General features: G+C 42.6%; 2 protein-coding genes across 2 annotated transcripts in view; one reads left to right on the top strand and one right to left on the bottom strand.

Moving 5' to 3' along the window:
* Positions 1-837, top strand: part of LOC134583566 (fibrinogen-like protein 1-like protein) — a 12,879-nt gene extending 12,042 nt beyond the window's left edge. Inside the window, exon 3 of the mRNA XM_063440522.1 lies at positions 91-837. Coding sequence (XP_063296592.1) covers positions 91-785 — 695 coding nt within the window. The 3' untranslated portion in view covers positions 786-837. The remainder of the gene's footprint in view (positions 1-90) is intronic.
* A 26,266-nt stretch (positions 838-27,103) lies between these two features.
* On the bottom strand, positions 27,104-41,649 carry LOC134582621 (nematocyst expressed protein 4-like). The gene is made up of 3 exons (XM_063439285.1): positions 41,556-41,649; positions 33,038-33,175; positions 27,104-27,413 (listed from the first exon to the last, which is right to left on the bottom strand). The coding sequence occupies exons 1-3, from the start codon at positions 41,647-41,649 to the stop codon at positions 27,178-27,180; spliced, it is 468 nt and encodes a 155-aa protein (XP_063295355.1). The 3' UTR covers positions 27,104-27,177.
* Positions 41,650-72,089: the final 30,440 nt, after the last annotated feature.

Here is a 72,089-nt window from a genome sequence, read left to right as displayed (position 1 = left end):
CTGGTAAAGTCATTGATTTGACATATTGTAAAATGAAAATGTTACACTACTGCTATATCTGAGATAATATAGACAATATTCTTCCATTAGTCTTTTCCAGAAACTGCGCTGAAATTTTGGATAAGTCGAAAGGTAGTGCAACGGATGGCTTATATATTATACAGCCTGCGAATGATCCCATTGCTGTTTTTTGCATTATGCAAGACGGAGGATGGACAGTTATCCAGCACATTACAGCTAACAGCAGCTTGAACTTTGACCGTACATGGAAGCATTACAAATTAGGCTTTGGCCATATTCTTGATGACCACTGGCTAGGCAATGAATACATGCATCAGCTAACTCAGCCTCCTGGTCATCACAAACTTGGAATCAAACTGGTGACAATGGAGGGAGAGATAAAGTGGGGCATGTATGATCCAGCTTTGATCGAACCTGAGGAGTCACATTATAGACTTCGTCTTGGCTTGTATTATGGCTCTGCCTGCGATGCTTTGACCCATGACACAGATGCATATCTACATGATAACCAGAGATTCACCACTCGAGACCGTGATAATGATAACTATTTCCTGAACTGTGCTTTGCTGGAGAGCCAGGGCATTGCAGGTGGAGGATGGTGGTATGATGCCTGTGCCAGCGCAAATCTAAATCGGAGGAATGTTATTTATTGGCAAAAAGATTGTAACAAAGACAATCCTTGCAAGTATGCAAGCATGATGTTGCAACCTACCGCAGTAAAGGGATGTAGACAATCGATGCACTGCAGTAGGGATGAATTATAAGGAGGCAGATGACTGTTCTTCAACAACTTTCATTAATAAACCTTCTAAATCATGCCAGTGTTTTTACTCTCAAAAATAACAGTGGAAACTTTAAACCGGTTTTGCAGCAATTGCTGTTTTCATTAAATACAGGGTTTTGTGTGGGTCACAGCTAATTTGGTTCAACTCTATCACAAATTATGACAGTCAACTCCTAGATAAATTTTAATTGGTAAATTCGCCATTCATGTAGTAGCTTCAATGGTTCATTAAGTTGGTTCCCATACATTTCAATGAAGGCACAAGTCAAACTGGTAAATTTGTTAGAAAACAATGCTGTACCAAAGTCATCCCTGAACTGTCACATGGGGTCAAGTTATCATATCCTGGTTCCCAAGAACTGAAAGGCCTGTGCCGTTGAAAGCAACGGTCTCTTGCTTCATTATAGTAGTATATGTAACAAGTGTCAGTTAGGTGGAAGAGGAGTGCATAATTCTTACAATTTTGACCTAGTCCTCCACTATGAACCATGGCCAAGTGTATGAAGGTACATTGACTTAAGTATTTCATAAAGTGTGTAAATCACATAAATCACGAATGCACATTTTTTTCATGAAAGCTTTGATGGTAGGGGAACTGACAAACATTTCTATGGAAAACAATTTCTATGGATTGGTGAGATTTGTTTTACCCAGGGCTGCCATCAGGGGGTGACAAACGTGACAGTTGTCACGGGCCCGCTATCTATGTGTGCAGCCGCGGGCCCCCCAGCTTCCTGTTACCGCAGAGGGGGCCCAGGCAGCACACAGCTTCTCCTCTTCTCGTCTCTGCTAATAACTCTCGCGAGACCCGGTTGCCATGGCAACGCTCCGCGGATCTCGCGAGAGTTATTGGAGGAGAGAAGAGGAGAAGCTGTGTGCTGCCTGGGCCCCCTCTGCGGTAACAGGAAGCCGGGGGGCCCCACCATGCCACTGGACCACCGGACCACACACTACATACACTGACACAACACACACTACATACAATGACACAACACACACACACACTGCATACACTGACACAACACACACTACATACACTAACACAACACACACACACTACATACACTGACACAACACACACACTGCATATACCAACACAACACACACTGCATACACTAACACAACACACACTCTGCATACACTGACACAACACACACTGCATACACTAACACAACACACACACACACTGCATACACTAACACAACACACACTGCATACACTGACACAACACACACACTCTGCCTACACTGACACAACACACACACTGCATACACTAACACAGCACACACTGCATAAACTAACACAACACACACTGCATACACTAACACAACACACACTGCATACACTAACACAACACACTCTGCATACACTGACACAACACACACTGCATCCACTATACTGACACACACTCTGCATTCGCTACACATTACCACACTCTGCATTCACTACACTAACACACACTCTGCATCCGCTACACACTAACACACTCTGCATTCACTACACTAACACACACTCTGCATCTGCTACACACTAACACACTCTCTGCATTCACTACACATTAACACTCTGCATTCACTACACTAACACAGACTCTGCATCCGCTACACACTAACACATTCTCTGCATTCACTACACATTAACACATTCTCTGCATTCACTACACATTAACACACTCTCTGCATTCACTACACTAACACACTCGTTGCATTCACTACACTAAGACACTCTCTGCATTCACTACACTAAGACACTCTCTGCATTCACTACACATTAACACACTCTCTGCATTCACTATACATTAACACACACTCTGCATTCACTACAAATTTACACACACACTACATTCATTACACTGACGCACTCTGCATTCACTACACCCTAACACACACTCTGCATTTATTACACACTAACACACACTCTGCATTCACTAAACTATGCACACACTCTGGATTCACTATACTGACACACACTCTGCATTCACTACACTAACATACACTCTGCATCAACTGTACACACAGCATCCACTACACAAACATCCTGTATTCACAGTACACACACTACATCCACCACAAATTGAAACACTCTGCATTCACTATACACAGACACTGCGTCTAATACACACACTGCATCAACTACAGACACTGCATCCACTAAACACATTTCATCTAGTACATACAAACACTACATCCACTACACAAACACACACTACATCACTGTACACACACTACATCCACTACTCAAACACACTCTGCGTTCACTATACACACTGCATCCGCTACACTAACACACTCTGCATTCACTGCACAAACAGTATCTAATACACACAAACACTACATCCATTACACACATTCTAATTCACTTCCACTATACACACCACATTCAGTCCCGCATCATTGTCAGCGGACTAGGTAGGGCGTGGGCGGGCCCGGGAGGGAGGGCCCAGACCTTGTGCTTTGTCAGGGGCCCCAAAATTTCTGATGGCAGCCCTGGTTTTACCTAACACCTTTCGGAGGTACACAAAAGCACTATTTCACTTTCAGCACCACAGAAGGGAGCAGAGCATCTCTGCACATCCCTACAGCACTGAAAAGGTAAAATTTCTTACTGGTAGAACCTTTCAGTGATGCCCCCAAAAAAACTGTATATATATATATATATATATATATATATATATATTTTTTTTTTTTTTTTTTTTTTTTTAAATACACCGTTCTTCTTTTTACTTTTATTATTTTGTCATCTTACTTTTTTATTTCTGCTATTATTAGCAGTCATAAATATATAATTTAACATTTAGTTGCAAACACTATTCCATTCCTGCTGTTTTGTTTAAGCCATTCAAGGTTTGATATACATATCCTGATTGTGGCGAAAGTAACCCCTGCAATAGATCTGGCTAAAATACTTCAAACAGGCTCTGTTCGGGATGCAATTGGGACTATATGGTTTGTTTACCGAACAAGCGCACGAACAGAGACCACCCTGGAGCTTGTTAACACCTATTAACAACTTGGAACGTTTCTCATCACAGTGTTACAATGCTGCCGCCCATCCCATGTGTTCCCTATTAAGGGTTAATAAGTATATAAAAAATACCCATCTCTGTCTCATTAGAGATATCTTTGCCAGAAGCTCAAGGAAGCAGGCTGAAGGATCAGTGTTAGGACCCTCTTAGGGGGGTCTGCCTTGATGTTGGCAGGCGGGCATTCCCTCCAATGGCCATTGGAACAAATAAATTACCTCCATTTGTCTAAATATACATAGGGATTAAGTAGAGCGCGCAGGTAACTTCTTCTTTTCTTTGGTTTTTACTATATATTGGGGCTGATGTGTACTGTAGTCATTGCTGCCGGCCCAGTAGTGATGGGAGAGAGCAAAGGACTTCTCTTTTTGCATTTGTATTTGCTTTGTATCACACAGCCTTGTTACAATGCTGCCGCCCATCCCATGTGTTCCCTATTAAGGGTTAATAAGTATATAGGGGTGCATATAAAAAATACCCCTCTCTGTCTCATTAGAGATATCTTTGCCAGAAGCTCAAGAAAGCAGGCTGAAGGGTCAGTGTTAGGACCCGCTTAGGGGTGTCTGCCTTGATGTTAGCAGGCGGGCATTCCCTCCAATGGCCATTGGAGCAACTAAATGACCTCCATTTGTCTAAATATACATAGGGATTAAGGAGAGAGCGCAGGTAACTTTTTCTTTTCTGCAGTGTTCTAATTGTTCGTCTGGGTGGCCGCAATTCCTATGAACAACCACGAGGTGGCGGCCATCTTGGTTGCATGAACACAGGCAGCGGTGTTTGGGCATGAATCTCATGGAACTGAAATCGGATACAGAAAATCCCGAACACCGCTGGACTTCCATCATTGCCTGCATTTGTTTCTATTCAGCTTAGAAGGGCACTGTTCGGTGAGATCAACTGCCAAACTAGACCGACCGCAAGCCCTGATTCTCTGGAACTGTTTTGGGTGATTTTTGGATATGTTGGTCACCCAGATCAGGGCTATCAGGGGATGTAACATGGAGATATGTTGTGTTTTGGGGTACTTATGTGTCTTTGTAAAATATGTGTTTTTTTCTGCCCGGAGATAATTGGGTTAATACAATATCTGACTCAATTATCTCACAGGCAGAGGGGAGGGATAGTATGTTTGTTATGGGAGTGTCATATTTTAATGACTGTTCTGATTGGTTTGTAAGCTTTGTGTCCCTGTCTCCAACAAGGTCCATGTGGGCGTACACTTTGCCTGGGGACTTGCATAAAAGGCCAGCTGTGGCTTCCATTAAAGAGAATGCTTTTCCACTTCATGAAGTCTTGGCTCATGTTTGGGGGAAGGGAGAACTACATACACTCTGGGGATTGCAATATCACAATACTCCCCTGTAGTGATGTCCCGAACGGTTTGCTGGCGAATATTTCCTGGCGAACATAGCTTGTTCGCGTTCAACACGTATGGCGAACATATGCGATGTTCGGTCCGTCCCCTATTCGTCATCATTGAGTAAACTTTGACTCTGTACCTCACAGTCAGCAGACACATTCCAGCCAATCAGCAGCAGACCCTCCCTCCCAGACCCTCCCACCTCCTGGACAGCATCCATTTTAGATTCATTCTGAAGCTGCATTCTTAGTGAAAGGAGGGACAGTGTGCTGCTGTTGATTTAATAGGGAAATTGATAGCTAGGCTAGTGTATTCAGTGTCCACTACAGTCCTGAGGGACTCATCTGATCTCTGCTGTAAGGACAGCACCCCAAAAAGCCCTTTTTAGGGCTAGAAAATCAGTCTGCTTTCTTTTTTTTTCTGTGTAATCTAATTGCAGTTGCCTGCCTACCAGCGTGTGTGTCAGGCTCACAGCATATACTGTGCCCATTTGCCCAGTGCCACCACTCATATCTGGTGTCACAATAGCTTGCATTAAAAAAAAACAAAAAACCTTTTGACTGTAATATAATAGCAGTCAGTTTCCTTCACACGTGTGCGTTTCAGGGCCTGCCAGGGCACAGTGTCACACCAGTGCAACTCATATCTGGTGTAACAGTAGTGTACATTTAAAAAAAAAAAAATACAATTTTGACTGTAATAGATTGAATAGCAGTTAGTTGTCTGCAAGTGTGTGTGTCAGGCTCACAGCGTATACTGTGCCCACTTGCCCAGTGCCACCACTCATATCTGGTGTCACAATAGCTTGCATTTAAAAAAAAAAAACAACCTTTTTTGACTGTAATATAATAGCAGTCAGTTTCCTTTACACGTGTGCGTTTCAGGGCCTGCCAGGGCACAGTGTCACACCAGTGCAACTCATATCTGGTGTAACAGTAGTGTACATTTATATAAAAAATAAAATTTTGACTGTAATAGATTGAATAGCAGTTAGTTGTCTGCAAGCGTGTGTGTCAGGCCTACAGCGTCTACTCTGCCAACTTCTGCCAGTGCACAGTGCCACTCATATCTGTTGTCACAGTAGCTTGCACGCATAGTACCACTAATCGGAAAAAAATGACAGGCAGAGGTAGGCCACCCCTCAGGGGCCGTCGTGGTCGTGGTGCTGTGATTCCCTTTGGCCCTAGAACAATGCCCAGTGTTCAGAGGCCACGTACCCTGAACTCGAAAAGTTCTGAGGACATAGTTGACTGGCTAACACAGGACACCCAATCTTCTACAGCTTCCGCTTGGAACCTTGACGCACCATCCTTCTCCAGCTTAGCTTCGGGGACCTATCAAGTTACCACTCGCCCGCCTGCCGCCACCACCAACACTAGCATCACAGCCGCTTCACTTGATATGTCAGAGGAGTTATTTACACATCAGTTGGTAGAAATGAGTGATGCGCAAACATTATTGCCAGAGGATGTAGATAACAGGGATATGTCTCAGTCAGGCAGCATTACACACATGGACGTACGGTGTGATGATGATGATGTTGTACCCACTGCTGCTTCCTTTGCTGAGTTGTCAGATACAAGTGAAGCGGTTGATGATGACGATGCGTCCGTGGATGTCACGTGGGTGCCCGCTAGAAGAGAAGAGGAACAGGGGGAAAGTTCAGATGGGGAGACAGAGAGGAGGAGGAGACGAGTTGGAAGCAGTGGGAGGTCGTCGCAAGGAGCTAGTGGCACAGTCAGACAGCATGCATCGGCACCCGGGGTCAGCCAGACAGCACGCCAATCAATGCATGCTGTTGCCACCACCAGAATGCCGTCATTGCAGAGCTCAGCAGTGTGGCATTTTTTTGTGTGTCTGCCTCTGACAACAGCGATGCCATTTGCAACCTGTGCCAAAAGAAACGGAGTCGTGGGAAGTCCAACACCCACCTAGGTACAACTGCTTTGCAAAGGCACATGATCGCACATCACAAACGCCTATGGGATCAACACATGAGTACAAGCAGCACACAAACTCAAAGCCGCCATCCTCCTCCTGGAGCCGCCATCCTCCGCCACGTCAACCACTGCTGTCCTCCTTGCCCCCTCTCAACCATCCGCCACTCCATCTCTCGCCTTGAGCAGTTCCTGCTCATCTGCCCACAGTCAGGTGTCTGTCAAGGACATGTTTGAGCGTAAGAATCCAATGTCACAAAGTCACCCCCTTGCCCAGCATCTGACAGCTGGCTTGTCTGAACTCTTAGCCCGCCAGCTTTTACCATATAAGCTGGTGGAGTCTGAGGCGTTCAAAAAATTTGTAGCTATTGGGACACCGCAGTGGAAGGTACCCGGCCGAAATTTCTTTGCACAAAAGGCAATCCCCAACCTGTACTCAATTGTGCAAAAGGAAGTAATGGCATGTCTGGCACACAGTGTTGGGGCAAGGGTCCATCTGACCACTGATACCTGGTCTGCAAAGCATGGTCAGGGCAGGTATATCACCTACACTGCGCATTGGGTAAACCTGCTGACGGCTGCCAAGCATGGAATGCGTGGCTCTGCAGAGGAGTTGGTGACACCGCCACGACTTGCAGGCAGGCCTGCTGCCACCTCCTCTACTCCTCCTACTCCATCCTCTTCCATAACCTCCTCAGCTGAGTCCTCTTCTGCTGCTGCGTCTTGCTCCACATCAACGGCACCCCCCAGCTCCCCAGGTACTATTCCACATCCCGGATACGGCAGTGTCACGCCGTCTTGGGGTTGACTTGCCTGAAAGCAGAGAGTCACACCGGACCAGCACTCCTGTCTGCCGTGAACGCACAGGTGGATCAGTGGCTGACTGCGCACCAACTGGAGATCGGCAAAGTGGTTTGTGACAACGGAAGAAATTTGTTGGCGGCATTGAATTTGGGCAAGTTGACACATGTACCGTGCATGGCACTTGTGTGTAATCTGATCGTACAACGCTTTGTGCATAAGTACACAGGCTTACAGGACGTCCTGAAGCAGGCCAGGAAGGTGTGTGGCCGTTTCAGGCGTTCCTAAACGGCCATGGCGCACTTTGCAGATATCCAGCGGCGAAACAACATGCCAGTGAGGTGCTTGATTTGCGACAGTCCGACACGTTGGAATTCAACACTCCTAATGTTCGACCGCCTGCTCCAACAAGAAAAAGCCGTTAACGACTATTCGTATGACCGGGGTGCTAGGACAGCCTCTGCGGAGCTGGGAATATTTTTGCCATGTTACTGGACGCTCATGCGCAATGCCTGTAGGCTCATGTGTCCTTTTGAGGAGGTGACAAACCTAGTCAGTCACACTAAAGGCACCATCAGCGACATCATACCATTTGTTTTCTTCCTGGAACGTGCCCTGCGAAGAGTGCTGGATCAGGCCGTAGATGAGCGTGAAGAGGAAGAGGAAGAGTTGTGGTCACCATCACCACCAGAAACAGACTTATCAGCATCGCTCGCTGGACCTGCGGCAACGCCGGAAGAGGATTGTGAGGAAAAGGAGTCAGAGGTGGAATGTGTCTTTGAGGAGGAGGAGGAAGAACAACCACAACAGGCATCCCAGGGTGCTCGTTGTCACCTATCTGGTACCCGTGGTGTTGTACGTGGCTGGGGGGAAGAACATACCTTCAGTGAGATCACTGAGGATGAGGAACGGGACATGAGTAGCTCGGCATCCAACCTTGTGCAAATGGGGTCTTTCATGCTGTCGTCCCTGTTGAGGGACCCTCATATAAAAAGGCTGAAGGAGAACGACCTGTACTGGGTGTCCACGCTACTAGACCCCCGGTATAAGCAGAAAGTGCCTGAAATGTTACCGAATTACCGCAAGTCGGAAAGGATGCAGCAGTTCCCAAAAAATCAAAAGTATGCTTTACACAGCGTATAAGGGTGATGTCACAGCACAATGGGAATCTAACAGGGGAAGAGGTGAAAGTAATCCTCCTCCTCCCACGACCACGCCGGCAAGGACAGGACGCTTTACAGACGTGTTGTTGATGGAGGACATGCAGAGCTTTTTAAGTCCTACGCATCGCCACAGCCCTTCGGGGTCCACCCTCAGAGAACGACTCAACTGACAGGTAGCAGACTACCTCGCCTTAACTGCAGATATCGACACTCTGAGGAGCGATGAACCCCTTGACTACTGGGTGTGCAGGCTTGACCTGTGGCCTGAGCTATCCCAATTTGCGATAGAACTTCTGGCCTGACCCGCTTTAAGTGTCCTGTCAGAAAGGACCTTCAGTGCAGCAGGAGGTATTGTCACTGAGAAGAGAAGTCGCCTAGGTCAAAAAAGTCTAGATTACCTCACCTTTATTAAGATGATTGAGGGATGGATCCCGAAGGGACTGACAGTGGGCGATACATTCGACTAAAAAAGGCCTGATGAGGGGGACTACTTAACACACCACTCCTATCTGGTGGCACATTAGATTACACGCGCAGTGCCCCAAATTTGAAGTAGGAGGACCGACCAAGCATCTTTTTCCATCTCCCGGTTCCTAAAATCGATGCCATATACACGTCCCCTGATAGGGGACGTAACAGGGATTAAACTGATAGGAATAGTACTACTTAACACACCTTATAATAACGCAGAGAGAGGCAATGCAGAGAGAGGAGTCTGAAGAAGAGGAGTCAGAGGAGGAAGGTTGCTTTGAGGAGGTGGAAGACCAAACACAGCAGGCGTCCCAGGGGGCTTGTTGTCACCTTTCGGGGACCCTTGGTGTTGTACGTGGCTGGGTGGAGGAAGAGACCTTCAATGACATCAGTGAGGACAAGGAACGGGACATGGCTAGCTTGGTATCCAACCTTGCAAATGGGGAGTTTGCGGTTGTGCAAATGGACTGTTTGCGGTTGTTTGCGGTGCGTTAAACGGGGAGTTTGGTCTGTCACTGTGAAGCGGGCGTAACCTTTACACTACCTGATCGATACAACATCATTGTATAATTGATAGGAAGTTTTTGGGATTCTGCTAGTGTACCTATAATAGAGGACAAAACATTGCTAAAAAACTGTAATAAAGCTTCCAATGATCAGAATGCACTCACATATTCCGGAAAAGTAAAGCGTATTATGGGTGCCTCCCCTTGATGGAAATGGGGGGTATGTTCCTTTAAAAATCCCTCCTCAAGTGATGGCCAATAGGGTATCCAGGTCAGCAAGAAGATCCACAGACAGCAACCAAAAGGAATACTTTAAAGGCAATTTATTCACTTGAAAAAGGTATAAATAAAATTTCATAAAAACAAAATTAGAAAGAGATGCTGGTCCTACGCGTTTCGTCCTTATACAAAAAGGACTTCCTCAGGGACCTCTTTCAGCAAATAACATTCAACAGGTACATAAAATCAAACAGCATCCTACACCGCACGACCTGTGTGGTATACCTTCTTCAGTGTCCATGCGGCAGCCAATATATTGGCCGTACAAAGAGATGTCTGAAAGTGAGACTTTTAGAACATATAAATAATATAAAGAAAAAATTGGATACCCATTCAGTTCCCCTCCATTGTAACAGCTGTCCATCTTTTTGTTTGAAGGGATTGCGTTGTATAGGGATAGAACAAATCCAACCCCATTGGAGAGGGGGTAACAAAGAGAAAAGATTGGCACAAAGAGAATCGTATTGGATTCATAGACTACGCACCCTCACCCCTATGGGTTTGAATGTGGATATGGATATTGTTTGTTTCTTGAATTAATTGAATGTTCATGTCTCCAAATAAATACACAATATAATATAATATAATTTAAACATTTAATAAAAACACAGTAACACTGGTTGAGTAGTTAAAGTGTATAATATTTATGTCACTTTATTTAGGATTGAACAAATATTGAGCGTTCAATCACTTATGCCACTTTACACAATATGGATATGTAATTGAATATATAAATAAATATTCATGTCACTTCATACAAAATGGATTTGCAATTGAGATATGGCCATTTATGTCACTTTGATGGTTGTTATGTTAAAAAATATTGCTGCTAATATATGAATTTATTATTATTATTTTTTATTATTATTATTATTAATAATTAATTATCACTCTTTGCAAAATTATAATAGATATTATGAATGATAGACTTGGATAGGAAGTTTTCTCATTCATTTCAATAATGCTTTAAACTGGTTATTATTATTTTTAGAGGACATATTATTTTTATTAGGATATTCTATCTGATTACAGAATGATTTCTAACAGTTTTCTATCTTTAGTGGCTTGCATACAAACATCAGGTATGAGAAAAGTGCTTCTCTAGACCGCTATTATGCTGTGGAACGCACAGCCATGTTTTTCTTCCCGAGCGTGGAACGCACGGCGATCATGTGATGAATAACTAAACACGTGACGCAAGCGTGGCGTATGACGAATGCGGAAGCGGCTGGTGCTTTGAATGGACCCGGCTTTTTTTCATTGCGGCAAAGCGGTTACACCTGAGGGGAAAACTCAGACGAATTGGAACTGCAAGATTAGAAGACACCCACTATTCCACCAATGACTTGAAGGGATTAGCCCTATATAAGATCTTTTGAATGTTAGCGTTTTAGGATGCTGTTTGATTTTATGTACCTGTTGAATGTTATTTGCTGAAAGAGGTCCCTGAGGAAGTCCTTTTTGTATAAGGACGAAACGCGTAGGACCAGCATCTCTTTCTAAGTTTGTTTTTATGAAATTTTATTTATACCTTTTTCAAGTGAATAAATTGCCTTTAAAGTATTCCTTTTGGTTGCTGTCTGTGGATCTTCTTGCTGACCTGGATACCCTATTGGCCATCACTTGAGGAGGGATTTTTAAAGGAACATACCCCCCATTTCCATCAAGGGGAGGCACCCATAATACGCTTTACTTTTCCAGAATATGTGAGTGCATTCTGATCATTGGAAGCTTTATTACAGTTTTTTAGCAATATTTGCACTGTTGTGTTTTGTCCTCTATTATAGGTACACTAGCAGAATCCCTAAAACTTCCTATCAATTATACAATGATGTTGTATCGATCAGGTAGTGTAAAGGTTACGCCCGCTTCACAGTGACAGACCAAACTGCCCGTTTAACGCACCACAAACAACTGCAAACAGTCCATTTGCACAACCGCAAACTCCCCATTTGCAAGGTTGGATACCAAGCTAGCCATGTCCCGTTCCTTGTCCTCACTGATGTCATTGAAGGTCTCTTCCTCCACCCAGCCACATACAACACCAAGGGTCCCCGAAAGGTGACAACAAGCCCCCTGGGACGCCTGCTGTGTTTGGTCTTCCACCTCCTCAAAGCCACCTTCCTCCTCTGACTCCTCTTCTTCAGACTCCTCTCTCTGCATTGCCTCTCTCTGCGTTATTATAAGGTGTGTTAAGTAGTACTATTCCTATCAGTTTAATCCCTGTTACGTCCCCTATGTTTTGTCCTCTATTATAGGTACACTAGCAGAATCCCAAAAACTTCATATCAATTATACAATGATGTTGTATCGATCAGGTAGTGTAAAGGTTACGCCCGCTTCACAGTGACAGACCAAACTCCCCGTACACTAGCAGAATCCCAAAAACTTCCTATCAATTATACAGTCTTGTTATATGGTTATCAGCTGGGAGATAACCTTGGGAAGCCGTGTACCCATCAGTTAATTTTTTTCTTGTGTTTTATTACTTTTTCACGGGTGTCCGTGTGTTTGTTATTCGATACAACATCATACCTGATGTTTTAAAGCATGTTATTCCAAAAATTTAGGAATGTTAGGTGATTTATGCCCTTTATGGATTAAAACCAGACTCTGCATCAACTATGTAATTTTCCATGGGAGTTTTGCCCTGGATCCCCCTCCGGTATGCCACAGTCCAGGTGTGAGTCCCCTTGAAACAACTTTTCCATCACTATTGTGGCCAGAAAGAGTCCCTGTGGGTTTTAAAATTCGCCTGCCCATTGAAGTCTATGGCGGTTCGCCCGTTAGCGGACATTTGCGGAAGTTCGCGTTCGCCGTTAGCAAACGGAAAATTTTATGTTCGCGACATCACTACTCCCCTGAGTATAATCACTAGCTCTTCGAATAGCTATTCCTGCTACACTCTCTGGAGTAGGAGAGGTCTACCCACTGGAAGCTGGATCCTGGTCTTGGGCCCAGGGTGGGTGGAGGACAGCGAGACCCCAACCAAGCTGCGGTGGTTCGTGGAGTCTACAGTGCTTATGGTGTCTGGTGGAGTGCTTGGAGCCCTCGATGAGCACTAGGAGCAACAATTGATGGAGGCACCTGGTCGGGGCGCCAGGCGGTCCGTCACACTGATATACTAATTTTATGGCATTTTTAATTTATGTTATTAAAAACATGCATGGTTTACTAAAAAGCCACTTGAAAACATTACCAATCAAAATTAAATAGAACAGGTTTGAACTTTGTACATCACTGGTAATTCCATGAAATGTGTGGCAAGCTCACCAATCAACATTAAACTACATGGGATGCTGTCAATAGGCCTTACTTGCTAAAGTGTGGCGAAAATAGCAGAGTTATAAAGAGTTATAGTTGGATAATTTTATATTTTTTTCAACTTGACAATTTTGATCTAATAGTTCTAATTTTTCTCAATTTCTGGTTTAGTGAATTCAAATTACATACCAGCAGTAATAAATACATACATTTGATACATATAAATATATTTATTTATAATGATGGAGTGTTGGGGAGTCTCCTTTGCCCCTTCCCCAAATGGAAATCAACGTACATTCTAGCTTCGGTAGATGTGGTGTCATTATACACCAATATTCCCTATATGAAGGGTTTATCAGCAATCCGAGATATTTTGATACAAAGCCATAATTTCCATATCAATCAAGTTGATCTATTACTTGAATGTATTCAATTTGTTCTTACAAAAAAAGTTTTTTGGTTTGACCAGAGACACTTTTGCAGCTTTGTGGTTTCGCCATGGGGACGAGATTTGCTCCAAGCTTCGTCAACCTTTATGTGTCCCATTGGGAAGCACTCTTGTCCTATGGCGGCGCTACATTGATGATGTGTTGATTTTTTGGGAGGGTGACCAAGACAGCCTGAACAAATTTATAAAATATATCAATAATAATGAATATAATTTGCAATTCACTTTAGTTTGTCATTTTAAAAAGATTAATTTTCTGGATCTCACCATCTATGTGGAGGGTGATGACTTGAAATGAAAACCTTTTTTAATGAAACAGATTGCAATGCAGCCATAGAAAGAACCATTGCCCATCAACCCGCCTGGTTAGGGAATATCCCCAAGGGACAACTAACAAGCTTAAGGCGCAATTGGCCCGGTTTAGAATGTTTTTAAAAAACAATCCAGTATTATTTTTTTTTTGAATTTGACAATTTTTATTTTTATTTTGTAGTCAAGGGTAAGGGATACAGAAGGCAAGAAGGGAAGGGTTTAGCTTATATTCATGCACAGTACGTCAATAATATCATGCTTATGGGTAGGAGGGTACAGAAGGCAAGAGGGAGACAAGGGGATTATGCCCATATCCATATTCAACATTTCCCATTGAGAGGAGTTCCTGCCCAGGTGTATACCATTTTAAAGTAAACCGTCTTGTGCTTCTGTGTGTTGTGACTTCTTTTGTGGGTCGGGTTATTGTGGATAGTGGGTATAGGGCAGTCCTCATTGTTGGTGGTGGACATATTGGGGTTCATAGGGTCGGGTTATGAGGGGGGTGGGTGTATGAAGCGTGTGGGGTCGGTGGTTGTGTGAATGCAGAATTTGTTGTGTCATCATCATGTACGGTCTCAGTGTAGGTGCTAAGTATATGCGGTGCATGTGTGTGGTGTGTGTGTGTGTGTGTATGTGTGTGTATGTGAGCCAGCATGTGCGTTTCTAGGTTGCCTCCATTCGCGGAGACTTATCATTTTGCGGAGGGTTCGTTATCAGCGTTTCAGTGTGGTTTCGGTGGCTTGTTTCGGTCCCAAAGATTCCATGCTTCAATCCAGTAGGGATACGTCCTGCTGGATTTCCGTGCCATCATTTCATACTTCTTGGATGTTTCTATAGCTGTGATGCATTGAGTGATCGTTGGGGCTTTAGGTTGTTTCCAGTTTTTGCTAATGGTGGCAAGGGCCGCTATACAGATGTGGTATAATAGATATTTAGTGTGTATATGCTGTGTTGGAGGTAGTAGTAAGAGCAGGAGTGTTTCTGGTGTGGGGGAGATACGTAGTCTGGTGCAGCTCAATATCAGTTCTATGACTTGTGTCCAGTATTGTAACAGTGACGGGCATTGCCACCATATGTGCAGTAAGGTACCTCGGTCTTTTTGACATCGCCAGCATGTATCTGTTGCTTTCGGGTAGCTGTGTTTGAGTGTTGTTGGGACTAGGTACCATCTATATAGTATTTTGCGTGAGAGTTCTATGTGTGTTGTGCAGAGGGTGAGTTTTTTATTGGCTTGAAATATAGTTCGCCATTGATCTTGTGTGAGTTTTTGGCCAATGTCCTTTTCCCATGCTCTCTGGAAGGAGGTCGTTGTTGTCATAGTTTCGGAGTTTGCAGAGGCATAGATCTGCGAGATGAGTTTCGTTGCCGGTTTAGCTTTGGTGCATATTTGTATTAATTTAGCCCACTGTGGGTCCGGTTTGGTTGTAGTCTGTTGTGGTCTGTTGAGATTAATCCATGATTGCAGTTGGATATAGGAGAAGGTTGCTGTGTTGGTGAGCTTGTATTCGTCACATAGAACCGAGAAGGGTTTGAGGTGGTTTCCTTGTAGTATTTGTGATAGTGTATGTACGCCATGTCTCTGCCAGAGTTTGTGATTAAAATCCGGAATAAGTTGGCGTATTGTTTCAATCGGGGTTGCTGATGAAAAGGGTATTGTTATTCCTTGTGTTCGGCGGTAGTCATCCCACATTGAGAGAGTTAGCGTGGTGGTAGGTAACAGTTCTGATGGTTTGGGTCTGTGGCTGTTCGGTGTCCATGCTAACGCTGGGAGGGAGATCCCCTTGGCATGGTGTTTCTCCAGTTCTTCCCAAGTCAAAGGGTTTTGTCGATGTGATGCTGCAATGATTGGAGTTATGTTGGCTGCTCTGTAGTATTTCTCTATGTCCGGTAGGCCCATTCCTCCCTGATCATGGGGCTTGTACAACGTGGTCTTAGCCACTCTTGGCTTCTTGTAGTCCCATATGAACCTGTTTATACTACGTTGCAGGTCCGTCAAGTAGGCTTTGGTGAGCTTGAGTGGGAGTGAGCGGAATAAGTATTGTATTTTTGGCATGATCACCATTTTTACCGAGGCTATCCTGCCGGTCCATGATACATATTTCCCCTTCCAACTGTGTAGCAGGGCTTTAATTTCTTTGTGTAGTTTTGTATAGTTCGCTTTGAATAGTTTGTTGGTTGATGGGGTAAAGTAGATTCCAAGGAATTTAATATGGTCATGTCTCCAATCGTATTTAAAGTTCTCTTGGAGAGCTGTCAGGGCTTGTTTTGGGATATTAATGCCTAGAGCTAGGGTCTTGGTGACATTTAGCTTGTAGTAGGAGCATGCACTGAAGCGGGATAAGATGTCGTGAAAATTGGGTAAAGATATATGCGGCTGCTCCATCGTGAGCAGGATATCATCCGCAAAGAGTGACAATTTGTATTCTTGACCTTTGGATTTTATCCCATGTATATTCGGGTTGCTTCTTATTAGTTGTGTAAGGGGTTCAAGTGCCAATATGTACAGTAGTGGGGAGAGTGGGCAACCCTGTCTAGAGCCGTTGGAGATAGTGAACGGTTTTGAGGCAAAGCCACCATTGACCACCTTAGCCGTTGGTATAGAGTATAGCGCTTGAATGGTGGATAGGAACTGTGGTGGGAATTCGAATTTTTGAAGTACCGCTTTCAGGAAGGGCCAATGGAGTCTATCAAAGGCTTTCTCGGCATCTAGGGACAATAGGACACTGGGGTTCTTGCTTTCTTGTATCGCATAGAGTAAATCTAGGGTTTTCCTAGTGCCGTCTGTTCCCTGTCTGCCCCCGACAAACCCCACCTGGTCCTCCTGAATTAGGGAGGGTATAATTCGTGCTAGCCTGTTGGAGAAGATTTTTGCTATGATTTTAATGTCTGTGTTTAGTAGGGAAATAGGGCGTAGGTTTTGGCTTCTGTTCGGGGGTTTCCCTGGTTTGGGAAGGGTGGCGACATGGGCCATCAGCATCTCTTGTGGTAGTTGTCCTATTTGTATGGCGTGGTGGTATACCTTTTGCAGGTAGGGTGCTAAGATTGGTGCGAATGTTTTGTAGTAAACATTGGTCATTCCATCTGGGCCCGGGGATTTCCCTGGTGGGAGTGAGGCGATAGTGTCTGTGATTTCTTGTATAGTGATCTGGTGTTGTAAGTCATCCCTTTGGGTGGTGGAGAGTGTCGGGAGTTCTACCGTTTTGAGGAAGTCATCTATTTCCTTAGGAGTCGGTTGGTGTAGGTTGGGGTCTAGTTTGAGGTTGTAAAGGGAGTGGTAGTAATCTGCCATACAGTCGTTAATGTCTTGTGGGTTATGTATTTTGTCACCTGCAGCTGTGATTAGATGTGGTATTTTAGAATTAGTCTGTTGTTTCTTAAGTAGGTTGGCTAAAAGCTTTCCTGCTCTGTTGCCTTGGGTGTACGTTCTCATTTTTAGTTCTGCTAGGGTGTGTGACGTTTTTTGGAATGTCAATGTGTTAATTTGATTGGTAATGTCTGCTATGTCTTTTGCTTGAGCCTCCGTAGGGTTCAGCATGTGTGCAGAAGTAGTGTCTCTCAGTTTTCTTAAGAGTTCCAAGTGTTCCTTTTCACGTTTACGTTTTAGGTATGATGCTCGACTAATGAGGTGGCCCCTTATGACTGATTTGTGGGCCTGCCAGATTGAGAATATTGAGGCCTCCAAATTGTCATTGGTCTCGAAGAAGTTTTCCAATTCCGACGCCATTGATGCCGTGAAGTCTTTGTCAAGGAGAAGGGATTCGTTGAGGCGCCATGGTGGTTTTCCCCGGTGTAGGAAATTGGTGTTTAGTGTCATTGTCAGTGGTGCATGATCGGACCACACTATGTTACCTATAGAACAATCTTCTATACGGGGTAGCATATTGCCAGAGGTTAGTATATGATCTATTCTTGAGTACGTCTTGTGCACTTGTGAGAAGAATGTGTAATTTCTGTCTGAGGGGTGTTTCGTTCTCCAGACGTCGTACAGACTGTTTTCGTGGATGAGTTTTGCAAATGCCCTATTGTTCGGGCCTGATTTAAGGTGTTTGTCCGAGGTGCTTGGGGTTGTCGAGTCTAAGCGGGTATCCATCGTATGGTTGTAGTCCCCACATAGGATTTTGGGGTCGTTTGTGTCATTTGGTAGTTTATTGAGGACTTTGTGAAGAAAGTTGCGTTGGTGGTCATTGGGGCTATATAAACATGCTAGGACGTATGGGTGGTTATTGATTCTACAGTGTAAGATAAGGTATCTTCCTTGAGTGTCCTTTTTGATTCGTAGAGTTTCTACAGTTAGAGAGTTGTGGAACAGTATAGAGACCCCTCTGGATTTAGAGGTATGAGTTGCATGGTATTGTGTAGGGTATTCTCTGCGGGCGAAGTTAGGGACCCTGTTTGTTACGAAGTGCGTTTCTTGGACGCAAACCACATCTGCTTTGATTCTCTTTATATCTTCAAGTAGCATACGCCGTTTATGTGGCGTGTTAAGGCCTTTGGTGTTATGTGAGTAAATGATCATGTTCGATGGTGCTGTTGTGGCGTGTAAGTGATTTGTCTGTGTGTTCAGTAATGTTGACTGGCTCCTTCAGGTGACTGTGGTGGAGAGGGGGTATAGGTAGTGGCGTGGGCGGGTTGGGGAGTTGTAGTAACCTGGGTACTATGTACTGAGACCGTATGGTCTGGCACGCTAGTCGCGCCGTGGGGTTGTGGAGCTAGAGCTTCCAAATACGTGGCTATCGGGCTCCAAGTTGTGTTTTGATGCAGAGCTGAAACCATATGTAATAAGTGGTGAAATAACGAAAATGTAAAGTAACCTGATAATGTAACATAACAATATTAGCTTATAACAGTAAATAACTTTGCGAAGAGGCAAGTAATCGGTATTATGACTTTCAACTTTATAGGTTAATCGATTGTTGCATGTCCTATTCCTTTTGATGTATTAGTTATACCTAGCTTCCTCAATCATAGTGAAAGTCTGCTGACCTGCGGGCGTCCCCTGTCATCATAGGGTGCAGAGGTCTTAAGGGGTTTTGGTCTTCCCTAGCTCAGGGGTTTAGCATTGTACTTGGGGATAGAGTTGTGCCTATCCGTGGGATAGAGTGAGCGGTACCTGGGTATACCCCGCATGGGATCTGTTGCTGAGCCCCTGACTCTTGCTAACATTATTAATAAGCCGGGTGCCTTAGTACTGATAGGGTGTGTTGCACAGTAAACAGATATCCGATACATGTCTGTCCCTGATTTCAGGCCTGGCTTTGCTCTTGTTACATACCTCCACTATCCTACGTATGATGGTATTTTGCATTATTATTACCTCGAGTCTACAGAGAATGCTAGGGTTGACAGTACAGTTTATCGCAGGTATGTTGTGTGGCTGGCCCCCCTGCGGCATTATTCCCAACGTAGGAGAATCTGATGGTTTGCAGATGTACGCAGGGGCGCTAGGGAGGCGGTAATTATACATTGATAAGGAGAACATGCAGTATATGTGGCATATAGACAGTATGCATATACAGTTAAATAGCAACCTATTTGCAAAGGAACATATGTGGTTAGTCAATGATACTTGCGGTAAGCGCCATTAGCGCTCCTAGGGAGTTAAGTCAGTTCATGCTCGTTGGTCGGTATGATCTGCGGTCGGTTGGAGGATCCTCTTCAGGGGGCTCCCCTAGTAGGCCCCACTTGTCCAGGAATTGCTGACCTTCCTCTGGGGATGTTATGACAAACGTTTTCCCTTGCCTCGATAGAATCAGCTTCGTGGGAAAGCCCCACCTGTAGCGTATGCCTTTGTTACGGAGTGTAGTGGTAATCTGGGTGTAGTCCTTTCTCCGGCGTAGAGTAGCTGATGAAATGTCCGCCATGAGGCGCACCGATGGGAAGTCCTCGTGCGGGGCATCCCTACTACGGTATGAGCGAAGGACCAGTTCCTTGATGTGGTAATAGTGAGCTCTTAGGAGGACGTCGCGTGGGATTGAGTCAGGTAGGTTTTTAGGCTTCGCCACCCTGTGGATCCTGTCTATCAAGAGCATGTCCGCAGGTATGTCCGGGGCATAGGCCTTCATGAGGCCTCGTGCATGTGCTTGCAAGTCGTCTGGGAGGACTGATTCGGGTACCCCTCGGAGTCGTAGGTTGTTTCTTCGAGCTCTATCTTCGTGGTCCGCCATGCGCATTTCTATGGCTTCCACTTTGCAGCTTAGCGCCTGTAGGTGCTGCGATGTTGCGGATTGTGTGGAGGCTAGCTCCTGACATTTTGTTTCAACTGCTGAGGTTCTGGTCGTGAGGTCCCTCACCTCCCTCTTTATCTGGTCCGCCGTTGTTTGCCATGTGGAAATCAGTCTCGTTGCCATCACTTCCATTGCTTGCTCGAACTTGCTTTGGGTTAGATAGTCCATAGGCTTGGTGGTCTCCGGCCCTGTCGGCGCCGGGCTGGGAGTAGCCTCCTCCGCGCCCTCGTGTTCCGCCGTCCGCATGCTCTCTGCTGTATAGGAGGTTTTGTGGCCGAAAAAGTTTAATTTTTCTGCTTTGAGTGCAGCTTTCCTCGCTTTAGATGAGGCCATCAGGTTTTTCTTCAAAATATAGGTTTCAGCTCAATGATTATCGCGATTTAGTGGAGCCCTCGTGCCGGAGCAGAGATTCAAGCGTCCATCTTGCTCGGCGGTTAGCCACGCCCCCTAATCCAGTATTATTTTAAAAAGATATAGTGATAAAGGATATGGCATATAGGAGATACAAAAAGTCGAACTGTCTTTAATACAAACTAAACAAAGGGACCTTTTAAGAAAGGCTAAATCAAATTCAAGTAGGGACACAACAAAATACGAGTTTGCGTTCAAACACTGTGTAGGTTGCCCATTTTTCACATGGTAGTTTTTTTGGCGCAGAGCAAGTGAGGCTCTTTTTGAGTTTAGGAGGAATATGCAATTCGACTTTAATCAAGTTGACCTCCCCCAAAAAGAGGAAGGAATATGTTCTAGAGATGATGATATAGAAATCACTTTTAAGAATCTTGAAAAAAAGCTCTCAAAAGAAATTAAATATAAATGGGAGATTGCTACATTAGAACAATATCTCAGAGAAAATATTACCCCTAGAGGATTACGTTTTTTTTAAATCTCCAACTTTTGAAAATGAGGAGAAAAACAAAAAGTATGTTGATATTTGGAATAATGCTCTAGAAAGATTCTCCACAGAACTTATGAGTATCGTTATAGCCTGTAGAAAAGAAGCCCTAGTTGATTTAGATAAAGAGGTTAAAGACCTCCAAAAAGTCCTGGAACCAACAGTGGGTACCAAGGACTATGAGGAATTGAGTAACATAACCAAAGATAAACTAGAGAAACTGGAGGAACAGGTGAAAACTGTAAAATTCAAGAAATTTAAAAGGGATTTTAATGATTATAAATATAATCAAGTAAGGAGTTTTGCTAACAACAATCAGAATAAAAGAAATGAAGGGAAAAAATTGCCATTTTAGAGGGAATGATACCTACTTTTACACTCATAAGAATAGAGAGAGACTTAATAGTGACAATAGGAAAAATCCTACAAAATTGAAAACTCCAGAGAGGGAGAGATTTACCAGTTGGACTAGAGTGAAATCAAGGTCACAACCTAAACGGAATAGGACAACATATAACTCTAGTCCTGTACGTTTGTATAGAAATAAAGATATTGAACTAAAAAATCGATTTGAGGTGTTATCTAGAGATAATATTAGTTCTAGACGGGAAGATTTTTTAGAGAGACAGAGAGGGAACATGATTCCCTCTCCCTTAAAAAGAAGGAGATTCAGAGATACAGAGTATGCAGAGGAGGAACTAAACTACAGCACAGGAAAAAGAGGAAGGATGTTAAATTGGAGGGAATAAATAATTTATCTAAACACCAATTAACAAAAGTAGAAGGAATGTGCTAAATAGGGGCTTAAAATTTGCACCCACTAGAAAGTTGAATTCCTTTAATGCGTATATAGATATTCTCAAATATTCTAGACCTTTAACACTCAAAAGATTCTTCGAGATCCATAAGTGCCAAGAAAAGAAGAATAATGGAACACATTCTGATTTAAAGGGCAGGTCAAATTTTTACCCTAGAGCATACAGATCAAGCGCTATAGATATTTTTGAAAAAGTGATGGTTGAGGATTTTAAAATCCTAGAACATAATACCAGTAAATGCAATAACAATTTGAGTAGTATAGAATGGAAGGCTTTACAAGACTTAAGGAAGAATAGAGAAATTGTAATAAAGCCGGCTGACAAGGGGGGAAGTATAGTCATACAGAATTCGGAAGACTGCCTAGCAGAATGTTTTAAAAAATTAAGGGATGAAAAAATGTATAGTGAACTAAGTACGGATCCCACGGAATAGATTCAAATTTCTCTTATATCACTTTTGGACAAGGGTAGAGAAAGTGGGGTTCTTAATGATAATGAATATAAATTCCTATTACAAGAATATCCTAGAATACCCACTTTCTATACCCTTCCCAATGTTCACAAAAATGCAAAAAAAAAACAGGCAGACCAATTGTCTCGGGGATTGGGTCTGTATCGGCCAATCTCTCAAAATACGTGGACATGTGGTTACAAGGCCTGGTGAAAGTAATACCCTCATATGTAAAAGATACTACTGACGTTATTAATAAGATAAAAAATGTCAAGTGGGAGGATTAATATATCCTAGTGACCAGTGATGTTTCTTCTTTGTATACATACATCAATCCCTCACTCTCTAGGATGTAAAGTGATAAATGATACCCTGATAGAATCAAATAATTTTTCGGAAGAACATATTAACTTTTTAGTAGATAGTATCAAATGGATTTTAAATAATAATATTTTGTTTTTAATTCAAAATTTTATCTACAACGTCAGGGCACAGCCATAGGGATGAGGTTTGCCCCCAGTTATGCCAATTTATATATGGCGGGCTGGGAAACTACGTATATATATATGACAGCCAGGCATGGGGGACAAACCTGGTCTCCTACTGTAGATATATTGATGACTTGTTTTTGATATGGAAAGGATCAGAAATACTTTTAAAATAATTTTTAGAGTCTTTAAATATTAATGAATGGGGAATAAGTCTTTTAAGTGATTTTAGCACTTCTAATATACATTTTCTAGATTTAAATATTTATGTGGAAAATGATATTTTAAAAACAAAGAATTTTTTTTAAAAAAAGTAGATGTCAATAGTTATGTTATGTACAACAGTGGCCACTACACAGCTTGGCTTAATAACATCCCAAAAGGTCAATTCAGAAGGGTCAGAAGAAATTGCACAGAGGTGGATGTTTATAAAAATCAGGCGAATATCTCTAAAGAAAAATTTAGAGATAAAAAATACCCCGTTAAACTTATAGAGGAAGCCTTTGAAGATGCTTTAAAATATAACCAGGAAGATTTAATTGTGAACAGAGAGAAAAATGTTGACTTAAAACAAAATAAAGTCCCCTTGGTATTTGACTGTAATAAGATCAAATCAATTGCTAAGAAGCAGTGGCATATTTTAAAAAAAGATAATGAATTGTGTTACTTCCAGACACACCTTTCATTACTTTTAGAGGAGCGCCGAATTTTAAAAAGATGTTGAGTTTGAATCACCCCAGAAAAGAGTTAAAAAAACAAAACTTTTTTAAATGAGAAGAAAGGTTTTTATTCATGTGGCTTATGTATGGGTTGTACATGTAGTAAAAATAAAACCCTAAAGGGTGTAAGTAAATTTAGGATGAAATACACAAATGAGGATTTTATTATAAATGATTTTATTACCTGTTTTAGCAAGAATGTTATTTATCTTTTAATTTGTCCAAGTGGCCTGCAGTATGTGGGTCGGACAATCCGTCCCTTACACAAGAGGATCTACGAACATGTAAACAATATTCGTAAGGGCTATGACAATCACAGTGTTTCTGCCCATTTTAAAAAATGCCACAATCAAAATCCAGAAGGTCTCACTTTTCTGGGGATTAAAATAGTAAATACATTTTGGCGGGGAGGTAACCACATTAATGACATTGTAAAAGAGGAAATGAAATGGGTTTACAAACTAGATACTCTGGAGCCAAGAGGACTCAATATAGAATTTGATCTTTTAAATTTTTTGTAAGGTACTTTTTATTAGTATTTCATGTTTTTTTATCACCTTTTCTTCTTGTCAAGCAGAAGTCGAATATATATGTATTTTTATGATATATGTATTTTTTATGGTGTATTAGATTTTCTTAGATGAGTTTTAATTAATTAGGTAATTTTTTAGTTAATTAGGTAAATTTTCTATATGTACTTTTATGTTTCTTTCGATGATTCTCCCCTTTTCTGTAATAGTTATGGTGTTCCAGAAGTATTCTATCTTTATAACAATTATGGTTCCCAAAGTGGCAAAAGGTGAACTATTGTACTTTTAGATATAGGGTGCTATAGTACAGTAGTGTTCCGCAAGAAAGATTTTTCCAGTAGAAATATTCCTTTAGTCTCTCTAGAGTTATATTTGGAATACATTTATAATATATTTAATAACACTTACCTATATATGTTGACTAATGAAGTCAGTAATAATAGTATTTGAAAGATTTTATAGTGGGGATTCATTGTCTTTTTGGCAATTTTATTAATTTTGCAGTAGTGATGGTTCAAAAGGTGGACTATATACCTTTAAATACAGGGACCTTTGACAGCATGGCTGTGCAAGGAATATTTTTCTGTAGAAAAATTGTCTCAGTCTCTTTAGAGCTGTATGTGAAAACATGTATGTATAAAAGTAAGAAGTTATTTATAAGTATATATTAATGAATGTATTATCATAGGTTTTTAAATCCTTCGTTTTTTTTATTAATGAAACCTTCAAATGCAGCCAATTAGGAAAGATGTACATACTATGACACACCCCTGTGGGTGGTATAAAAATACTTTTGTGCTGGTTATGAGTCAGATCTGAAGAAGCCGATATACCGGTGAAACGCGTCATCTGACTCATCAAGTGACGTCATCACGTATGTCCCGCCTCCCGGAAGTATCCTGTGGACTTAGCGAAAAACTGAGCATGCATAGAGACTCTGTATTTGCCGGCAGCTGTATGGACTCTACAAGCATAAGTTCCTTTAAGGATCCAGTGATTCTTTTAAATTTGAAGTTTGATGTACCAAAATAAATCGTTTTTTATTCTGTTGGCTGCAGTGGACATCTCTGCATATTGGGGCTATTTGAAGTAGAGCGGGCTCATCTGCTCTCTGTTTATGAAATAACAGAGTAAGTTTATTTTATATACCAATGCACATGATCACTTTATAAGTGGCTTTTTTTGCAATTTACACTTTTTTAGAAAGTATGTAGATGCACATTGCACTTTCTTAAAGGTATATCACATTCTGCACTTACTGTGAAAAAATCAATGCAATAAGAAAAATTTGCATTTTAAATTTAAGCGCACTTATTTTGTTTGTTTGGATTGCATTTTTCACATGAGACACTTTCTTGTCTATAGGGATTGATAGAGTGGAGAGGAATTGTGGAGGAGGTAATATAGAGTTAGATCTTAATTTAAAAGAAGCTCAGTGGATTTTTAATCTTAAAACTTTGTAGATAGGACTCAACCAGGACATAGATCTCACATGGCATATATAGTCTATGCCCACCTTACGTCCAGGAGGACGAAACACGTAGGATTTGACTCATTGGAAGTTACCATTTCCTTATGTTATGTTTTATGTATGCTTTTTTTTTATTTTTCCTGCACTCCATTGAAATTTGGGAGTTCATCGGGGATATCCAGCTGCTTCATTGAATACCAATGTTGGTGGATTTATGCTGTATTTTCTCCTTATTCCTATAAGCGCGCATTTGTAGTAATACATTTATATTTTATATACAATCTGCACTATATTCTACATTTTTATCTGATTGAGTGGTCAAGAAGAATATTGGGGAATAACATCACCATCCCACATCGCCAGCTATTCTAACCCTTTTTAAGGGAGACATGCCTGCTATTTCAGCCATCTAGTGAGTTCTCTACTAACCCCTCCGCTATTTTTTTAATCTATTGTATTTCACTATATTTTTTTCCTTTTTCTAGAACATCATCGATACATAGAATATTTGAACTTCCTATACATCCCACCGAGGTTGTATTTTTGTATGAGTTTTCACTGAGGTGTTACTTTTTTTCTGTTTTAACTATTGATGTTTAAGTATTTGAGGGTACACTTTGTTCTTTAAAGGAGTATTTTATATATTTTTTATTATATATATATATATATATATAATTTATTTTTTTTAGCATATAGTGATTTACGTTGTTTTTGCCCTTTCACAATACCTGTAAATAAAGAGATAACTTACCACTAATCAAGCAGAGATACAGTGGCTCGCCACAGCTTGAATCTGCATGCTCACAAATTATCACTACTGATGACGTCCCAGGCAATCCAATGCATATAAAGGACCATTGAGTATTATATGGCCTCTATGAGTAGTATAGGCCTTTGATTAGTACTGGGACACAAAGCAATCAGGGGGAGCTTTGTCTCAGCTGCCTAACTGATAGTTGATACTCCTGGGAGAGTGCAACCTTGACACTTTATAAATGTTCTGATTTCTCTTGAAATCAGCACTATGCTAAGATTCCATGGAGGGAACATTCTGTTAGGCCTAAAAGCAGTTCGGTCTTGACTATTTTTGAAACAATGTGTAAAATTATGCCTATAAAAAAGAACTCAAATCCAAATAGTTATTTCATAATATTGCTTTTTACTTTGTCTTATCTTCTGATTTTTGATCATGTAGAAACCAGTTAAAAAATCTTTATCTCCAATTGTTATATCTGTTGTCAGGGAAGGGTTCGTCAGGAAAGGGTTCCTCAGGAAATTCAGGAGGTGGAACAAAAATTGGAGGAAGGTCAGGGTTATATGGCTCTGGTTTGTAAGGAGGAAGATCAGGACGAGGTTTTGGAAGAGGCCAAGGTTTGAAAGGAGGTATAATGGGATCTGGAATGAACGGTGGAAAAAAAGGAGATTTTGTTGCACGGCCTGATGGAGAGCCTAGAAAATAAGAAGAGGGTACATTTTAACCAAATATAGTATATAAACGCTTTAAGTTGTAGATGCACCTAATACACAAGCCCAAAACAAAACTTTACTTGCTCTTGCCATTGACGTCTCCCATGACCCCATCCTCAGAACATTGAGTTTGAGATTCTCCCAGTCATTAAATCTGTGGCTCATCTCAGTTTTTGCTTCTTTTAAAAAATAAACTGTAATCACAAATCATGTTGAGAGACAAACATACACACTTATGTACCACACCATGAGCAACAGGTGATGGAGACAGGCATCTCCTCGTGCAAAGTGCCTATGGCATCCTATGCACATGTGCAAGATCATCTATGCAACTTATCACATTCTCAAGAATCATCCACAAACCCTAGGTTTGGACAGGCAAGCAAGAAGGTACACAACATGAGAGAGAGAGATTCAGGTTAGCAAATCTGCCTTTCCATCTTCTCCACTAGTGTCACTATGTATGTATTTGGATCAACAGCAAAAAAACTAATGTGAGGAAGGCTAAACTTGATGGACGCAAGTCTCTTTTCAGCTATGTAACTATGTAAGTGGCGGTAGTCATAAATGCAAAGATGTGTGACGGTTCTACTTTAGAGAAGGTGAAAGAACCAGATGTGGTTATGGATTCTGCTTCTAGGTTTGCCACATTTTGCTAAAAGGTGTGCCTTACATAGATAAGGATAGAGTTAGAATAGCAAGGGTTAACTATTGTGGTTTTCATACTTCCATTATTGCCAGGAACCTCTTTTTTAGCAAAGGGTTAATTACCGCAGCTTGTTTCTATTACCTGTCTATTTAAATTATATTGTAAATTGTTGATCAATTATGGAGTCTTCCCCAGTCTGTTTACAAGTGTATAACACTTGTGAACCTTATCTCAAATTACCTGATTACTCCAACTGCTCATACCCTGGGTTCTTCTAATCTATGTTCTTGGATCTCCCTATTGTGTTTCTGCTTATTCTTGGACAGATTTCCTGGTACTCGACTCAGCTTTTGGTTAACGGACCATGCGATCTGTAAGGCCTGGTTTCTCTCTTCCCTGCATTCTGGACTTGTTCTTAACTGCTCTGGTAAATGTACAGTAAACATCACTCACTTATTTTAAACTTTGTATATCTTTGTTTCCTTTTGGAGTCCTATGTCAAACTCCCGTGTTGCACTGCTATTGGAAATTTTACATTGTTTTTGGTCAAATATTTGTTATAATCTCTTCGAGTGCGGTTTTGAACTACATTGTTCTGCCCTCACATGACCTCATTTGCAAGTTGCTAAAATGGCTTACAGTTTATCTCCTAATTCTCATATCAACTTTTCAGAAGGAACATTTAGATATTGTCATTATAGAGATTGTGTTCTGCCTGTCATTTTATTGTTCAGGTGATAATCCTTATTTTATCTTTATAAGAAACTTAAAACTCAAAAGTGACAAGCCTGTTTCCAGGGTCAGGCAAACTGGACACATTATAAACATAAACACAGCAGCACGAGATCCTCAAAGTGAACATTCCTGTTAGAAGAAAGAGTCTTCACTCCCATTGCTCAGGATGCCTCCACATGTCAAGACAAGAAGAAGATGGCCATAGACAAGTGGAGAAAACCCACAAAATGTGTATGCGAGATTGACAGACTTCCTCGAATCCAAATCTCTGCTTGACCCGCTTCAGTCTGGATTCCGCTTGTCACTCTGTTGAAACAGCTGTGACCAAAGTATCCAACGATTTAATCGCTGCTAAATCTTGCGGCCATAACTCTATACTCCTTGATCTTTCTGCTGCCTTTGACACTGTTGATCATCAACAGCTTCTTCTCATTCTCCATAATCTCGGTCTATGAGATACTGCATGTGACAAACTGTCCTTTTTCTGTGAGTTTGCCACGAGTTTTTGCAGGGGCCTGTTTGCCAGCCTCCTACCCAGTGACTATGGTCCTGCAATAGAACTGGCTAATATACTCCAAACAGGCTCTGTTTGTGCAATTGTGACTATATGGTTTGTTTACCGAACAAGCGCACGAACAGAGACCACCATGGAGCTTGTTAACAACTATTAACAACTTGTAACGTTTCTCACCGCAGTGTTCTAATTGCTCGTCTGGGTGGCCGCAATTCCTATGAACAACCACGAGGTGGCGGCCATCTTGTTAGCATGAACGCAGGCAGCGGTGTTTGGGCATGAATCTCATGGAACTGAAATCGGATACAGAAACTCCCGAACACTGCTGGACTTCCATCATTGCCTGCGTTTGTTTCTATTCAGCTTAGAAGGGCACTGTTCGGTGAGATAATTCGTCTGGATGAAGGGAACAAGCTCCAGGGTAAGACTATTGACTCAGTTCGGTAGTTTGTTCATTTGCAAACTACCAAACTAGACCAAACTGATTATCTGGAACTGTTTTGGGCATGAAACCATGCTTGCGGCCGGTCAAAAAGAGACTTCCATGAAACTTTTGAACCCCTGCTCTGATTTGGGTGATTTTGGATTATGTTCACCCAGATGAGGGCTATGCGGGTATGTTATGTTTTGGGGTACTTTCTGAACTTTGTGAAAATTAGTTTTTTCTGCTTGGAGATAATTGAGTTACTTACAGGACTATACTCAATTATCTCCCAAGCAGAGGGGAGGGATTGTGTGCTGTACCTGGGCGTGTCCCAGAGTGTATGTTTGTTCTGATTGGTTTGTGTACTTTGTGTTCCTATACCCCATCACCTTTGGTAAACCACCTTTGGTAAACTCATCAGCTCCTTTGGCTTCCATTACCATTTATATGCAGATGTCACACAAATCTACCTGTCCTCTCCTAATCTCTCTCCGTCCATCTTGACTCGTGTCTCTGACTGCCTCTTTGCGATTTTCAACTGGATGGCTGCTCACTTCCTTAACCCCTTAAAGGGAAACTCCAGTGCCAGAAAAACGATCCGTTTTTCTGGCACTGGAGGGTCCCTCTCCCTCCCACCCCCCAATCCCCGGTTACTGAAGGGGTGAAAACCCCTTCAGTCACTTACCTGGGACAGCGGCGATGTCCCTCGCCGCTGTCTCCGCCTCCGCGACGCTCCTCCTAGTGATTACGTCGGCCGGTGGGCGAGACTAATCTCGCTCACCGGCCGAGGAGACCTAATGCGCATGCGCGGAAATGCCGCGCATGCGCATTACGTCTCCCCATAGGAAAGCATTGAAAAATAATTTCAATGCTTTCCTATGGGGTTTTAAGCGACGCTGGAGGTCCTCACACAGCGTGAGGACGTCCAGCCACGCTCTAGCACAGGAAACCTGTGCTAGAAACTAGGAAGTGACCTCTAGTGGCTGTCTAATAGACAGCCACAAGAGGTGGAGTTAACCCTGCAATGTAATTATTGCAGTTTATGAAAAACTGCAATAATTACACTTGCAGGGTTAAGGGTAGTGGGAGTTGGCACCCAGACCACTCCAATGAGCAGAAGTGGTCTGGGTGCCTGGAGTGTCCCTTTAAGGACCAAACTTCTGGAATAAAATGGAATCATGACATGTCACACATGTCTTGTGTCCTCAAGGGGTTAAACTCAACCTGTCCAAAATAGAACTTCTGGTCTTTCCTCCCTCAAGTGTTGCTACTTCCGTGTCTGTCTCCCTCTAAGTCAACGGCGCCACCATCACGTCTCCCTCGCAGGCTCGCTGCCTAGGTGTTCTCTTTGACTCCGACCTCTCCTTCACCCCTCATGTCCAGTCAATTGCCAAATCCTGCCGCTTCCATCTCAAAAACATAGCTCGCATCCGCCCCTTTTTAACACCAGATGCAGCTAAGGTGCTGGGCCATACCGTTGTTCTTTCTCGCCTTGACTACTGCAAAGTGGTCTTACATGTTCCCAGATTGCACCTCTGCAATCTATGATGAATTTGGCGGTGAGGTTCATTTTCCTGTCTGCCCGCACTTCCCACGCCTCCCCCCTCTGTCAGTCCCTACATTGGCTTCCAGTTAGATATAGGGCTCAATTTAAGATTCTGGTGCTTGCTTACAAATCGCTACATAATGCTGCTCCAACGTACCTATCCTCCCTAATACACAAGTATGCCCCGTTGAGGCCCCTGCGCTCTGCCAAAGACCTACGTCTATCTTCTGTCCGTACTTCCAAATCTGATGCTTGCCTCCAAGACTTCTCAAGGGCTGCACCTTTTCAGTGGAACTCCCTTCCCTTCTCCGTTAGACATTCACTCAGTCTCCGCTCCTTCAAAAAATCTTTGAAAGCACACTTCTTCAGGAAAGCATATAATTTAAACTATTAGCAGGTTTTCATTAATTCTCCATCCCCACCCATGACTCCTCTCCTGCAACTGTCAAAAATAACCTAATACTTTTCTAGCAACCTATTTCATTACCCCTACTTATACCTTTTGTGTCAGTATACCCCACTCTCATTGAGCAGGGCCCTCAACCCCTCTGTTCCTGTGTGTCCACTTGTCTGGTTACAATTACGTGTCTGTTAGTCCACCCATTGTACAGCACTACAGAATTTGCTGGCGCTATATAAATAATAATATAATAATAATAATAATATCAAAAACAGATATGAGAAAGGCTGAACTAGATGCACATGTGTTTCATTTCAGCCTATGTAAATACATAAAGTGGGGCAATGAGAAAAAGATACACTAATTGGGAAGAAACAATGAAAGAGAATCGGGAACTGGGAACCGGACTGAGAAGAAATGAGAAGATATGGGGTGAAGTTGGGGAAAACAGAGTGACAAACACACATGTGAGATACAACAAGAGAGAAAAAGTAGAAAGAATTTCCAAAGGAATTTTCAGGAATTCCAAAAGGAAAAACAAAATACTAGAATAATGCAATGTACAAATACACATCTGCAGAGGGAAGTGTGGGGAGATGGAAAGTTACTTCTGGGGGAGGTGAAGTAGAGGAGAAACTAGGAGGTACACAAGGGTGACAATATAAGCAGGGGAAGAGAAACATGAGGAAGAATGAGGTCATAGGAACATAATTTGGTGTAATAAATGGAGAGGGTGAAAGGTACATAAGTAGGGGATATGGGGGAAGGTTGGTCTCTAGAATTTAGGGGGAGCATTTTTTTTGTAAATTTTCCCAGGAAACCAGATTTTTTAGAAACTGCCCTGGGAGTTTCTATTTGATTTTAAAATGAATCGGTTGTATTCAGATTGCAGAGATGGCAGATTTACCTTCAGGCAATATTATCAGCAAATCAACCTTAGGGTGACCTTGGAGTGCACAGAACAACTGCACATACAGCTATCTCCCAAATGATTGCTAACATATATCAGAATCTTGAGCTTTATTTGGATGGAGAGTGGATGTAAGTGATGACATTGTGTCAAAGCCATAGTGATAAATAATACAATTTTAAAATACTTTTGTTTGTACAATTTTATACTCTATAACAAGAGTTAATTATGTCAGGTGCATTTTAAATTTAGCCTTTACATGCAGATACATTTTTATGAAGTGGGCCTTTATTAATAAACAATTTATCTTTATGGAAAAATTGAAAAGTGACTATGCCTCTTATCTAAAATCTTTATTTTAAGGGTTGTCAATATGGGCAAAATTTACCCAGCATTTTAAACATTAATCAATCATTGTCATCTCTCACCTCCTACTGGGATCATACATAAATATATGCAGCCATTAAAACAGCACTTTTTGCCCCAACCGCAGCTGTCAACATCGTTGCACAAATCTTTGGGATTAGGCAAACAACGAACATTGTGGAGATATGGTGGGCACTCCCCTAGAAAAAAAATAAAACAAGCAGATTTACATTGATGATACAATAAAAAATATATGGAATGGAAGGTTGTTAATTATACCTTTTGTACATCAGTATAAATGTCCACACTGACATGTACCAATCAGTTTTGTATTCAGTTAGAGATCTAGAAACACTTACAGAAATATATGTATGAGTATCCTTAATTTGCTGAACTTAACAGATCTGGTCAGGGTGCAATGAGTTTTGGCAACACAATCAAAGACACATTTTGCTGCCCTCCCCCGCCACATGCATCTTTGCCTGCGTGTCTCTTAACCCCTTTTTGCCCATCTTACTCATCCTTTTGTCCCTCTTGTGTATTTCATCCCCATTTTCTTGTCTCTTATACCCCCTTTTGCACAATCTTAAACCCTCCTTTATCTGACTCTTACTCCCTCTTTTGTGTATATCTAACTCCCCTTGTTTAGCCTGCTCTCCCCCTCTTTCTTTTGTGGCTCTTACCTCCTGTTGTAGTGTGGCCTCATGGACCACGGTACAGGATCTTCTTTATCCTCTACTTAGTCTGACAAGAAGCTGCCACTGCTATATATATTCACAAGTTGATACTTGGAAATGAATATTTGAAATTAACAGGGTTCTCTAAATTCTCTCTAATTATCTAAAATGAGAATTCAAGTGAATATCAAATTTAAGACCATAGCAAACTTAGAGAATGTTTCCAGTTCAGCTGTTGCCTTGAATTTAGGATTCACTTGAAATTCTAACTTCAGTGAATAGCCCTGTAACTTTTTTGCTACTGAAAATCATGCCATCTGCTAGACATGTGCAATTCGTTTCGGTCCGAATATGAATTCGGACGAATTTCGGGCAATTCGGACATTCGGGTACTTCCAAATGTCCGAATTGCCGAAATGCCGAGGTCCCGAAATTACCGAATTTCCAAAGTGTCGAAGTGCTGAACTGCCAAAGTTCCGAAGCACAGTATTGCCTAAGTACTAATATACTTACCCAGTGAAAGAAGAAGAATGTTACATTGTAAACTATTTTAAATAAAAAGTATACAAACATAGCCAGGATTCAGCTGTAAGCATTTGCAACACTTACAACAATCAAGTAACATATATTCATATAAAATGTAAGTTACTTGGCCAGTCAAGTCCCCCCCCCCCCTTATTAGTATTTAGGGCCCCCACCCACCGCTGAGGAGTGGGGGCCAGGGGAAGGACACTAGGTCCCCCCCTTATTCCAATTTAGGGCCCCCACCCGCCGCTCAGGGGTGGGGGCCAGGGGGAAGACATTAGGTCCCCCCTTTATTAGTATTTAGGGCCCCCACCCAATGCCCGGGGGTGGGGGTCAGGGGGGAGGACATTAGGTCTCCCCCCCTTATTCCAATTTAGGGGCCCCACCCGCAGGTCAGCGTTGGGGGTCAGGGGGGAGGACAATAGGTCCCCCCCATCATTTTACTTTAGGGCCCCCACCCGCCGCTCAGGGGTGGGGGCTAGGGGGGGGCAATAGGTCCCCCCTTTAGTTTAAAAACCCCCACTCCTGCATCGCGGGTGGGGGCTCGGGAGGGAGGACCCTATTTTTTTTTTTTTTTAAAACAGTGAGCAGCCATAGGCTGCTCACTGTTTAATAGACATGCCCCTACTCGCGGTATAGCGAGTAGGGGCAACATTTACATTTGGTAGATAATACCGTGAGAATTAGTGAGTTATCTACTAAGCGGCTGCAATAGTAGTCCCGAGGTGCCGAAGTCCCGAAATTCCGAAATGCTGAAGTTCCGAAGTGTCGAAGTCTTGAAGTGCCTAATTGCCGAAGTCCCGAATTGCGAAAATCCCGAATTTCGGAATGCCGAACCGAACCGAAAAATTTCCCCATGCACATGCTTACCATTTGCATATGGGAAAACGGTCCATGAAGAACAAACTACCCAACAACCCTTCTTGTCTCACCTGTCTTCAGAAATATGCAAATCTTTCCTAGGAAATAAAGTGAGGGGAGGAGTTTCTCGCGAGGGGCTGGATACACTATGGTTCCGAGCAGCCTATTGGCTATACAGATGCACCTTCTGATAGGTGGCCACAAAATACGAGATTGCCTCCTATTGGCTGACGGAACTAACTTTTTTTCCTGGCGGGACATTTAAAAGACCGGAAGATCATGATGTGTACCTCACAAGCCGGATGCCCCTGACGAAGTCTAAGGACGAAACGCGTAGGGCGGCAGGAATACTTTATATTACGGACTTTTGATTTTGTATTTTAAAAGTTTTTATTTTGTTCGTGTTTCTTCCATCTGGGTTCCTGTGTTTCTACCTTGGGATCCACCGAGAAGTTTACAACAATATTTGATGGGCTTTTAACCTTCTGGCATTTTGTAAGTGCATTCAATAAAGTGTTTCCTATATCCTTAAAGTGGTACACTATGTTCCTTTATTTTTTCCCTTAACCCCTTAAGGACCAAACTTCTGGAATAAAAGGGAATCATGACATGTCACACATGTCATGTGTCCTTAAGGGGTTAAAGCAAATTCTTGGGAAAAAGAAGATTCTATCGATCCTCCTGTCTACATTCAAAGAGATTATATTGGGAGATATTTTATTATACATTTTATGTTTCTTCCGAAGATACCGAGGAATCTTCATACTCCCATATAATATTTGGGTAATTTATTTTATTGTATATATACCCACTTGTATTTTATCCACTGGTATATTGTGTATAAGGTGTATATAATTTTTGCTAGGAAATAAAGTAGCTTGGAAGATGCTGGATGTTCGACAACACAATTATACTACTGTAGGACAGTGACCTAACTACATTAAATCTATGTTTAAAGCATGACAGATCCAGAGGGTGATCACCAGAGACATTTTTGCCTTGCGTGGCAGCAAGGAATAAAGGAATGACCATTCATCAAATGCCTATAGACATGTTGTTTATATGAATCTGTGTATCTACCTGTATGTGGGCATGGGTATCTTTGTTTGGCATATGTGTGAATTTGTGTATATGTGAATTTATCACTGTACCAATTTTTTAATCCTTAATTAATGTCTAGCACTGCCCCTCCAGAATTTGGCCTTTGAATCCGCCTCTAGATTATTCCTTGTTTAACATACAGAAATGGGTCACTGAACTTTCCTTGACAAGTGTTTGATTGTTCTGCATGTAATGAAAAACCAAGAAACATGTTATTTTAAAGTTACCTCATTAATTAATGCCCAGCCCAATGTAGTTGAACTTCATCAGTAACAGGTGCCATAAAGTTCTCAGTGAGTCATCTATGAGCATTGTGATTACACTGCATAAATATAAATAAAGGACGCCTTACCTGCTAGGACTAGCTTCCTTTTTACATTTATATACATTTTAAAGTATATGTTAAAACTGGCTTTGTGTGTGGCAGCTGGGGGATGAAGCTGAAGGTCATTCGATGTGTGAACACTTTGAGAAAGACTTACTGAAGGTGAAACGCATCAGTGTTATACATTTATGATATTGCTTTTACTGTTATATTTATTTTAAAGAAAGAGTTAATAAAGTATTTTTTTTCACTATATCACTGGGCTTACCCTGGTTCCTTTTCCCAGAGTTGGATCACTCATTCATTTGGTGGCTAACATACCACCTGTGCAATGTGGACTGAGCAAAAATTATATTTTGCACCATGACAGAGAGTACCTCTCCAATTTTTGTTTTATGCTTTCATTATCAACAGTGAGCACTATATTTTTTATTCTTTGTTATTATCTGCATATATGCACTGTGAGATTTCCTATCAACAAATAAGAAAGTGGGGATTATACCACTTGATGCTGCTTTCTGGGAGCCAGTTGGAGGCTCCAAAATCTGTGAGTGTATTTTCACTTTGATTTTATCCTTATACTCCAACATATTACACTAGATTAGGATTTTCTTTTATCTTTCTGTTTATCTTTCATACTTCCTGGAATATCTGCCATTGGAGCTAAAGGCATCCCCAGGTTGGTAATGTGTTGCCCAGGTATAAAAAGTAGAGCTTCTCCTAGCTCTACAAAGTGTAAGTGCATCTCCTATTATCTCCGAGTTATTCTTACTTAAGCTTCTACACTATATTTGGCATTTCTTCACTTTTACATATTCCTGATTTGAGAATCCCTTAGGACACTACTCCTTCTCTCCATCATGCACACCTGGACCGGAATCATAGGCGTGCGCACGGGGTGTGCCGGGTGTGCCTGGGCACACCCTAATCCCCGCGGCACGCCTATGGATTATGTCCTGCAGGAACGGAGTTCCTGCACTTTTTATGAGCAGGAACACCGTTCCTGCAGGCACTCAGCGCCCCCAAATGCCCCCCTTCCTCCCCCTGTCATGGGGGGGGCAAGAGGTGATGGACCCCAAACCCCCCTCCTCCCCCGGTCGGGCGCCTGTCTTTATCTCAGCCGCGACGAGGGAGCTGTGTGCTCTCTGCTCCCTCTCGCCGTGCGCCGTTTGCGGATGCCGGAGCCGGAATATGACGTCATATTCCGGCTCCCAGCTACAGCAGACAGCCCGCGTGGTGAGAGGGAGCAGAAAGCACACAGCTCCCTCGCCGCGGCTGAGATAAAGACAGGCGCCCGACCCACTGGAACCCAGGGGCAAGTCCACGCCAGCACTCCAGGTAGGGAGGCTGGGTGGACATTTTTTAATAAAAAAAATAATAATTTGTGTGTATGTGTCTGTGAATGTATGTATGGGTGTCTGTGAATGTATGAGTGTGTGTCAGTGTATGTGTCTGTGAATGTGTGTGTGTATATGAATGTGTGTGTATATGTGTGTCTGTGAATGTATGTATGGGTGTCTGTGAATGTATGAGTGTGTGTGTCTGAATGTGTGTGTGTCTGAGTATGGGTGTCAGTGTGTGTGTGTGTACATATATATATATATATATATACACACACACACACACACACACACACTACCAGCACCCTCACACACACATCACACTAACAGCACCCTCACACATACACACACACAGCAGCACCCTTACACACAGCACACTAACAGCACACACACACACACAGCAGTGTGTGTATATATATATATATATATATATATATACACACACACATACACATGCGGCGTGTGTTTGTGCTTTAGGGTGCACACCCTAATGCAATAGGCTGCGCACGCCTATGAGGAATAGAGACACTCCATTATTCAACTCTATGCACTAGAAACCTACCATCTTTTACACACATGGAATTCAAGAACTGACTGTTCACTTACTACCTAATATACCGCACCACTTGACGGGTACCACTGAACGATATAATCCATGTTATTCACTTCCTCTGTCAGTGGATTTAATGTTGTGGCTGATCAGTGTATACATACCTGCATTCGCAGACACATTCACACTATGAACAAACAAATTAACCTTTTTTTATTCACTTCTGATATCCTGTCTTGTATCATCTCCAGCATTTTAACATGCAATGAATTCAGTCCCTAGTGATATTTTTTTATTTATAGAATAACCCCTTTTTCACCCCTTCTGAATCTTTTTGTGTGCGTGTACTTGTTTGCTGCTCATAGGCGCTACAAAAATGTAGCAAACCTAAGCATGCCTGTATGCACACCCTAATATAATGAGCACACCTATGATCCCATTATTTGATTGGCAATTTGACAGCCCTGCAAGGGAAGACAGACTATGCCAAAATATAACAAATAAGCTAGTTAGTGTCTTAATAGTTGTTGCATATCTCTTTGGGAGTGGCTACAAGGAAGTTCAAAGTGTTTTTCACACTTGATTTGGGATCCAAGACAATTTTGTTTGCAATTCCACTAGTTGAAACATGCACAAATTATTAGTCAGGTCCACAGCCAATAATAGATTATCTACTATAGCATCACTGCCATCACCAGTGCAGTGGAGACCCATTTGACATCACGATGAGTCTAATGTATCTCATTTTACAGTTTAAGAATTGCTTGCCATCTGGGTGTCCATGTATTTAACCACCAATAGAAACACCAAGAAAATATGTCACATTGGTAAAGATAATACACATGGAATTGCTGACTTCCATCTCAAAATGGTCACCATGTAGTTGAAACTGGGATTAATTTTAAAGGGTTATTCACTGAAGTGAAAATTCAAAGTGAATTTATCATTTAACCACTTAAGGACTGAGGCAGTTGTACAAGTTATGATCAAAACAGAATGTCAACAAAACTTTGAATTTGAGCTATATGTCTGTTCAACCAGAATTCACCTCATTCATATTAACTGCACCCACACGTATTATTTTGTTCAGGAGAAACAGGGATCTCATGTCATATCAAATATTTATATATGAAACATACTTTAATATTAATAAAATACTTGCCTACTTTTGTAAATGGTATGCCATCATGGGGGTAATTCTCATTCCTAGGCTGCCATACGGTCTCAAAGGCAACGTAACCAATCTGGCAAATTTCACTGAGAAAAAACTGAAACACAAGCCTTATATTTGACTTTTGAAAACACCATAAAACCTGTACATGGGGGGGGGGGGGGGCACTGTTATACTCGTGAGGCTTCGTTGAACAGAAATATTAGTGTTTCAAAACCGTAAAGCGTATTAAACAGTTATATTGTCAGTGCAAGTGCAGTTTGTGTTACATTTTACTGTTTTGAAATACTAATATTTGTGTTCAGCTTCCCGAGTAAAACGGTACCTCCCCCTTGTACAGGTTTTATGGTGTGTTGGAAAGTTACAGGGTTAAATATAGGGCCTGCAAACCAAATTCTGTGGACTTTCTGCCTGGTTTGTCAGGCAGGTCCTCACATCGTAATTAATAAAATTACTTAATTATGTAAAAATATTACATAAATATAAATGTAGAATTTAAATATGTATCTCTCTCTCTATATATATATATATAGATTTATGATTAAAAAGTATTTGAGTAACCATTAAATAATATTTCAGGGGTATGATAGTCTTGTGCAAGCTCCAGGAAAAAGTACCTTTCGGTCTATTTTCAAAATAGGAGCAGAGCGTGCTATCAGCCACTGGCTGCATATGGAAGAGGTAAACTGCAACAGAATCAGTTTGGTATTGAAAGTGCTGGGTTGAACGTGTTTTGGAAGTATTTATAAAGTGATGTTTGTGGAATGCCAAACTGCAAAACGTGGCATTTTTATGCAGTGCCCAATTGCCAAGCATCCTGATTTTATTTGAACAGTCTGGTTTGTAGACACCTTTGGAGTTGAATTTTTTTGGTGTGACCTTGACTCCTTTCCTTCTACTCTCTTGTACTGTTGGATATACTTAGCAACACAGTATGTGTAACAACTGCATGCCTCTCAACTGTCCTGCTTTTGGCTAGACGGCCCTGATTTGGGGGTCCTGTGCTGCCATCCTGATTTTGTTTCCTGATGTTCCACATCCGGGAAAACCAGGGAACTGTCCTTTGGTAGCACAACGCAAGTGCATTATTAGATTGTGCAGAAGGCATTACAATCATGCAGAGGACGCTTCAGCAGTGCTCCCGGAAATGTCCTCTCTGTAGTGGGCTGGCCAAAAGCCCATGCGTGAGCCTGGCGTGCTTGACACCAGGCTCACATGTCCTTAATTTTCCCCAGCAGCAAAGTTGTGATGTATGCAACTGAGATGCAGTGCAAAATGCATTCCTAAAGAGGTTTGTGTGTCTGCCAGATGCAGATGCATCCTGCATTTGTACAGTAAAATGGCACGTTGCATTTGCCTGATTTGAAATACTCAATGTCCTCTCTGCTTTGAGCTAGCTTAATGATGAACACGTGTTGTTCTTTATAGGGACTTTCTATGGTTTCTTCAAAAACAGGACAAAGGGGAAGCATCCTGGGATGACAAGACACTGGTCCGAAAACAGGACTGTCCAAGAATATTCTGAAGTTATCAATCCTGGATCTCTACCTCAGTGGGAATGTACTACTGTACAGCAGGGACCTCAAACTCTGACTCCCCACAACTCCCAGAATTATATGAGTGCAAAAGATGGTCAGATAATCATGGGAGTTGTAGTTCATAAACATCTGAGGGGCCAGAGTTTGAAATGCCTGCTCTACAGACTCCTTCAAACACTCCTCATGTCGCTAACTAGAAGGGCTTATTCACTGTCTTGGACTAAATGCCTAAAAAATAAAAAATGTATACTTGTTTATCTTATTTGCTTCAAAAAGAAACCAGATGTTCATTTAGATATCCGTGCAACACATTTTATTTCTATTATTATTTTATCCATTATCAATATTACTCTACTAATATACAAAATATGAACATATCTATATTCTCTGTTGCAGTAGTATTTATTTGATATACATGTAAAGCATTATTTATGTTATTTGGTTTTAAATCTATGTTAAACCTATATTGTACAAAATGCAGTAGGCTCTTACCGGATGGTTTGATGACATATCCTAAGTTCAAAGAGATAAATGTTAAAAAGCTTGATAGCAGGAATAAGACTGAGACACTCTGGGACTTCATCATGCTCTGATGAGTTGTGTCTAAGGAGGCTGATATAAATAGTCTTACACCCAGGGAAAAGGGTGTTGCCAGGTTATTGTACATAATTATATTTATACTGGTAAATCTTAACAAATCCAATTTTATTCTCACTCCCTTTTATGCATTGTGCAACGTTTGTGTGTGTGGTAGGGTGGATAGGGTGCTACAGAACCAGATTATCAACCAAATAAATCCATGTCAGACTTGCATTATGAACCAGGAGCAATTAAAGTATACAGAAACATCAGTCAATGTGTACATATCACTTCCAGCAAGTGTTGTGGAGTTTTGTTTTGTTTTTACAAAGGGGATATAATATCGTCTTAATGTACACAATGTATTTCCATCAGCCAAACATGAGATATGTCTGGATGAGGGCCTTACTGGGATGAAAATTCAGCCTGGCAGATAAGGGCAGAGCAGCCCACTATGAGGGGCGGGTCCAGAAAGGGTGTCTGTCTACGTTAGTGTGATGCCCCTCCATCGCATCTCGTGCTCTGGGATGGAGTATGTCCTGTGTTTTCTTTTTTGTGCAACGTAAGCATGTGCTGCATTTGCTAGTGACTTGTCTCTGGCGTCGTCAATAGTGGGATACCAGAGAACAAAAGTGGAACAGGGCTGTTAAAGTGTGTTGTGCGTATGTGTAGATGCTCCCTGTGGTGTTGCATGTGTTTTGAGTTTGCTTGTACGATTGCATGTATGAAGAGAGGACTGTTTGTGTTGTAGTATGTGTGTGTAAAGTGACTGTTTGTGGTGTACTATATGTGACTAGGGGCTGTAGTATGTGTGTTTCTGGACTGTAAAGTATTTGTGTGCGTATTTATAGGGCCTGTAGAGTGTGTGGTCTTAGAGGGTGTTGTGTGTGCATGTAAGAGCTGTACTATGTATGTATACCTACGGGATACTGGTGGTTGCATTGTGTGTGTATCTCCCCTGCCGGCCTCGACCCATGGCCACCGCAGCACACCGGGCATTTGCCGGTTTGCCCGATGGCCAGTCCGGACCTGGTCTAGACTGTTACTGCCAAAAGTATTTTACCAAACCTTAGTCCTCAAGGGGTTTAGCAACCAGACTTAGTGGGTCGGCTGAAATGATTTGCAGGAAGCCTCGTGTGCATTCCTACCAGGCTGACCTGCCAGTCATAAGGGTGGACACCCTTTAAGGTGGGAAAACAAGGGCTGGCTGCACTCACATAAACATGTATAAATAGGGTGCCCGATAGACCCAGTGTAAATTATCAAACCATTTCCAAATGATCTGACAACCTGCGAGGTTACCACTCCAAGCTTTTAGCTATAAAGGTTATGGTGTTTTGCGTCAGTGGTGGAACACCTGGGTTCACAATGGCTGCAATTTCAACCAGGCCCTGGTTGTTCCGCATCTCACAGGGCCAGCAACCATGCAACAACAAGCCCATTAGGTGGGGGGTCCACGCTTAGAGCCCCTTGATGTTTATCTCTGAATAGGGGCCCAGTCAAGCCCTTTGGCTCTTTAATAGAAAAACGGACAGGGCCGTTGTCAGAACACTAGTTCCCCTGCGGCCTACTGGAGGTAGTGAATTCTGTTCACTTCCTCCTAGCTTGCAGGGAGCCGCATGGGGAAGAGAGGACGTGGCACAGAGAGGAGTGGAGAAAGACTAACTGCTTCAACATCCTGTAGTCAACTCCCACTGGACCCCTGTGAAGCCAACTTTCTGCAACCAATAGAAACAGGAGGGTTGCTAAAAAATAGTGACTTACCCAAAGAAAAAATAATCACCAACTATTTCAAACCCCGAAGGGAAACATGGGAACACCCCAATCGATATTCCACACTTCAAACAGATACCCCTCAAAAGAGAATCAGATTGGAAGATTAAAAAAAAAAAGGGTTAACCTATGAAAATCTAATTGTAAATGATATACATAAAGGTATATTTAACATATCGGGTATCCCATTGTCAGGCAAAGAAATCTCAGTATTGGAAAAATGCATGAAATTTGCCCCTAATCATCAGGGAAATGACTTTGATATTTACATAGACCTGACAAAATATATCAGACGACATTTCCTTATGCATCCCTCTGGGTCAAATGATATAGAAAGTGATGATTCCTAAAGGAAACATTTTAAACCTAAATCACATTTCTTCCCAATACAAAGCAAAGGTCCTTATTTGACAGTTTTTGAACAAATGGTGGACAAAGAATTCAGATCTTTGTTCAATAATCGTAAAAAATATTTCTCAATTATGTCTCAATAATCTTATGAAAAGAAGGGACATTATTATCAAGGAAGCTGACAAGGGGGGAGGGGGGAAGGGGGTATAGTGGTCATGTCCACTGAATACTTTCTGCAGGAAGCCCAAAATATCCTAGCAGATGTTAGCACATACAGTACTTAAGGAAGATCCCACAAAAATTTTAACTCTCAACTAGAACAACTGTTGAGACAGGCCAAATTAGAAAATACAATCTCTCAACCAAATTTTGACTATATATTGCAACTCACTCCTAGAATTCCCATCTTTTATTTTTTACCTAAAACTCATAAAAATCTGTTAAAACCTCCAGGACGTCCAATAATCAGTGGGATAAATTCTATTACAGCCAATTTATTTATTTGTTGAATTATTTTTATTTGTTGATTCATTTTTACAAACATATGCACAAACAGCACCATCTTACGTTAAATACACCAAATCCTTTTTGCAGGTGATGGAGAACATCGAGTGGAGTCCAGAATACAGCTGGGCAACACTCGATGTTACTTCATTATATACAGTAATTGAACACCATTTGGGACTTGAGGCTATAGATTACTTTATGACCAGGGATACTAAAATATATTCCCAGGTTAAAAATGTTGTAGTGACATCAGTTCAATTTATTTTAGAGCATAATTATTTTTTATTTAATGGTAAGTATTATTTACAGATCACGGGGATCGCCATGGGCACCAGGTTCACCCCCAGCTATGCCAACACATACATGAGAAGATGGAAAAATATCTTTGTGTGGTCTGGTCATGGCTGGAGGGAGAACCTGGTGCTCTGGCGGAGATACATCGATGATATTTGGAAGGGTCTTATTTTTGTTTTCAAGAATTTGTGGGATATCTTAATGATCACTTAAAATTTACACCAGTTTGGAATAAAACTACTATAAAGTTTTTAGATGTGACATTGACGTATAGGGATAATCATATTGTATCAAAATGCTTTTTAAAACCCACTAACGGCAATGGGTATGTTCATAATAATAGCTGCCATCACAGGACGTGGCTAAAAGGAATAGCCAAAAGCCAATTCATGCGTGTGAAGCGCAATTGTTCCCACCCCCAGGATTTTGAATCTCAATCAATACGCATTAAGAATAAATTGATAAATAAGGGAAATAATAAAAACAGTCTGGAAAAAGCGATTAGGGCCATAAAGAAGGTGGAAAGCAGTGAGTTGCTAATGGACAAACCAAAAATAAAAGATTCCGGTGATTTTTTTACCAATATGCATTTACCACAATATAATGTAAACCATCAACGTATCAAAAAGGGTCTACAAAAATATTGGTCTGTTTTACTTGGAAGATCCAATATTGGGAAGCTCCCTACCAAAACATCCTACTTTAATATGTAGAAAAAAATTGGAATTTAAGAAATCTACTAGCCCCCAGTTATGCATCAAAATTTAAAACCAGTAGGGAGATAGAAACACTAAAAGGATTTAGGGGGTGTAATAGTTGCAAGGCCTGCTCCATGGTTAATTTTGTTAAAACTAAAACTTTTTGTAGTTCTGTCACTGGGGAGTCTTTTTGTATCAAAGCGGAGATGTGATGCCGCACAGACTTTGTGGTTTACTTACTGCAGTGTCCGTGTGGCAAACAATATGTTGGTCACACTAAGAGAAACTTAAAAACTCCTGTTTTGGAGCATATAAACAACATAAAAAAAAGTATTTTGTCACATTCGGTCCCGGTACATTGTAACTCATGTCCCCTTTTTTCCTTTAAAATTATTGGAATTGAGAGGGTTTTACCCCATTGGAGAGGAGGGAATAGGGTCCAGAGATTGTCCCAAATAGAGACCTTTTGGATCCATAATTTACGTACTTTGGAACCACGGGGACTAAATGTGGACATCGACTTGGTTTGCTTCTTATAAATGATGGGTATTAATGTCGGCTGATATGACCGTCTTTACTTCTTTTCAATTTGATTTATTCTATGTTGATATTCATTTTTGGTGTTTTGCTTCTATTTTACTTTTTATTTTTATTTTGTTTATTATTTATCTATGTCATTTTTTATTTTTTTTTGAATTTGATAATTTTTATTTTCCGTTAAACAGCAATAGGGATACAGAAGAGAAGAAGGGAAGGGTATCATGTAAACATTGTCATTTAGTAACGTACAATGCATCAAACATTAGTCTGTAACAATTCGAAGTGATACACAATGTGGCATTATGCTTCAGCCTGGTATATCATATTGTTGCATACAGTCAGTAGATCAAAGATCAGTCCCTAGTCTACCCACCCTCCCCTAGAATTCCAGGAGTTGGTGGACTAACCGGGAGCGCATCACGAATTGCTAAACTGTGATTACTTCCTGTCGCTAGATAGCCAGAGGCTGTATATGTAGCTGCCTCAGATTTTCAAGCATCATACTCTTTTACTGTAGAGAAGGAAAACGGGTTTAGGCATGGAAGGGTGGGGGGGAAGGGGGAACTTGGTAAGGGAGACTAGTCCGCGCTACTTAGGCTGGTCTAATGTGAGACCCGCCTGGTTGCGTGGATTGCGTTAAGAAGTTGGTCCACCTAGTGTGTGCTAAGTTCATGTGCTTCTTTTCTCCATATTGGCGAGCGTAAACCATCTCATAGGCCCAGTTTAGTTTAATTTGGTTCATGAGAGCTTCTCGTGGTGGGGCTGATGTCTGCTTCCACCTCCGAGCAATACACATGGCTGCGGAGACAAGGACATGGTATGTTGCTGCCCACATGTCTTTGGTGAGTGATTCCGGTGGTATAAATAGTATGCACAATTCCAACGTCAATGAGATCTGTGTTTGTATAATATCAGTTATGATAGAGTGTACCTCCCGCCAGAAGGGTGTGATAAGTGGACATGACCACCAGACGTGTACCATGGTGCCCTTATGTTGGCCGCATCTCCAACATAAGTCGGAGGACTGTGGCCATATCTGGTGTATTCTAGCTGGTACTAGGTACCATCGGTATATCAGTTTACGTTGCATCTCTATGTGGGATGCACATGAGGAGACCCCTTTGTGCGAGGAGTATGCTTTGGCCCAATCTTCTTGTGATATGGATTTGCCTAATTTTCTATGCCAAGCTTGAATGTGCGAGTTATTACTCTGGTCCCGTGACTGGGTCAGTGCTTTGTAGCTGATGGAGATTAATTTTTTCGGTGGTTTTTTGTTGGCGCACACCAGTTCAAATTCGGTCATTGACCTAGTGCTTGTAGTGGCCGGTGAGCTAGGCTTGTTTGTATTTAGATAGGATTTAATTTGCAAGTAGGCAAAAAATAGCCTGTGTGGTAGATTAAATTATTGTTGGAGGTCTGGGAATGGCTTTAAGCCTTTGTCGTTATATAACTGCCCTATCTCATGGATTCCCTCTTGTAGCCATGGTTGTGTGTTTAGAGTTGGTATAACATGGTTTAGTGTGGTCAGTGGGGCTGCTAATGGCATTGGTAGATATCGGACCATCATACCTTTGGCGGAGTCCCAGATATGTAGGATATGTTGAGTCGTGGGTAGGAGGTGGCTGGTGTCCGTCCTATGTGATCTAGGGGTCCATAGAATAGAGTGGAGCGTCAATGGGTGAACCCAACTGTTTTCTATTTCTAACCATTGGGGTGCTGTGGGGTGTTGTCGGAATTGTGGCACTATCATCAGTGCTGCCACCTTGTGATATGCCTTTAGGTCAGGGAGACCTAAGCCACCCTGGGTGATTGGTCTCTGTAGCAGTGTTGTCGCTACTCTTGGTTTTTTGTTCTGCCATGAGAAGTTCGTTAGCAATTTTGTGAGTGTTTTGGTATATTCAGTCGGTAGTGGAATCTGTAGTGTTCGGTATAGATATTGGAGTTTGGGTAGTAGTGACATTTTTATGGCCGCTATTCGTCCCACCCAGGACAAATATTTCCCCTCCCAAGAAGTTAGCAGGGTCTTGAAGGTTTCTATTAATGGCTGGTAGTTCATTTTATATAAGAACATGTGATTTTTTGTCATTTTGATTCCCAGGAATGTGAGGTAATCGTCTCTCCAATCTAAGGGAAACAAGCTTTTAAGAGTTGTCCTATGTGATTCAGGAAGGTTGATGCTTAGTGCCTGTGTTTTGGTGACATTCAGTTTATAATATGAAACTCGCCCATACTCCGTAATGTGATGCATGAGATTGGGCAGAGATATGTGTGGTTGAGTGAGAGTAAGAAATATGTCGTCTGCAAAAATACTTTATTTATATTCTTTCTGATGTAATGTTACCCCATGGATTGCTGATTCCGCCCTGATCTTGGCAGCCAATGGTTCTAGTGCCAAAACGTAGAGCAGGGGAGATAATGGGCACCCCTGGCGGGAGCCATTTGAGATGGCAAATTTGTCAGAGCAGAATCCTGCGTTAAGGACTTTAGCCGTGGGGCAGCTGTATAGAGCTGCTACTGTATCTGTAAAGTGGGAAGGAAAGCCGAATTTCTCCAGAACTGCTTTGAGGAAGCGCCAATTTAGCCTATCAAAGGCCTTCTCTGCATCTAGGGAAACTAGAAGGCTGCTTATACCTTTCCTCCTTATGCTGTGTATTAGATGTAAAACTTTCCGGGTGTTGTCAGTTCCCTGTCTCCCCTCTACGAATCCCACTTGGTCATCGTGAATTATAGTTGGAAGTAGCGAACTCAGACGTCGGGCATAAACTTTAGCGTACAGTTTAGCATCTGTGTTGAGGAGGGAGATTGGTCTGAAGTTCGGGCAGTGGGTTGGGGGTTTCCCCGGTTTTGGTAGTGTTATGATGTGAGCTAGCAATAGATCTTCCGGTAGTGATTTGGTTTGGGTGGCTACATTAAAGAGGTTGGCCAAGTGTGGTGCTAGGGCGCTTGCGAATGTCTTATAGTACAAATTTGTGAAGCCATCCGGGCCAGGTGCCTTGTGTTTGGGTAAAGATTGGATGGCTTCCTCCACTTCTCCGGGGGCTGGTTGTTGCAGTAAGGCAATCTGATCTTGAGTGAGTGTGGGTAGGGAGATGTCGTGTAGGTAGGACTGTATATCATGAACAGTAGGGTTGTGTGTCTGTCCAGACTGTGCCAGATTGTAGAGTTTATTATAGTATGTTGCAAAAGTATTGCTGATGTCTATAGGGGAAATTACTTTTACGTTGTCATGGGTATATAGGTGAGATATTTTAGCATTTGTTTCAGCTCGTTTCAAGCGAGCCGCAAGTGATTTGCTTGCTTTGTTTCCCTGTGCGTAGTATATGGCTTTGAGTTTGCGTAAATTAAAACCTACGCGTTGTAATGTGTGTAACCTGATTTTTTCTGCTACTTCTGTTATATTTTTTTGTGTAGCTTCTGTTGGTTGCAGTTTATTTTTGTTCGTAAGGTCGATTAGTTGTTTGTTCCATTCCACCCATTGCGCTTGGGTAGTTTGTTTTAAGTGTGTAGCACGCCTCAGTAAGAGACCTCTAATCACCGCTTTGTGAGCTTGCCATAATGTGCAAGCGGATGTGTCTCCTGTGTCATTAAGTGTGAAAAATTCAGTTATGGCTTCCTCTATTTGGCTGGAGAAGGACATGTCTGTCAATAGAGATTCATTGAGTCTCCATGGGCTCTTATGTTTGTAGTCGTAATTGTCTTTAAGGGTTAGTGTAAGCGGGGCATGGTCCGACCACGTGATTTGGCCGATAGAGCAGTCCAGAACCTGGTCCAAATGTAAGCTTTTCATGTGAAATCTATCTATCCTGGTGTATGTATTGTGTGTGGCTGAGTAATACGTATAGTCCTTTTCTTGAGGATGGAGGACTCTCCATACATCATACAATTTGTTGTTGTCTAATAACTTGAGATATGATGCACACGTTTTGTGTTGTCTGGTCTGTAGTGCTCTTGCAGCCTGGGACGTAGTGTCTCTAGTGGGGTCTATAATATGGTTAAAATCTCCGCAGAGGACCAGTATTCCCTCCTGTATTGGTTGCAATTTGGATAGTATTTTGCATAGAAAATCCCTTTGGTTTGTGTTAGGGGCATATATATTTGCCAGGGTGTATTTAGTGTTGTTGATTGTGCATACTATTATCACGTATCTACCCTCTTTATCTATTAGTGAGCGGTGATGCTGGAACGATACTGTGTTACTAATAAAAATTGAGGTTCCTTTGGCCTTGTTTCCTGACGTGGCGTGGTACTGGTTTGGAAATAAGGACGGTTTTAGGGTTGGTGGTAGCTTAACCCCTTAAGGACCAAACTTCTGGAATAAAAGGGAATCATGACATGTCACACACGTCATGTGTCCTTAAGGGGTTAAAATGTGTTTCCTGAAGACATATAATGTCAGGCTGTTCCCTTTTGAGGTCCCTAAAAAGGCAATGCCGCTTGTATGGGGTGTTCAGCCCTCGTACATTATAACTTTGTATTTTCATACTTTGGGTCAGTGTCTTGGGTCGCTAGATTCGATTCATGTGATCTTCGTGTGGGGTGGGTTTGGCTAGTAGTCAGTATTGCGGTAACTCTGTCTGCACAATGCGGGGCAGCGTCTTTAGCAAGATTGTTTTGCTTAGTAATACTATGGATTGTCCACATTTGGCGTTTGGTGGATCTCCAAGTCGGTATGGTGTTCAGGTGGGTGTTTCGGGTGTATATATTGGGTGGATCTGTCTCTCGGAAGAACAATGGATAAGGGGTATGGTAGGGGGTTGCGGTGGATTCATACTGTTAGCGTATGAACAATAAGGGTGGGAAAACTATAGCCCATTCGTGGGCCTTGGTTCCGGATATCGGTACCATTGAGAACGTGGGTATTCTAATGTGATAACAGTGGTGGAGTTGGCCAACGTCAATTTATTGTGACCATTAGAGGTCCTGGAGTGTTTCACCCTGCGCCTGTCGGCCCTGCGGTGGGGTTAGCAGTTAGCAGTTGTACTGGCCTGCTGTGGTCCCTGTGGTTACAACTGACTTACAACTTGGTAATATAACATTGGGAGCTCTTAACCCGCAGCTGGGGGTACTGTACAAACAGCGATATAACAGGAAGATTACAGAGCATACAGAGAATATATGGCTATATACATTGCCCCTGTTTGTTTGGTTTTTTTTATATATATATATGTATATAGTTATATTTGTATATTCCCCATCACCCATCTATTCTCGGCGTGACACATAGGAATCTCAGGTGTCCCCTATTTCTACTCTGGCAGTGTGCCAACTAATTCTTGTGCCATAAGTTGGGAAGCGGTTTAGTTCCCCTTGGGGGGGAGCCCCTATTGAGGTCTCTCTGTGTGGCATAGGCTAGGACATAGCAATGGACAAAGCACGGTGTGGGGCGTTAGTCTAATTATCTAAGACGCATGAGGGCCAACTTGGTGGCATTGTGGTTGTTGTGTTATGCAACTAATATTGGTTGGTCCTGTCCCTGTCCCCAAACCTGATATGTCTCCCCGGGAATCTTATAGGGGGGGCAGGGTTGTTGCAGGTGGGCCTATCTGAGGCATTTGGCGCTGACTTAGGAGAAGATTCCCCATATATCGTTACAGTTCCCAACAACACAATATAGTACATTATACTTGCATCAGCTTCCCAGTGATACCTCCCCTCAGACATCCCCGGACCCAGCGGCTCCTCGTGGGCTATGGTGCGTCTGTCCCCGGATAAACTCTGCAGTCTCCTGGTTCGCACACCCATATAGAGTGAGGCTGATTGTCCCCCATCAGGCCCTCACTGCGATCGCATCCGCCCACGCCAAGGTGCGGTGTACGTCCCAGAGGCAGCCGAAGGTTAGCTTGTACCGCAAAATTGTCCCAGTGGTTGGCGTGTTTGGAGTCGTGCTTGTTCCTAATGTGGGTGCTGTGAGCTAGTCGTGGATGAGAGTGTTCTGTGTGTTTGGGTATGCTGCTGGGGTTGCAAGGGTAGCAAGGGGTTTGTTGTATCATATTCACCTTCCTGGAGACCAGTAGGCCGTACTAACAACTCTGAATCAGTCCAGGTCTTAGATTCTCACACGTCACCCGGTTTCAGTGGGTGTTGCGGGTATCATATGGCATCTCACGCCATTTCAGCTGCTTGTTAGGTCCCAAAGTGCATTACCCCTCCGTTCAGGCCACAGGGCTCCGATGTTAGTTGCGGGCTCTTTTCCATTCAGTGGTAAGCTTGCTCGGTTGTGGGTCGCCGCCACTACGCGCCTGAGTTTGGGGTTGTATGCCCCACTTCTGTAGGAGTTTCCGTCCATCTGCTAGAGAGGTGATGACATTCATAACCCCGTTCTTATGTATTAAGAGACGAACTGGGTTACCCCAGCGGTAAGGTACCTCATGGTGCCTGAGAGCGTCCGTTATTTCTTTATATTCCTTCCTTTTCTTTAGAGTTTGAGCAGAGAGGTCAGTATAAAGCTGGATGGAAGAGTATTGGGTTGGAAGGTCATTGCGGTGCCTAGATGCCTTCATCAGCGCTTCTTTGGCATGGTAGTAATGGAGGTGGGTCAATACATCTCTGGGTGCTTCTGCTGGAAGGAAGCTTGGCTTTGCGACTCTGTGTGCTCTGTCCATGAGCAAGATATCTGCTGGGAGGTCTGGGGCTAGCGTTTTAAAATAAGTCGTGAGTTATGCCATTATTTCTGGCTGTTTTACCGTCTCAGGAATCCCCCTGATCCGTATGTTCTGTCTCCTTGACCTATCTTCCAGGTCCATAACTTTTGGCAAAACTCCAGTGCCTGTTCCAGGTGGTGGACATGATCAGCCATGTCATTGTGTGCGTCCGCGTATTCGCCCATGCGGTTTTCCATACAGGCTGTTCTGTCCCCCAGCTCCTGCACATCCCTTCTCAGGTCTGAGATTGACTTGTTAATGCTGTGCAGTAGTTTGTCAGACATTTCTCCCAGGCATGCTTGTAAAATATCCTGTGTGACTGGCAGGTCTCTGCTCCCAGGGGAGTCCTGCAGCGGCAGCGGGTCGTCGCCATCTTGCTTTTGATCTCCTGTGCTCGGAGTCTTGGGCGGCTGATTGCGGACGGAAAAAAAAGTGTTTTTATAATTTTTGGGGGGGATCCGCTTCCCCTTACTTTGAGCAATGTTGGAGGGTGAGTTGAGGGTTTATTGCTGGTCACAGTCACTTACGTAATTATCGCTGTATAGGCCAAATCAGAACAGAGCCGGTCTCACATGCGTCCGTTCGCGCCGAGCGTTAAACCACGCCCCCTATCTATGTCATTTTCAGATCTACTATGATCATTAATAACTGAAATGCAATTTAAAAAAAGAAAAAAGATAAAAAGAAAAAGATTTACTGGTATAGAGAATATATGTACAGATTTTCATAGGTATGAAACCTTATTAAGTTAACACTGGACCAAAGAGTCTTTGAAACAAATTAAATTATAGAGTTATGGAGGAAAAAATGGATATGTGGATATTTTTAAATGTTTGTATGATAATGTAATTATTTTTGTAGCATAATCTAAATATCCAATATTCAAACATATTGTTTGAAATTGAAAGAAATAACAACAATGCACTATGGAAAAAGTAATATAAAGTCAGATTGCCTATATGATAAGTTTAATGATGCACCACAGAGATACTAATGAGCATATTATAACATTAGTTTTACAACCTTTATAAAGATTATACATTTATTTTTGCTTTATTTAGAATATTAATAAGATCTAAGATTGTCCTTTATTTAAACAGTATCTTACAGTTAATTCAATGTTATTCCTTTGAGTATTTTGAAAGCTAATTCCCCTGGAGTACACCAGGGGGAAATGCCTCATCTTTTGACATCAAATGGAACGCAAGTTGGAACGCACGGAAGTGGTTGCGATACGTCCCTTCCAGTTTCGCCGTGCTCAAATTATCTATCAGCTGGAATCATAACATCAATTATTATCTCCAAATTAATAACAGATGAAGGGGATCTGGGAATCACCAATGAGATGGATTAGCCCTATTTAAGGGGACTGATGGGAGGGTGGAATTAGGCTGCTTTTTTGGGAGCATTATTGATAATATTATTATCTTTTATTGTATACTGGTCTCTGAGGAAGTCCCTTAGTGGACAAAACGCGTAAGACCAATCCTATTTTATTATTCCTTTTTTAATCAATAAACCTCTGTTTCTACCTATCTACCTGTCGGAGTCCTGCATGGTTCCTGATATTGGGTGATACCTGATCCTAAGAGGGAGATATTAGCCCGCCAAAACATCAGGGGAGGCACCAATAGAGCGCATATAACTTCAACATCCTGTGAGTGCAATCTATAGCAGGAATTATTATATTTCCATAAACTGTATTATGCTATGTTTTATTTTATTTCATTTTAGATTCACCAGCTGAATCCCACGTATATTGTATTTCTTTACATATGTGTGTGTCAGTGTCTTTCTGTGTGTGTACACATATTAGTATCAGTGGGTGAAGTGTCCCAGGTCCCTTAACCCTGAGCAGGTAATTATTGCAGTTTTTAATAAATTGCAATAATTACCTGCTAGTGTTAACCTACCAGACAGCCACTAGAGGGACTTCCATGCTGTCAGGCGACTTCTGGTCGCCTAACTGGCGCTGGATGTCCTCACGCTATGCAAGGGGATGTCCAGCATCACCCAAGAGGAGTAACCTAGAATTAAGATAAACATGTATGGTTAAAGTTTTTAAATGTGGAAGGAAATGGTTAGTTCAGGTTTTAGGGGGAGTTAATTTAGGGTTAGGGAAGAAGGGTGTTTAAGGCATGAAGAGTTTGAAGGGTGATTTGCAAAGTACAAACCCTTCTAGGCATTCTATAGTTGTCAGCTTCCTATTATTAATTAATAGCAGAGGTGCAGTGGCATACAACGTGCGTCACTTAATGCTGTCCTTGCCCCTCCTGCAAGGCACTTCCTGAGTGAGAGCCTGTTAGTGGGCAGATAGGTAAGTGATCTCTCCCACTTCTTGTCCAGCTTCACAAACACAGACACTGGAGAAGCTGGGACAGTGTGATGTAATTCCAGTAAAATACAAGTTTAGCAGGCTAAGATTGCCACAAGGCATATGTATGTATATGTGTTTGTAGTATCAGTTAGTTAATAACACGTAGCTAAGATACTGTTATCACTGTACTGACCAGGTGCAGGAATGTAAGAACTGGAATTACGCGTCCCTCTCCTTTGTATCAGATGAGCCACGTGGTTAGACCGGATGGATGAGTTTAGACTCTATTCATTAAATAGGTTAAGGGTATGTGTGGGTGTAGTTAATTGTGGGAGGAGCTACAGTGCTATATAAGGAATGTACTCTATGTATTCAGTACTCAGACTTTGCTGTATTTTGGTGACGCTAGTCCCTCTGAGTCCCGATCGGTGATCCAATAAAGAATCTCTTCCTTCCTGAAGAAACCTGTGTCCATCTCTCTGTGCTTGGCTTCCGTCAGTTTCTCCGGTATCATTTGGTGCATTGGCCGGGAAGCTCATCGTTCAACGGTAGCTGAGAGGCAGAGGCGTGAGACGGTCTATCTTTGCCCACGTTCTCTACGGCTGCACCCCTGAACTTCTGCGTGGACCTCCCTTCGTCTCGGCGCCACTGGTCTGTTGTCCAGGAGATCATCGGCCTCTACGTGAGAAGTGCTGGGGTGTCCCCGTCGATGAGTGTGAACTCAGGTTCAGGAACGAGGAGGTAAGATAACTGCTGTTTTAGACGGCAGGACCCGCTAGGGGTATACCGATTGTGCGGTAGGCCCAAAGGGGTTTTTGAATCTGTATCTGCCCCCTCTGTCGGAGGGAAGGAGCGAAGGCGCACCGCTCGATCGAACGCTCTTTAGTCAGACCGTTTGATTTGGTTAGTCAGGCGGGGTCCTGGTGTAAGATAGCCCTAGCCGGACACCGGTGTCTTGTCTAGACTAGCGTTCTAGGGTGTATATTACGTTCGCTAGGTCGGAGGGACCGGGAGACTAAGCGGCGCCTGTGTAAATTCGGTTCGCTAGTTCTCATCCTATCTGGGCTAAGTGGGAAGGCGTGTAAATTTGGAACCCACTAGACTTTTGATAGTACGACTAAGAGGCGCCTGTGTAAATTCGGATCTCTAGCTCGTTGTATAGTGCGACTAAGAGGCGCCTGTGTAAATTCGGATCTCTAGCTCGCTATGTATATGTGGTGATTGGGCAGTGTGGCTAACCAAAACGGGTGTATATAGTTTTAGGTAGTCCATTCAAGGTACTGGCCAATAGTTTAGTTGGGAATTGTAAATGTGTTAACGATTGTTTTAGTAAAGTGTATATCTTGTTAGATAGCGCGAGCTCAGCCGTCTAGCGAGAGTGTTAATAGTGTGTTGCTGTATTATAGTGCACGGTACCATAACCCTGTATATTTACTGACATTGTATAATAAGTACTAATCATTGTCGTCCATTGCATGTTTTAACACCATAACCACTAATAATTGTATTGTGACCTTAACTTGTGCTTTGACCTATGCTAACCGTACTGTAACCGCTATTTGTAAAAGACGATGTTACTGGGTGTGTTATAGACGGGTAATTCGTATATAGAGAATTATAGCGTGGGTGACTGTGTAGTTACGCCAAAGGGCATAATATTGATTATATAGTGACTGGTGTAGCAGCTGTGTGTGTACGGGAATTCCCTGAGTGTTTATTGTTATTGTGTACGTTTCACTTGGTAACCGTACCACGTGGTGCTGTTGCCAGAGGAAACGGGTGTGACTGTTGAATAGTACGCGTGTATAGTAATCGTTGTCGACGACGTTCCACTGTTAAATATGGGTGCGTCGCAGTCAACGATTCCGGATCCCTTAGGATGTATGGTTAAGAATTTTAAAAAGGGATTCAAAGTTTGTGATTTTGGGGTTAAGATGTCCCCTGTACGTTTGGTCACTTTGTGCACTAGGGAGTGGCCTACTTTGGTTGCGGCATGGCCGCCACGTGGCAGTTTGGATCCAACTCTGGTACAGCGCTTACACGTGGCTGTATCAGGTAGGCCTGAACTTTACGGCCAGTTTCCTTATATTGATTGTTGGAGACAGGCCGTAAATGACTCGCCAAAATGGCTCCGGACATGCCACGAGGAACAGTGTCGCCTCATGGTAGCTAGGACTTGTTCGTCCACTAGGGCTGGTGTTAGGCCCATTTTGGACACGCCCCCTGAGTCCGAGATCCCTTTGCCGCCCCCTTACTTTCCGGTAAGAGGAAGTGACGCAAATACAGGAAGTCCTGTAACCCTTCCCTCATTACCCTCATCCACTTCCGCTTCCTCCTCCAGTACAGGATCCACCCCCCCTCGTACTAAATCTCCCCTTCCGGAACCAGAACCCACCCCCATTAGAAACGAATATCCTGATTTGGCGCCACTTCAGACTTCCGGTCAAGCTTCATCTAGCTCGGCCCGAAGTGTTCTATTCACTACCTTTTCCCAAAACCAACCTCCCACATCCCCATACCCTATATCTCCCCGACCGGAACCCATGACTGACGCTTCCCTACGTAGCCCCATCCAAACCCGACAGTTGACTGGTGCCCAACAATTAAAGCACTATCAGATGCCTCTTCGCTTAAATCCCGGGTCAGCTTATATCGATGCCGCAGGTCAAATGGCACAAGCTGACCCTGTCTTCGTATATGTTCCCTTCACTACAACCGATCTTTTAAACTGGAAGACCCACAATTCCTCGTATACTGAGAAACCACAAGCCATGACTGATCTGTTCACCTCAATAGTACAGACGCATAATCCGACATGGGCTGATTGCCAGCAGTTATTAATGACTTTATTTAACAATGAGGAAAGGACAAGAATAAATCAAGCAGCCATTAAAGCATTAGAGGATAGAGCCCGTGCTTTGAACCAAGCTAATCCAGCAGCATGGGCCGCAACACACTATCCCAACACTGATCCCGATTGGAACGTAAATGGTGCTGATATGGTTCAACTCAGAGCCTATAGAGACGCTATAATTGCTGGCATGAAAGCAGGAGGAAAGAAAGCCATTAACATGTCGAAGACAGTTGAGGTGATTCAGAAAAGCGATGAAGCGCCCAGTGTCTTTTATGACCGATTATTGGAGGCGTACCGCTTGTACACCCCCTTTAATCCGGAAGACGCAGATAATTCCCGAATGGTTAACTCCGCCTTTGTCAGCCAAGCTTACGGAGATATTAAGCGCAAGCTACAAAAGCTAGAAGGGTTTGCAGGTATGTCAATCACCCAACTAATGGAGGTAGCTAATAAGGTGTATATGAATAGGGAAACAGAAAGCAAAAAAGAGGAGGAGCGCAAGATGCGTAAAAAGGCTGATATGCTAGCGGTAGCGATCGCAGGCGTAGATAAACGGGGCCCAGATAGAGGCAATAATAGATGGAGTAGGGAGCCTTTGAGTAGGGATCAGTGTGCGTATTGCAAGGAAGAAGGGCATTGGAGGAACGAATGTCCGCAAAGAGAGCAGTACGAGAGAGACCAACCCAGGGCAGGCTACGGAAACTTTAGAGGCAGAGCGAGAGGTAGAGGAGGCCCCGGAGGGAGTAATGGGTATAGAGGGAGTAATGGGAACAGAGGAAGTGTTAGGGAAGATAGGTATATTCCAGCAGCGCAAAGGTCCCGCGATAGAGAAGGTAGGGACTTCGTAGGATTGGCTGACACGGTCATGGAGGACTATTGATACCGACCGGGCTCCATCCCCCTTGGTCGAGCGGAGCCTATGGTCGATGTATCAATAGGGGGGAAAAGGAGTGCGTTCATGATCGACACTGGTGCTGAACATTCAGTGGTGACTAATCTAGTTGCTCCTCCATCTGGAAGGACTATTACTGTGATAGGAGCAACTGGAAGAAGTGCTGAAAGACCGGTTCTTAAAAGTCGACTCTGTACATTGGGAGGCCACGTAGTAAAACACCAATTCCTTTATATGCCTGAATGTCCAGTCCAATTGCTGGGACGTGATATGCTATCCAAATTACAAGCGCAGATTACGTTCCTACCAGATGGAACAACATCTTTAAAGTTTAATGGACCTTCAGGTATTATGACTTTATCCGTACCAAAGGAAGAAGAGTGGCGACTTTATACAGTGTTGACTAGCCAAAACCCTAGGAGTGATGAGACATTGTTTAACATACCAGGAGTTTGGGCAGAGAACAACCCACCAGGACTGGCCCGCAATATTCCACCAATAAAAATTGAACTGAAACATGGGGTTTATCCAGTGAGCCTAAGACAATATCACATTCCGCAGAAGGCTAAGAAGAACATCCAATCCTATCTGGATAAGTTCATACGGTATGGTATCCTAAAATTCTGTACTTCCCCCTGGAACACCCCATTGCTGCCTGTTCAAAAGCCCGGCACAGATGAGTATCGACCTGTGCAGGACTTAAGAGCAGTCAATGATGCGGTTGTTAGTATACATCCAGTTGTACCCAATCCATATAACCTGCTTGCTTTAATTCCGGGCGGGGCTACTTACTTCACAGTCTTAGATCTCAAAGATGCCTTCTTTTGCCTCCGAATTGCCGCAGAAAGCCAATGTATTTTCGCTTTCCAATGGGAGAACGCTGTAACGGGCTCAAAACGCCAAATGACTTGGACAAGACTGCCCCAAGGGTTTAAAAATTCACCTACCCTATTTGGTTCAGCCCTAAGTCAAGATCTATTGGATTTCGAGTCCATCCCAGGAGAGTGTGTATTGTTACAATATGTAGATGACTTGTTGATAGCAGCAGTTACAAAAGAAATCTGTCAGCAAGCAACGCACGATCTACTACACATTCTCTGGAAGGCAGGATACAAGGTGTCTAGAAAGAAGGCTCAGTTGTGTTTGCCAACTGTCAAATATCTGGGATTCCATATCTCTGAAGGTCAAAGAATTATGGGGCCAGAGAGAAAAGAAGCTGTCTGCCAAATACCAATACCCAAGAATAGAAGACAAGTGCGAGAATTCTTGGGGGCAGCAGGCTTCTGTAGGATATGGATTCCCAGTTATGCGATACTAGCAAAACCTCTGTACGCAGCTATCAAAGGTACAGAGCACGACCCCTTCTTATGGACCCAAGAACAGCAAACGGCATTTAAAGATGTGAAGAAGGCTTTGATGAGTGCCCCAGCATTAGGTCTACCTGATCACACACGACCATTCTACTTATATGTACACGAGCAAAGAAGAATGGCTGTGGGAGTATTGACACAGTACTTGGGATCATGGCAAAGACCTGTTGCCTACATGTCTAAGCAACTGGATGCAGTGGCCAGCGGACTTCCACCTTGTCTAAGAGCCGTAGCTGCAGCCGCCCTGCTAGTAGCTGAAGCCGATAAACTCACTCTGGGTCAAGAACTTTATGTACGAGTCCCACATGCAGTACAGACGTTGTTGGATTACAAAGGAAATCATTGGTTTAGTAATAGCCGTATGACCAAGTATCAAGCAATGTTGTGTGAAAACCCAAGAGTGCATTTAGAGACTGTAAACACCTTAAATCCAGCTACCCTTTTGCCACAACCTACTGAAAGTCAACATGATTGTTTGGAAGTAATGGATGAAGTATTCTCAAGTAGACCAGATCTTCGTGATTTTTCCATCCAGAACCCCGATGTTCAATATTATACAGACGGCAGTAGTTATGTGAAAGAAGGGATCCGCTATGCAGGATATGCAGTGACAACAATAGACAAGGTGATAGAAGCTCGGCCACTGGCGAAAGGAACATCAGCACAAAAGGCAGAATTAATAGCACTAACACGAGCGTTACAATTGGCTGAAGGTTTAAGAGTAAATATCTATACGGACTCTAAGTATGCGTTTTTAACCACTCATGCCCACGGAGCTTTGTATAAAGAAAGAGGACTACTGAATTCAGAAGGCAAAGAAATCAAGTACGCAGCTGAAATCCTACAACTATTGGAAGCAGTGTGGGAGCCGAAAGAAGTCGGTATCATACATTGTCGAGCGCATCTGAGAGGAGATGGTGATGTAACCAAGGGAAATCGGATGGCAGATAGTGCAGCTAAGCGTGCTGCTGAATCAGGAAGACAGGAGTATGTGGGGCATATAGCTGCTCTAATACCAACTCCACTGTCCCAATGGACTCCAGTTTATACAGCTCAAGAAGAGGAGTGGTTAAAGACTGAACCGGGAAAGTATCTGGAGAACAAGTGGTATCAGCTAGAAGATGGAAGAATAGTCATACCAGCATCACTAGCGGTAGAAATTGTCCAAAATTATCACAACGGGACACATTCTGGGAGAGACAGTACTGAAGAATCTCTCAGGAAACATTTCTACATACCAAGATTGTCCAACTTGACTCAGGCCATTGTACGCAGATGTGTAACGTGTGCTAAGAATAATGCAAGACAAGGACCAGTAAAGCCACCAGGAGTTCAGTTTATGGGGGGACTCCCCATGTCCGATCTACAAATAGACTTTACAGTGATGCCTAAGTCGGGTGGACATCGTTACCTGCTGGTAATTGTGTGCACCTATTCAGGCTGGGTAGAAGCATGTCCTACTCGTACAGAGAAAGCAGGAGAAGTTGTGAGATTCCTGCTACGAGAAATAATACCCCGATATGGACTACCCTGTTCTATAGGATCGGACAATGGTCCAGCTTTTGTTCATCAGTGCCTACAACAACTGACTCATATGCTTGGTATAAAGTGGAGGCTTCATACTGCATATAGACCCCAGAGTTCTGGTAAGGTAGAGAGAATGAATAGAACTATAAAGAACCAGTTGGCTAAAATGTGTCAGGAAACCCAACTTAAGTGGAACATTCTCTTACCCATAGCTTTATTGCGAATCCGCAGTACCCCTACCAGAAGGATGGGCCTCTCTCCTTTTGAAATCATGTATGGGCGACCACCTCCCGTACTTGGTAACTTAAGGGGGGACTTGAGTCAGTTGGGAGAAGGAATTACCCGGCAGCAGGTTGTAGAGTTGGGTAAGACTATGGAGGAGGTACAGAAATGGGTACAAGATAGATTACCTGTGAATATTTATCCCCCTGTTCATAGTTATCATCCAGGAGATCAAGTATGGATTAAAGAGTGGAATACTGTACCGTTAGGGCCCAAGTGGAGAGGTCCTTATGTTGTTCTTTTGTCTACCCCTACAGCGATAAAAGTAGCAGAAGTGACTCCGTGGATACATCACTCCAGGGTTAAACCAGCAGCAGTCGATTCTTGGCAAGTTACAGCAGATCCAGAGAATCCCTGCAAGATCCGGTTGAAACGCACTACTCAGTCGGAGTAACGAGGAATTATTGTGGATTACAAATTTTATTGTTACAGGTGTGAGTGAGAAGGCCATAATAAAGCCTGTCCGCTTACCATCACATAGTGTATAAGCCAGGAAAGTCTCGAAGGGACACCTGTGAAGATGAGCAGAACTCCATTCCCTGCAGCCCTCACATCCTGGAAGCTGAGGTTCCATCGCACGGACGAAGACTGAGGATGACGGCGAAAGATGTGCTTTTGATTGTGTTTATTTATATGTGTTTTTATATTCAGGAAGGTAGAGGTACCGACACTCCTAGCTGTGAGGTATGCATTAAGACTACGAGAACAGGTAACCATATTTCCCAAACCCTAATTTGGCATTCACAATACGAATGTAAAGGAGATGTATCGAGATGTAGATACTTAAATATAGATTATAGTGTGTGCCATTTAAGAGTAGGAGAACCTAAGTGCTTCAGTCCAGAGTATCAACCTCGTACAATTTGGTTGACTCTCAGGAATGGAGATCCTCAGGGGACCCTAATTAATAAAACGGTGTTAGAATCCGTACATTCTTCGGGTGTTCTGCTATTTGATGCATGTAAGGCGATATCGAGTGGTAGAAAACCGTGGAATGTATGTGGGGATCTTAGATGGGAGAGGACGTATGGGTCTAATGATAAATATATTTGTCCCAGTAGTAAAAATAAATATGTGAGTCCTAGATGCCCAAATAAAGACTATAACTTTTGTCCATATTGGTCTTGTGTGGGGTGGGCGACTTGGGGACAGACAGTAGATAAAGACATGATAGTGACTAAGTTGCCGACTAGCCCTTATTGTAAGTCTATGGAATGCAACCCAGTCCATATACTTATTAATAACCCCGACAAGTTCCTAGATAAGTATGGAAATTTATTTGGGTTTCAAATATACGGGACGGGTTTAGATCCTGGGACATTATTGTTTATAGGAATAGAGACTGATACGGTATCCTCCCAGACTCATCAAGTATACCATTCCTTTTATGAAGAGATGAGTATAGATAATAAGATCCCCCATAATGCTAAAAACCTGTTCATTGACCTAGCTGAAAGTATTGCCGGTAGTCTTAATGTTACCAACTGCTATGTGTGTGGAGGTACTAACATGGGAGACCAATGGCCTTGGGAAGCAAAGGAGGTAATGTCCGGTTCTGAGGCAGTTGACCAATTAATATCTACACAAGCCGATTATCATATGAGTGTTAGAGGTAAATCTGAGTGGAGATTAAAGACCTCCATCATAGGTTATGTTTGCATAGCAAGGAAAGGAATAATGTATAATACTTCTGTAGGAGAATTAACTTGTCTAGGGCAAAAAGCTTATGATGATGATACAAAGAATACAACTTGGTGGTCGGCTTCAAATGTCTCAGAACCATCTAACCCGTTTGCTAGATATGCCAATTTAAAGGACGTGTGGTTTGATCTATCCATCACATCTACTTGGAGAGCCCCAGCAAATTTGTACTGGATCTGTGGTAAGAAAGCCTATTCGGAGCTGCCACAGGACTGGGAAGGGGCATGTGTGTTGGGTATGCTCAAACCATCCTTCTTCTTGTTACCGATTGAAACAGGTGAGACTTTAGGTGTTAAAGTGTATGATGTGAATCATAGGAAGAAAAGGGGACCCATAGAGATAGGCACCTGGGAAGATGATGAATGGCCTCCCCAGCGTATTATAGATTACTATGGGCCAGCCACGTGGGCTGAGGATGGTACCTTTGGTTATAGAACCCCTATTTATATGCTCAACCGTATTATAAGATTACAGGCGGTGGTTGAGATTATCACAAATGAGACATCACAAGCGCTCAATCTTCTAGCGAAGCATAACACCAGGATGAGGACAGCAGTCTACCAAAATAGATTAGCCTTGGATTACCTTTTGGCAGTAGAGGGAGGTGTATGTGGGAAGTTTAACCTAAGTAATTGCTGTCTTCAAATAGATGACGAAGGGCAAGCAATAGCTGAGCTTACTAGCCATATGGTTAAACTAGCGCATGTGCCTACTCAGGTATGGAAAGGGTACAATCCAAGTAGTTGGTTTGGTAGCTGGTATGAGTGGTTTGGAGGGCTTAAGGCAGTGGTAGGTGGAGTCCTACTAATTTTAATGTTGTGTCTACTCCTGCCGTGTCTTATACCCTTAGTAGTTAGGTCTGTGCAAAGCCTGATAGGAAGTATAGCAGAGAGGAAGGCTGCTGCACAGATAATGGCGATATATAAGTATAAGGCTCTAGATCAGGGAGAACCAATGCAAGAAGATGAATGTTGAAGATTCACATCATAAGATAAGTCTGGTCTGGTTCATGGTAACCTGAGGTATATGCAAACCAAGGTTAAGTGATGCCTCAAGTAATTGTGAAATATCAGAGGCATCAAAGGGGGGAATGTGATGTAATTCCAGTAAAATACAAGTTTAGCAGGCTAAGATTGCCACAAGGCATATGTATGTATATGTGTTTGTAGTATCAGTTAGTTAATAACACGTAGCTAAGATACTGTTATCACTGTACTGACCAGGTGCAGGAATGTAAGAACTGGAATTACGCGTCCCTCTCCTTTGTATCAGATGAGCCACGTGGTTAGACCGGATGGATGAGTTTAGACTCTATTCATTAAATAGGTTAAGGGTATGTGTGGGTGTAGTTAATTGTGGGAGGAGCTACAGTGCTATATAAGGAATGTACTCTATGTATTCAGTACTCAGACTTTGCTGTATTTTGGTGACGCTAGTCCCTCTGAGTCCCGATCGGTGATCCAATAAAGAATCTCTTCCTTCCTGAAGAAACCTGTGTCCATCTCTCTGTGCTTGGCTTCCGTCAGTTTCTCCGGTATCAACAGCAGTAGACCTGTGCACAAAATCTTGGACAGCACTGAGTTTTACACTCTCTATAACTGTTCCTGCAGCTCTGTTACCAAGCATAGGTGACTGACTGGACAACAGAGCACACAGGCCAAGGCTCCTGATACTTATCTCTTACCATCAGCTCACTTTAGCTCCAGAAAGGACATTAGAAGTGCTTAAAACAGGTGCCCCTTACAGAACTGGCTCTTGTAAGTAGGTGCCTACTCTGCCTAATGGTAAATCCGTCCCTGTACACACTGCTCACAAATACAAGCCTGAAAGATTAGGCACATTATAGATCCTCAGCTGACTATGCATCATGTGAGTTGTAGGAAGTTGAGAATCCTTTTGGCCATCCATGTGCTAGAGGGCAGATCAATTAAAAAATGATTGCACATTCCCTAAGACATTCCCTATATGAGCTCCGCCACTGCTTGGAGTGTTCCTTTCGTGTTATGTGTACATTTATTGCAAGGGAAGCAACTCATCACCGGTTGCTATGTAAATCAAATTTTTAAAATGTTCCTGGGCTATGGATTTGCCTCTCAGCCAATCAGAGGAAGGGATGTAGATGAGACGCTTCTGAAACAGGAGGAAGAGTCAGAGCTAAGCAGGGGAGTGAAGAAACAGGAGGCACATCCTTTTCTCTCTCTGTAAGCAGGCCAGAAGTAAGCCTACTGACTTTAGTGTGTGCAATGCTAACTTCCAAGCAGTTTACTGAAATTCAAGTGTTGTGTGCAGATCATGTATGCTGTGTGGTGCTATGTGGTTCCTGAGTGAGTGGAAAAGTATGCAGTACACATAGTGGTACTCTACATCTGGTCACAGTACCAGTGAGGTGAAAGCAGAACTGCCGAAAAGTCTTTATGTGGGAAGACAGTTTCACTTTCAGCCAGTAGGCTAAATGGACAGCATCTCAGAGCTGTCTGAAGACACTAAGGAGAGGTATTTTACTAATATATATCAGCATTAATACCTTTGTTTCCCCAGTTTGCACTACCCTGCATCAAGGGACTCAAAAGTGCACCAACACAGGGACACCTGGGTGGGAAGATCGCCTACATTTTGGCGGGTAGCTTCTGTGTTACAAGTTAGTTCGTTTTCTGTGTTTTACAAGTCTCATGACTGTGCACCCACTGCTAGAACTGAACTGCAACAGCTGGATCCTTCTTTTACAATACCGGTTTATTTCAATATAATATAAATATATATATATACATACATACATATAAATAAAATCCTAATGAAAGCCCTTTTTGGATATGTATTAAGGCCGTTTGGCCTGTATTTGTGGGAGGGGCTTAAATTAATTCACTCCCCTATATCGCTTTACCTGACTCATATCGCTTGAGGTCAGCATCAGAATGATTTCTACTTTCAGGTCATCCAGATGCCATTTTACCTGATTACTCCATGAGGTTTTCTAAGCTGAGCTGTGTCAGGAATCCAGCCACAGGCTTTTCCGGCCTACCACCTTCTTTCTTCAATCCATCGCCGTGGATGGTGTCCAAGTGACTCACAAACCGTAAGTCGACCTACCCATTACGCCAGGCATCAGTCCCACGGCACCATGCACGGATCAGGTCCTCACTTTACGGCTGCATTTTGTCTAAGTCTGTTCTAAAACCATTGCATGTTCATGCATATAATTTGTTTAACCCCTTAAGGACACATGACATGTGTGGCATGTCATGATTCCCTTTTATTCCAGAAGTTTGGTCCTTAAGGGGTTAAACTCACTTGTTTATATCTGTCACTGGCTCATTTCGAGCATTAGCATACTCCCAAACGGGAACACATTCTGTTTCAATTGCCTAAACATACTAGGCAATTCTGTGCGTGCATTTTTGAATCTCACTGCTCGTTTCGTTTTGTTTCCCTGACATACCAGGCTCACGGTTCGTGCAATTTTCTACCAAACGGGAACTACTATTGTACTACACACACGTTTCGTGCGTTTACAACTCACTAACAGAACTTTGGTTTGTTACAATAAATGTTATTAAGCTATTATGTTCACATATTGTATATTGTCAAACGGGTTTGGATTAAAGGTTATTTTTACCATACAATCAGCATTTCTGACCCCTACTGGTCAACAGCAAAACTGTCTTCACATGTCATATGCAATTTACCAGCCAATATAAATTACACATAAGATTGTTTTAAACATAACCATAAACCATAAATTAAACTCCAGCACGGGCTCAACTTCAGGTTTAATTCACAATAATTTACATTTCACATCAAGACCAACAGTGGTTCTATCAACACTGCCACCTACAGGTCTGTCAAGTACATTGACAATTTTCATGGGGTTTTACAAACACCAAAACACTGACACCAGAGGTCAACAGACAAACAACATTTCACATACCAATCAGTATCCAACTACACTGCCACCTATAGGGCACTCAGCAGATCTCCAGTGCACTTGCATTTTGCAACACCATGTTCACTGACCCCTACCATTCAATAAGACATACAACAATTCACATAGCAAGTAGTATATCAACATCTGGTATAAATACATATATTATTACACAGTAGCAGACGCATCTGTATATACGTAACTGGTAATATAGTTCACATACATTTTTCACAGCACGCTGCTCACACAACAGACTTTCCCCTAGCAAGGGGACAGACCACTTTTTCACTTGTACATACGGCACTTAATGGGTTAAAATGGATACATATTTAACCAGTATGGCTACGATGTTTAATATTTACACTTTTCTTTTCACATATACTGTACGTATTAAGATAAGCTTGGTCTATGCCATATTTCTTTATGCCATACGGTTTTATCCATACAGGTTACAGTTACTACTAAAAAACCTATATGGATTGTCAGGTTCAATACCATACAAACAGGTACATACTCCTGCTCACGTAGTTATCCATCTCTTACCTTCCCTGGAATAGTAATAGTGTACTGGCAATTAGGGTTCTAGGGCCCAAAAGGTATTACCCCCTTTTTTCTCTGCATTATGCTTTGGTTAGTGGTCCCGCAAGGCCAACACCCCTCCTCACACTCGGAGGCATACACCCCTCGGGCCACTCGTAGGCTAGCCGCCTCGCATTTTATCATAGAAAGGGCCTTACTTGTCACTCCCCTTCCTATTTTCTGGTTACTGTCACCGAGAGGCCAACATCCTGCCACAACGTTCGGTGGCCACACAAAATCCCCTCGTGCCAAGCATAGATAGAGCCTCTCAAGCCACTTGGCAACTAGCAGGGCCTCAGCAGTCACCAAAAAACACCAAGCCTAATCGTTTCGCCTTACGGCTTAGCTAGCAAGCCAGTACAAGACCCCTGGGTACAAATAATAATTGCAATCTTTATTGTCATTTAAGTATTTCTCAAAAAGATGGTGAAGAATCACCTCTTCTTAGCACCCCGGCTAGAACTGATGCACCTCAAGCAGAGGAGATATTGCGAGTCCAGCAGCAATCAGATCCTGGACGATCCCACACATTACCACCGACCTAAGGAGGTGACAAATCCCCTACCCTGCCACAGCAAGGAAAGCAGAGTTATTCAAACTCCTCCATACATTAACGGACAACACGGAGGCAGGGGAAGGCCCAGCTACACCAACTCAGGTGACACCCAGGCCATGCTAGCCTCACTCATAAACTCATGAGCCAAAAAATTTATGACAGACTGGCAATCTCGAGTCGGTCACCACAGCCCTCACAAGGCTGGGCCTCACGCTACTGTACAACCAGCACCAACCGAATCTCAGTTACCTGGTACAATCAATTCTTATGACACACAAGACGTTAACCCTGCACGTATGATCCCAGCACATTGGGGAAGCAAGGCATATATATGTATGATGATGCATCTGTGATGGTCAGATCCAGGGATTCCAGGTAAATCGGGAACTGACCATCCCTTGGTTGGGTTGGCATTTGGAATATGTAGAGATGTTTATTTGTGCAGGTACCCATACAGAAGGGATTTTGTCCCAAACAAATAGACGAGCACTCTCAGGCTCCAGGTACCAGCACCTCTAAACTACCAGAGGCAATTGATATGAGTAGTTGCATTGCATATAGACTGTTGCATATATGTTCAAATGGTTCAGGGCACGTGACAAACCATGTGTCCCATTAAAACTTACAAATAACGTACTCACCATCTGTACACACCAATGCATTTTCAACACTACTGACTCATCACCCTTCCAGATTTGTAGTAGATTTACTAAAGCTCTGGAGCTTCAAAGGGCTCCCATACAGGTATCATAAATACACCTTCAAGGAATATAGCATGCCCTCACTTACAGTCAGCACAACAGAACCATTGGCTGTAAATACACTCATAGCTAAGATTTGCAGAGGGGTCTTCCAATCTCCACCATTTACAGCATGGCACTAAACACATTGGTATTGTCACAAGGCAATCTTCCCTTAAACAAAGACTAACCATAGACTTATTGGCACCACACACCTCCGCTACCCCAAGTCTCAACTCCCTCATACCCTCCGAGGAGTTTCCTTACTATACAACACCATTGATCTACCTTTACAGCTATCACTCAAGCATGGGTTGAAGCTTGGTTAAGTAAGACCAATATCATCAACGCAGTAAACGGCTACCATCTACCCTACACACTGGCACTTACATGGCATAAAATGGGCAATCCTTTCCCCGCTCAACTTTCGGGCTACAGATTAGCCTACTATCGATATTCGCAGATACTCTGTGCTGGTTATGATAACATATCCAGAGGCCTTACAGTCATACACTATCTAGAAGACTTCTTGTTGATCAAAGATAACATATTTTTCACTAGAAGCCTCACGGCAGCTTAGTCTGGTTGACCACTTGGGCGTCCCAGTACCACATAAGAAACAGAAGGCCCAGACACTATCATCACATTACTGGGCCTACGACTTGAGTCGGCATCCATACACGCAAGTAACCACAAGACAAATAGGGAGCATTCTCAACTACATCAATCACTACCTCCTGCTTAGTACTTACTGCAAGGAACTACAATCCCTACCAGGTTCCTTAATTTTGCAATGCCAATCATACCACAAGACCACGCTTTCACATCCAGAGTACTTTCCCGTTTTTTCCACACTTCCAACATGACTATCAGAGGATGTCCCTAGACACCCCAGCAACAGCAGACCTGCACATGGGGGGGGGGGGGGGGGGGGATTTCTTAACCACTTGGCATGGTAAAAGCATGTTCCTTCCAGGATTGTCTAACACTTCTCCAACCAGATGGTCAGATGCGGCGTCTACCACGGGTTTGGCAGCGATCTACCGGGAACGATTGCTTTGGAGCTGTTGGCCATAGCATCCAGGTTTGGAAATTTTTTCACCACCTCACCCCCTTTGTGGCATGGGGTAAATCATGGTCAGGGTCATCAATCTGTTCTTACTCAGACAACTAAGCACATGTCATATCATCAACAAACGCCACTCATCATCCATAAGGTATGATATTTCTGGGGAACTCACTTGGTTGGCCACTTATCACATTTCTTTTACTTTCATGTACCAGGCGGGGGTATACATCCCTGCCGACAATTGTATTATTTATATTCCAGGCATTTTCATCATACGCTTCCTACAGCCGCCCATACAGTCACGGCCACTCTTTCGTTCCATAGACAAAATCATGGATTAGACATACTCATGCAGCATAGCATGCACTATCCCACCTAGCACTTTCGTCCCATACTTGTAGAACGCATAACACAGCTTTTCACCTGGCTTAAAGAATCTCATTGGAACACGACATAGCTCAACCTGTGTCATAACATTTCTCCTAGGTTTTGCTTCTTTTTGCCACCTTAAACTTAAACTATCTCACACACCATTGATTATAAATTTTACAGGCATTCAACAACACAGGATAACCTATGGCCAAAACTACAATAACTTCATGCTATCATACCAGACAAGAATATACTCAGTGGTTTTCAGGAATCCATTCCCCCACGTTCCTCTCAGAGATTACCAATAGCCATCAAACTTTTCATCCTTTTCGGACCTATTAGATCTACAACCATTCAATTATACTACCAAGCCGGCCATTACCAGCCATGCACATTGCCTTCTATGCCTTTCTCAGGCCAGAGAATCCACTACCATCACCACCACTCAGACAGATCATTGTCTTCAACGATCCCACATACGTAAACACATATATCATTACCTATTGGCTCTACCACATTCCGAAACGAGTCAACACGCACCAACTGTAGAGATAACATACTATTGTTATGGTACTTTTTCAGTAAACCAAAATGTTTAAGTGTCTATCTGTTCCTGTCCAAATCAAAGAGAATTGAATTGCGTATATACGCTGAAGTAATTCAGTCTGACACACGGAGTTCAGGTTAAAATAACTTCGAGGAAATTTATTGGCAAGTGCAGAATCAGCGGGCGCGCAGGCCCTTTTAAGAGACATTTTCGTCATCATTGATTATCAAGATATCAGTGAATAAACATCATTAATTGGATTAATTGTTAAGTGTCTGGGTTAGTGTCCACCTATCAATATAATTAATTGGATCAAAAGCTAAGTGGTTAGTTCCGTGTCCACCCACCAAGAGGTGGTACTTTTTCGGACACGGGTGGGGGACAAGGGGTCCTGAGCGTCATTTTACTCGGTTGGTGATGTCAAATCTCGTGGTTAGGTGCAAGGTCTCTTATGAATAGAACATTTCATTACTACTGTGTTCTCGTGGCCTTTAAATTATACTTTGTTGCGAGTTAGGGGAAATTCAACAGTTCCTGGGTTAGTCATATCCTTATGAAGAATACTGTCCTTGTCTATTGTATTAGATGTGCTGAGAAATACTGTCATGTAATGTAGTTTTCATATGAAGAAGTCAGGTTATGAGGACAAAATGGAGGATTTGTCACAGTATCAGGTTAATACAGAGTTAGAGCAGCAATTCAATGTAAATACAATAAGATTTTTTAATAATTCTACATCAGTCCCCCCTATGAAATGTTAGATTCTAAGAGATAAAAACTTTATTTGTTAATACCAGAAGACGTGTTAGCCCAAAGGCACAGAAACCCCGTGGCCGCTAGCTAGGTGTTAATGCAAAGTGCAAGTCTGTCCCTATTTTCTGACCCTACTAGGCTAGCTCATCTGTCAGTATGGCTCTC

This window comes from Pelobates fuscus, chromosome 13 (genome assembly GCF_036172605.1).
Source record: "Pelobates fuscus isolate aPelFus1 chromosome 13, aPelFus1.pri, whole genome shotgun sequence".
Taxonomy (NCBI): domain Eukaryota; kingdom Metazoa; phylum Chordata; class Amphibia; order Anura; family Pelobatidae; genus Pelobates; species Pelobates fuscus.
This window is presented reverse-complemented; position numbering and strand designations above follow the sequence as displayed.

What these genes read in the sequence shown, in the direction of transcription:
- LOC134582621 (XM_063439285.1), bottom strand. Translation starts at nt 41,649, where the DNA reads ATGATGAAGTCCCAGAGTGTCTCAGTCTTATTCCTGCTATCAAGCTTT. An exon ending in ATATGTCATCAAACCATCCG is followed by an intron (nt 33,176 to 41,555) that starts GTAAGAGCCTAC and finishes TTTTTTTTCTAG; the next exon opens with GGGAGTGCCCACCATATCTC. An exon ending in ATGTATGATCCCAGTAGGAG is followed by an intron (nt 27,414 to 33,037) that starts GTGAGAGATGAC and finishes CTTATTTTCTAG; the next exon opens with GCTCTCCATCAGGCCGTGCA.